General features: G+C 30.8%; 2 protein-coding genes across 3 annotated transcripts; one reads left to right on the top strand and one right to left on the bottom strand.

The window, feature by feature from the left end:
- The first annotated feature begins 20207 nt into the window (after nt 1–20207).
- On the top strand, nt 20208–35737 carry LOC145269748 (uncharacterized). Of its 2 annotated transcripts, none has more exons than XM_080125477.1 (2): nt 20208–20438; nt 31720–35737. In XM_080125477.1, exon 2 carries the CDS (start codon nt 32741–32743, stop codon nt 34295–34297), a length of 1557 nt encoding a protein of 518 aa, XP_079981603.1. In that variant the 5' UTR covers nt 20208–20438; nt 31720–32740; the 3' UTR covers nt 34298–35737. The 2 variants fall into 2 exon arrangements, with proteins under 2 accessions (XP_079981603.1, XP_079981602.1); XM_080125476.1 differs by lacking the exon at nt 20208–20438 and adding an exon at nt 21761–21854.
- An 11501-nt stretch (nt 35738–47238) lies between these two features.
- Nucleotides 47239–56787, bottom strand: LOC145269747 (uncharacterized). Its single transcript, XM_080125475.1, has 2 exons — nt 56633–56787; nt 47239–52882 (listed from the first exon to the last, which is right to left on the bottom strand). Exon 2 carries the CDS (start codon nt 51386–51388, stop codon nt 49784–49786), a length of 1605 nt encoding a protein of 534 aa, XP_079981601.1. The 5' UTR covers nt 51389–52882; nt 56633–56787; the 3' UTR covers nt 47239–49783.
- Between the last annotated feature and the right edge of the window lie 11601 nt (nt 56788–68388).

The raw sequence follows: 68388 nt of genomic DNA, 5'->3' as shown, positions 1-68388 counted from the left end.
GTTTATTTTTTTCCACGTTTTTAGTCCCATTATCGTTACAGATGCTCCTGTATCTATCTCCATAGAAACCCTCTTGTCACAAATGTTGATGTCTACACAATAGGGGTCTACTTTTTCCAGTGGCACTCTGATCCGATTTATGGTATAAACTTCCTCGGAATTATCCGAGTCTGTGGCTTCCACTTCTATTTGCCTCACTGAATTTTTTTTCTTTTCTAACCTATTGGGGGGTTTCTTTTTCATGTTTACTTTAAAACATTTCTCTGCTATGTGCCCTTGTCTTTTACAGTAGTGACACATGGCATATCTAAAAGGACACTTACTTGTTTCGTGTGTTGCTCTACAACGAGTACACTCTTCTTCCGACCTTTCATTCGATCTGGTCTCATATTTTATTTTTTCGGTCTGCCTCCGTGGTGGTGTGAAAATGTTGTTTACTTCTATTTTTTTTTGTTTGAATATCTCGTAAATGTTTGGAGGCAGATTCGATGTTGACCGCTATTTTGAAAGCTTCGTTAAAAGTTATTGTGTCTTTCTCTGCCAGTAGTCTCCTCTGAATATTGTCATCGTTTACTCCTACTACGAGTTTATCCCGTAGCATTTCGTCCAAAAACGTTCCAAAACGACAATCTTCACACATGCTTCTTAATTCTGCCACATAATCTGTGATCGATTACGATTCGCCTGGTTGGCGGTTTCTCGTATAAAACTTTGTTCTCTGAACGATCACAGACGGCTTTGGGCTGAAATAATTTTGCATGAGTTTGACCAGTTCGTCAAATTCTTTATCTTTCGGTTTTTCTGAAGCTAATAAACTTGATATTTGTTTATATACCTTGGACCCACAAACCGATAAAAGAATCACTCTCCTCTTTTTCACGTGAGCTGTATCGTCGGGTATCTCGTTTGCTTCGAAAAAGTTCTCCAGACGTTCGATATATTGGTCCCATTGTTCACTTGTACTATCAAATGATTCCAAACGACCGAAAGTAGCCACAATTCGTTTTTTTATTCGAATCCTCGTCGCCAATTTGTAATAAACTCACAAGATGAAAGGTAGATTTGAACTCGTTTTATTAGTCGTTGTTTACACGATGATACTACTGTAATGGCGTTTGCACATGCGTAGTGAAACCCGGATGTTAGTTGGTTTCTTAGTTCAAGGGACACTACTCTGTCTGCACATGTTACATACATTACAGAAATTATGAAACAAGATTTTGCTTTTTTTTCCTTCAATGTGCATTAATATTACGCTTTTCTCGAAACTTATTTTACCGAATCCGTACAAATGTAAAATAAATGTTTAATAATGTTTGTTTTATTTTATTTTGTTCAAATCAAATAATTTTTTCGTTTGTTTTATTTTATTTTAAATAAAAGGAAAATTCAACAACCACACCCACCCCTAATTGAAGGGCGAAAAAAAACAAATCCTGTTTAATATTTTTTTCGTTTAAGTGAAAGTCTATATCCCCCCCCCCCCAATCCCCCCAAAAAAACAAAGGGCAGGTCACTCTCGAAGAAAAAAAATTGAAGAATCAGATTAAAAGATGACAAATAAAAAAAAAAAAAAGTTTTATTCAAACAATTTTTATTTGAACTTTTACAACAAAATTATAAACTTTCTAATCAAAATGTCTTTATGAACTGTTTTTTTTTTAAATATTTATGAACAGTTTTTTTTTAAGAGTTTTTGTTTAAAATATATTTATGAACTGTTTTTTTTGTTTGTTTGTTTTTCCAATAGTGAAAATGAAATTATATTTTTAATAGTCATCTGCCAGAATTCCTCTACCGACATTTAGCAAAAATATTTTGTTTTCGGAAAAAAAAAAACAATCTTGTTTATTTCTTATTTGTCGTGTAATTGGACCAAGAAGAAATTGTTTTTTTTTTTTTTTTGTTATTTATTTCATTTTCAGTGAATTTTATTCAACTAGAAGAATTAACAATTTTATTTTAGTAAAAAAGACAACAAAACATTTTAGTAAGAAATATAACAAAAATGTAATTCGTTCTTACAAAAATAATAACAGGGGAAATACATTTTTCTATTAATTAGAAAAATGAAGTTTGTTTCATTTGTTTTCGAGTTTCCGATTCGATTTTTAAGTTTGATTGGCTCGGACAATTTTTTTAGCTGTGATTTGGCCAGGGTATTCTAGTATCGACGTTTACCTAAGTTTTATCATAAAAGATGTATTTTTATACTTTATTATTTATCAAAATTACCAAAACCTGATGTTTGGAAAACAGTTCATTATATATAGTTCATTATAAAAGTTCTAGGTACTTAATTACGAGTGTGGACCCTGTGCAAACATTGGTCTATTTAGCCATGAAAACTTTTTCAGGCCAAAATAATTTTTAAAAAGCCAAAGAAAATGCCAAATTTATTTTAAACTCCAAATTAATCGAGCGTGTTTTCTGTTTTGACTTTTTTTCTTTGAGTAAATTTAATTTATACTTTTATTTTGTGCTTGTTTTTATTTATTTATTTTATTTAATTTAAAATTTATTTTTATTTTATTTAATTTTAAATTTATTTTATTTTATTTTATCCAATAATTTTTTGTACATTTACAAAAAAAAAATGCTTACACAACTATTTGAGTGGAGAAAAGACTTCTTATAATTTAAATTATTTCTTTAAATCATAAGAAGAATAAAAGTTCTTTTGTTCACTCAAATAGTTGCGATGGTATTTTTTTATTATAAATATACAATAAAAAATATTTGGAGAAAATGAAAATAAATTTAAAATGAAAATAAAAAAAAAATTATAATGAATTAATATAAAAATAAATTTAAAATGAATTTAAATAAAAAATAAATTTTAAATGAATAAAAAAAAAATTTAAAATGGAATAAAATAAAAATGAATTTAATATAAATTAAAAAAAAATGAATTTAAAATGAAATAAAATAAAAATTAATTTAAAATGAAATAAAATAAAAATAAATTCAAAATGAAATAAAATAAAAATGAATTCAATATGAAATAAAATAAAATATATTAAAAATGAATTAGAATAAAAATAAATTAAAAATTAATTAAAATAAAAATAAATTTAATATGAATTAAAATTAAAATAAATTAAAATGGAATAAAATAAAAATAAATTTAAAATCAATAAAAATAAATTTTAAATGAAATAAATTTAAAATGAAATAAAATAAACATAAAAATAAATTTAAAATAAATAAAAATAAATGCAATATAAAATAAAATAAAAATAAATTTAATATGAATTAAAATAAAAATAAATTTAAAATGAATTAAAATAAAAATAAATTAAAAATAAATTTAAATAAATTTAAAATGAATGAAAATAAAAATAAATTGAAAATGAATTAAAATAAAAAGAAATTTTAAATAATACAAAAAATAAATTTAATATGAATTAAAATAAAAAAAAATTTAAAATGAAATAAAATAAAAAATTAAATTAAAATGAATTAAAATAAAATAGATTTACAATGAATTAAAATAAAAATAAATTTGAAATGAAATAAAAAATAAATGATGATTTAAAATAAGCTTTAATTTAAAAAGAACAAGCACAAAATAAAAGTACGAATGAAATTTACTCAAAGAAAAAGTCAAAACAGAAAACACACTCTATTAATTTGGAATTTAAAATCAATTTGGCATTTGGGGGGGGGCTTTTTTAAAAATTTATTTTGGCCTGAAAAAGTTTTTCATGGCTAAATGAATTAGAATAAAAATAAATTAAAAATGAATTAAAATAAAAATAAATTTAATATGAATTCAAATTAAAATAAATTTAAATGGAATAAAATAAACATAAATTTAAAATAAATAAAAATAAAAATAAATTTTAAATGAAATAAATGAAATAAATTTAAAATGAAATAAAATAAACATAAAAATAAATTAAAAATACATTAAAATAATAATAAATTTAATATAAAATAAAATAAAAATAAATTTAATATGAATTAAAATAAAAATAAATGTAAAATGAATTAAAATAAAAATAAATTTAAAATGCATTTAAATAAATTTAAAATACATGAAAATAAAAAGAAATTTAAAATGAATTAAAATAAAAAGAAATTTTAAATAATACAAAAAATAAATTTAATATGAATTAAAATAAAAATAAATTTAGAATGAAATAAAATAAAAAATAAAATTAAAATGAATTAAAAATGAAATAGATTTACAATGAATTAAAATAAAAATAAATAAAAAAATAAATAAAAAAATAAATGATGATTTAAAATAAGCTTTAATTTAAAAAAAACAAGCACAAAATAAAAGTACGAATGAAATTTACTCAAAGAAAAAGTCAAAACAGAAAACACACTCTATTAATTTGGAATTTAAAATCAATTTGGCATTTTTTTTTGGGGGGGGGGGCTTTTTTAAAAACATTTTTTGGCCTGAAAAAGTTTTTCATGGCTAAATAGACAAATGTTTGCGCATGGTCATTAAGTACCAAGTTCTATTTTTTTAGGAAAAAAAGTAAACAGTTCATAAACATATTAGTGGGGAAAAGCAGTTCATAAATATAAAAAATCCATAATCAATAATATATTTTAATTATAAAAAATCCATAATATATTTTAATTATAAAAAATCCATAATATATTTTAATTAAAAAAAATCCATAATATATTTTAATTATAAAAAATCCATAATATATTTTAATTATAAAAAATCCATAATATATTTTAATTATAAAAAATCCATAATATATTTTAATTATAAAAAATCCATAATATATTTTAAGTATAAAAAATCCATAATATATTTTAAGTATAAAAAATCCATAATATTTTTTTATTATAAAAAATCCATAATATATTTTAATTATAAAAAAATCTATAATATATTTTAATTATAAAAAATCCATAATATATTTTAATTATAAAAAAATCCATAATATATTTTAATTATAAAAAATCCATAATATATTTTAATTATAAAAAATCCATAATATATTTTAATTATAAAAAATCCATAATATATTTTAAGTATAAAAAATCCATAATATATTTAAATTATAAAAAACCCATAATATATTTTAATTATAAAAAATCCATAATAAATTTTAATTATAAAAAATCCATAATATATTTTAAGTATAAAAAAATCCATAATATATTTTAAGTATAAAAAATCTATAATATATTTTAATTATAAAAAATCCATAATATATTTTAATTATAAAAAATCCATAATATATTTTAATTATAAAAAATCTATAATATATTTTAAGTATAAAAAATCCATAATATATTTTAATTATAAAAAATCCATAATATATTTTAATTATAAAAAATCTATATTATATTTTAATTATAAAAATCGATAATATATTTTAATTATAAAAAAATCCATAATATATTTTAATTATAAAAACATCCATAATATATTTTAATTATAAACAAATCCGTAATATATTTTAATTATAAAAAATCCATAATATATTTTAATTATAAAAAATCTATTATATATCTTAATTATAAAAAATCCATAATATATTTTAATTATAAAAAATCTATAATATATTTTAAGTATAAAAAATCTATAATATATTTTAATTATAAAAAATCCATAATATATTTTAATTATAAAAAATCCATAATATATTTTAATTATAAAAAAACCCATAATATATTTTAATTATAAAAAATCCATAATATATTTTAATTATAAAAAATTCATAATATATTTTAATTATAAAAAATTCATAATATATTTTAATTATAAAAAAATCCATAATATATTTTAATTATAAAAAAATCAATAATATATTTTAATTATAAAAAAATCCATAATTTATTTTAATTATAAAAAAATTCATAATATATTTTAATTATAAAAAAATCCATAATATATTTAAATTATAAAAAAATCAATAATATATTTTAATTATAAAAAAATCTATAATATATTTTAATTATAAAAAAATCAATAATATATTTTAATTATAAAAAAATCCATAATATATTTGAATTATAAAAAAATCAATAATATAGTTGAATTATAAAAAAATCTATAATATATTTTAATTATGAAAAATCAATAATATATTTTAATTATGAAAAAATCCATAATATATTTTAATTATAAAAAATCCATAATATATTTTAATTATAAAAAATCCATAATATATTTTAATCATAAAAAATCCATAATATATTTTAATTATAAAAAATCTATAATATATTTTAATTATAAAAAATCGATAATATATTTTTATTATAAAAAAATCCATAATATATTTTAATTATAAAAACATCTATAATATATTTTAATTATAAACAAATCTATAATATATTTTAATTATAAAAAATCCATAATATATTTTAATTATAAAAAATCTATAATATATTTTAATTATAAAAAATCCATAATATATTTTAATTATAAAAAAATCCATAATATATTTTAATTATAAAAAATCCATAATATATTTTGATTATAGAAAATCTATAATATATTTTAAGTATAAAAAATCGATAATATATTTTTATTATAAAAAAATCCATAATATATTTTAATTATAAAAACATCTATAATATATTTTAATTATAAAAAATCCATAATATATTTTAATTATAAAAAATCCATAATATATTTTAATTATAAAAAAATCCATAATATGTTTTAATTATAAAAAATCCATAATATATTTTAATTATAAAAAATTCATAATATATTTTAATTATAAAAAATTCATAATATATTTTAATTATAAAAAAATCCATAATATATTTTTATTATAAAAAAATCAATAATATATTTTAATTATAAAAAAATCCATAATATATTTTAATTATAAAAAAATCTATAATATATTTTAATTATGAAAAAATCCATAATATATTTTAATTATAAAAAAATTCATAATATATTTGAATTATAAAAAAATCCATAATATATTTTAATTATAAAAAATCCATAATATATTTTAATTATAAAAAAATTCATAATATATTTTAATTATAAAAAAATCCATAATATATTTTAATTATGAAAAATCCATAATATATTTTAATTATAAAAAAATCCATAATATATTTTAATTATAAAAAAATTCATAATATATTTTAATTATAAAAAAATTCATAATATATTTTAATTATAAAAAAATTCATAATATATTTTAATTATAAAAAATTCATAATATATTTTAATTATAAAAAAATTCATAATATATTTTAATTATAAACAATCCATAATATATTTTAATTATAAAAAAATTCATAATATATTTTAATTATAAAAAAATCCATAATATATTTTAATTATAAAAAATCTATAATATATTTTAATTATAAAAAAATCCATAATATATTTTAATTATAAAAAAATTCATAATTTATTTTAATTATAAAAAATTCATAATATATTTTAATTATAAAAAAATTCATAATATATTTTAATTATAAAAAAATCCATAATATATTTTAATTATAAAAAAATTCATAATATATTTTAATTATAAAAAATCCATAATATATTTTAATTATAAAAAAATTCATAATATATTTTAATTATAAAAAAATCCATAATATATTTTAATTATCAAAAAATTCATAATATATTTAAATTCTAAAAAAATTCATAATATATTTTAATTATAAAAAAATTCATAATATATTTTAATTATAAAAAGATTCATAATATATTTTAATTATAAAAAATCCATAATATATTTTAATTATAAAAAACTTCATAATATATTTTAATTATAAAAAATCTATAACATATTTTAATTTTTAAAAAATCTATAATATATTTTAATTATAAAAAAATTCATAATATATTTTAATTATAAAAAATTCATAATATATTTTAATTATAAAAAAATCCATAATATATTTTAATTATAAAAAAATTCATAATATATTTTAATTATAAAAAACTTCATAATATATTTTAATTATAAAAAATCTATAATATATTTTAATTTTAAAAAAATCTATAATATATTTTAATTATAAAAAAATTCATAATATATTTTAATTATAAAAAATTCATAATATATTTTAATTATAAAAAAATTCATAATATATTTTAATTATAAAAAATTCATAATATATTTTAATTATAAAAAAATTCATAATATATTTTAATTATAAAAAAATCCATAATATATTTTAATTATAAAAAATCCATAATATATTTTAATTTAAAAAAATCCATAATATATTTTAATTATAAAAAAATCCATAATATATTTTAATTATAAAACATCCATAATATATTTTAATTATAAAAAATCCATAATATATTTTAATTATAAAAAATCTATAATATATTTTAATTATAAAACATCTATAATATATTTTAATTATAAAAAATCTATAATATATTTTAATTATAAAAAAATTCATAATATATTTTAATTATAAAAAAATCCATAATATATTTTAATTATAAAAAAATTCATAATATATTTAAATTCTAAAAAAATTCATAATATATTTTAATTATAAAAAAATTCATAATATATTTTAATTATAAAAAGATTCATAATATATTTTAATTATAAAAAAATCCATAATATATTTTAATTATAAAAAAATTCATAATATATTTTAATTATAAAAAAATTCATAATATATTTTAATTATAAAAAACTTCATAATATGTTTTAATTATAAAAAATCTATAATATATTTTAATTATAAAAAAATCTATAATATATTTTAATTATAAAAAAATTCATAATATATTTTAATTATCAAAAATTCATAATATATTTTAATTATAAAAAAATTCATAATATATTTTAATTATAAAAAAATCCATAATATATTTTAATTATAAAAAATCCATAATATATTTTTATTTAAAAAAATCCATAATATATTTTAATTATAAAAAATCCATAATATATTTTTATTATAAAAAGTCCATAATATATTTTAATTATAAAAAATCCATAATATATTTTAATTATAAAAAATCCATAATATATTTTAAGTATAAAAAATCCATAATATATTTTAAGTATAAAAAATCCATAATATATTTTTATTATAAAAAATCCATAATATATTTTAATTATAAAAAAATCCATAATATATTTTAATTATAAAAAATCCATAATATATTTTAATTATAAAAAAATCCATAATATATTTTAATTATAAAAAATCCATAATATATTTTAATTATAAAAAATCCATAATATATTTTAAGTATAAAAAATCCATAATATATTTTAAGTATAAAAAATCCATAATATATTTTAATTATAAAAAATCCATAATAAATTTAAATTATAAAAAATCCATAATATATTTTAAGTATAAAAAAATCCATAATATATTTTAAGTATAAAAAATCCATAATATATTTTAATTATAAAAAATTCATAATATATTTTAATTATAAAAAATCCATAATATATTTTAATTATAAAAGTAAAAAACAATAAACAATACATGAATTTAAAATATAAACTTTTCATAAATATAAATTTCATTATAAAAGTTCTATTTTTGTTTGATAAAAAAAAAACAGTTCTTAAACATATTATTGGAGAAAAAATAATTAATAAATATAAAAATAAAAACAGTCCATGATATATTAACACAAAATGAAAAAAACAGTTCATGAACATGTTATTATTATAAAGGTTGTCGGAAATAATAAATATATTTTTATTATGAAAGAGAAAAAAACTTGCCTAATAAAGATATTTTAATTATAAAGATTATAATTTGGTTGTAAAAGTTCAAATAAAGATTGTTTGAATAAAACGTCTATTTTTATATTTGCTTGAAAAATGAAAAAAAAAGGGTTGAAGGGCGGTGCTTAAAAGGTGCAGGTAGCAATCGGGGTTGCAAAAAGAAATCCGCCTTAAGCGACCCGCCCAACGGAGTTTGGTAACAACACCATCTAAACTTCCTGAGCAGAAGACTAACGGTCTGATCTCTATAATAACACAGTACAGACTGACCTGGTAGAAAGAGACCAACCCTGAATATATAGGTTGTAATCAGCTCCCACCCCTCCTACTATATCCTGACTATAAATATCAGAAGTAAACAGACATTCAAGTTGGTCACAATATCCCCCGACGCTGAGCCTGCCAGATGTAAGTAACATTCATCCAACTCAATTTTTTTTCCACACACTCCCAACAACAAGAAAAAGAAAAAAATTCAAAAGGGGGAAAACTCATTAAACTGAAGCTCAGAAAAGAAATAAAATAATAATGTCCAATTCACTGTTTATAAGGAACATGGCATCCTCCTTGTCCCTTACAACATGCTATTGCTGATTACAATTTTAGGCAGGTAGCAGGCTTGGTCTTCCTCTACGTCGTTTTTGTGGTGCACACTTAGGGCAGTACAATTTCTGTCTTCTTGGGGGTGCCTCATCGATGCCAACATATTGGAAATAATACCATTCATCACATGAGTCGCATCCAGTCATGTCCTTATCTAATTGAGGAGTATTGCATATTGGACATAACCAGACAGGGTCTTCTGGAACAGAAGATAAATACGATGGCTCTCCGTCCCCTATTAACAACTGGCTCATTCATTGTGGGTTCGATAGAATCGGTGACTTCTGGTTCTGGAATATTGTTAGGGGCCACAGACAGCTCTAGAGGATACAGATGTTTCAATGAGTGGACTTTCACAAGACCATCTCCTCTCCTGACACAGGCGGATCTAACTACATTATCATTGCTTCGTATAAGATCCACAATGGTTCCCAAAATCCAAAATGGTCTCGGATTTAAGGGGTTCTAAACCAGAACCACACCATCCTTTGAAGGCGATTCTCTGATCGCAATCGGGAGTACCCGGAGATTTCCGTCCCAGGTCCAAAAGGTAGTCGTTGTACCACAACTTTTGGAAATCAGCACATCATTGGCTCCTATGCTCCATGGTTCTCTCCCTGCTGGGTGGCACTGTCGTTGCAAGATCTCTCTGTCCCAATTGTAACAATAAACCAGGGCTCTTGTTGGGCTTCAAGAACATGTTGGGAGTGATAGCTGTAGCATTATTGTCTGCAGACACCTGGTATGTTAGAGGTCAATTGTTAACTGATCTCTGAATATCGGAGATCATGGTCACCAGTGTGAAATAATCCAATTTGCTCCTGCCAATGATCTAGACAGGTTTTTATGGTCATGATGCAACGCTCCCAACTCACGATTCATCAGTAAAATGTCCTTCAATCTGTTTTTAGCAAAAATGTTTTTGCTGGCCATAGATGGCGACAACAACCAAGACAGCACTACATGGGCATCGGTGGCCACGCACAACCTACCTGGAATAAACTGCTCACAATTATTCAGGATGGTTGGCAAACATTTTAGTGCAAGATAAACTGCCATTGGCTCTAGCACAGGCAGAGTTTTTTCCTTCATTGGGGAAACCTTTACCTTAGCGAATAGCAAGCGAGATCGGCAGTCTTGCACCACGTATACTGCAAATCCATAGGCTTCGTTAGATGCATCATAAAAGATGTACATGTCACCAGGTTGTCCCGCAACAAGGGCCTGTCTATCAAATTGAAATCACTTAACCCTGACAAGTCCTTAGAAAATTCTTTCCAACCACTCAAAATTTCAGGAGGAAGAGGATCATCCCAACCAAAATGATTCTTCCATATAGTCCTAATAAGCGCATGACTTCGGACTGTAACCGCGAGGCAGAGAGACAGTGGGTCTAATAGTTTAGAAGCTTCAGAAAGGATCCTTCTTTTCGTTGAAGCACCAGGATCACACTGAATAGGTGCCACATGTATTTTTTTCTGAAAGGGGATTGTATTGATACCCCAATACCCTCTCCCACTCCTTGTCGTGTACACTTAGCGTACCATCACTTTTCATCCTATCTTGGAGGGCGTCAGCATTTGTGTTACATGACTGGATAATAAATCCTCCCTCCCACAGACGTTTCTTTGTAAGGGAATATAGTTTGATAAGTCTGTGTGGATCTGCTTCAGCTGTAACAAGGTTGTCCACATAAAATCGTGTTTCCATCATCTTCCGACAATCATCCAATGGATACTGAGCTGCATGAAATTTAAGAATACACCCCAATATGAATGGGCTAGCAGTGAACCCAAAAATTAACGTAGAGTATCTAAAACAGCGAAGATGATCTCCGTCCTTGATGAAGAAACAGAATCTGTTCTTGTCAGCTTCCAGGCGGAGATGTATCATTATGAATGCCTTTCGAATGTCCGCCAACAGAATGTAGTTATTAGCTCTGAAACTCATCAACAAATTTAGCATGTCTCCGGTGAGGTTGATGTCAGAGTAAGCGGTTTCATTAAGGGACATTCCGTTACCAGTCTTCAAGTTACAATGGAAAACAGGACGGATCTTGGTCGGAGCTGTAGGGTCATGCTTAACAACTGGCCGATGTGGTATCCATACATAATTCTGAAATTCGTTGACGGGTAAAAAGATCTCCTCAATTATATCATCTTGCTCCTGTTGCCGGAACACTTCCAAGTAGTCCTGATACATATTATTTTTTATTAGGTCCTTAGTCATCCGGTCCAAGATACGTAAAGAGACATTATGATTAGACGGGACTCTGGCATACTTGTCAACATGCCAGGGAAGCTCCACATAGTATGTGCCATCTTTTGAACTCTATGGCATTTTGAAAGCGCCTTATCTGCTCTTGACCATAGGCAGAGAAGGTATTTTCATCATGTATTCCCAAAGATTCCAGGTTGAACATCTGTTCCAATCCCCTCTGTACTTCACTATCAGGGAAGAACTCGGCCAAGTGGTCTAGGTATGTGGGTTGGCTCTCAAGAACAAAACACAGGTGGGAAGAATGCACTTGTGGAGTCTGCATCATTACAGAGTTAAACGAGAGGTGTGCTACCTCATAGGAAGTTTGATCCTCAGAGAAGAAGGATTCCACAATTTCAAATGGGACAACAACTGCTGTTGTGGAGAAGGCCCATCCCTTCAGACAAGGAACAAGTTAAAAGGGGCTCAATTGATGTAGGAGGTCCAAACCGATAATACCTTTGATTGGTATGGAGTCCGAGCCAGTTTCAAATTTCCCGGCCATGGAACATTTAACATCCCGGAAGGCATGTAACAAGAGTTCCAAATTTGTTAGTTGGACAGACAAATTGATCATCTTGGCTACCAAAATATGAGATGTCACTGGATTTCCACAACCCAAATTTATCTCCAGAGCAACTTCTTTGAAACTTCTATCACATTCGCCAAGCAGGGTGGATAACCTAATCTGGCAATCCATTCCAATTGTCTCTAGTTAGCCTAAGCCATGCAGGACATCAGCAGACAGATATGACCTCCCACTGCCTGTGTCCAGGGGGCAATTGATTTCAATAGACTTCCTTCCCCTGCTGAAAGTCACAAACAAAATGGGGGTGGGGGACTTTGTGAATATCCACGCCACGTCTGGGGGCTAGTGCCTATATGGAATGATGAGGTAGTCTTGGGTCTCCGTGGCACTCCCTGAGAACTCCTTTCACTATCAAATGAAGTACTGGCAGAGACCAACCCTGAATATATAGATTGTAATAACCTCCCACCCCTCCTACTCAATCCTGACTATAAATATCAGAAGTAAACAGACATTCAAGTTGGGCACAATATCCCCCGTCGCTGAGCCTGCCAGATGTAACATTCATCCAACTCATTTTTTTTTTCACAAAAAAAGGTACATTCTATACAGTTTGGGTCATCTTTAGCTAAACATTTGTCTTACGTCATTTCCGACAAAATGGAGATGCGGAACGTAAATTTAACCAAATTCTCCATCAAATAAATAAACAAACAAATAAATAAAAGGACAATCAATAACATGTAATTGACTGTTAGGGACTGCCAAAAGTCACCACATAATTACCCCCAACTATATGTAAAACGATGTAACTTTATTATAAATTAATATTATCAATATAACTTTTGTACCATTCAAAAGAAGAAGGGCAAAATAAACTAGTAATTAAAAAAAAAAATGTTCATCGTATGAAAATAATGAAATTGCGAGACGAAAATCGTGTTTACATAATTGGCGCTTTAAAATAACGTTCCCATATAGTAGACATTCCGAACGTGAAAACATACCCATATTTAATAAATCTAGCAAAAATCAACTAATGATTAGATTTTCATGAAAGTTTCGATACTTATCCATTTTAGAATGACATTATATATAAAATGCAGTTTCCATAAAATATATTAGGGAAATAGTTTTCTAGTGCGTGCCCCCCCCCATTTATTTTTTTCGAAATTCCAAATCTATCGACATTTCTATTTGTTATGAAACATAAGAGTTCAAATAAGTAATTTTTTTAAATTTAAATACACATATTGAACAAAAACTTCCCTTGAAGTTTCAATAAAAAAATTGATATACATTTAATATTATGTTTTTTAATAGCGTTTTTTTAAACATTAATAGATACTATAATCAGTTGAATTGCCATGAAAAAGTGACCTATTAAAAATTAACTGATTTTTTAAAACGGTCAAAATTCCATTATTTCAAAATCTCAGCTACAACATAGATTTTTTAATTAATTGTGTATTTATTTTTATTTTAATATAAAGTTATAAAATTTACATGGCTCTTACCAATTATTTTATGGCCAGATAAAAACCGATTTAAAATTAATAATGCGGTAAAATCCCGTTTTTGTACATGGACTCCGTATACTCGGATGCCGTGTTTAATGAAATAAAATACGGAAGCTGTGACGGATCTAAATAAACTGGTTGAAAACATCACTTCCGCCGTTGCGTTCGTCGTTCCAAAACATTACAGCTTAACTCCATTATTCTGTTAGTGTTAACCGAATTATCTATTAAAAGTAACTTGTTAAATTATTTTTATAAATTTTTTCTTTTTTTTACGTTTAATTTAAAAGTTTATTAAACTTTTTCCCCAATTTTAGATATTTTAAAAACTCAACTTATTTCGTTAATGTTTGTTTTTAATTTTAGTAATGAAGTGGTCAGGTTCTTTATTGAAAAAAAAAAGCAAAAATGAATTCCTGTTTATTGTATTCAATAATGTAATTCATGTTTACTTGTATTTAATAATTTAATTGGGTTTGTTTTACTATATACATAACACGAAAAAATTTTAGGGAGTTGAGTTAGTGCTTTTCGGGCACTCCCTAATAAAATAAATAATTCGACACAAGCTACTGAATAAACGAACAAACAACTTCGTAAAACTTAACAAGGAAAAGGTAAGCGAGTCAGTGTAAGTTGCCAAAAAGATATAACTCGAATAAAACTTGTCTGCCTTTGCTCGGTAGTTATTCCCAAGTGGAAATCGTCGATACCGGTGTAGGCAGATAGGAAGAGTGAGGAAACAGGTCTGCTCTCTTTGGCCTCTGGCTGGAAAAGGAGGAGTTTTCTTGTCCAGAACGGAAGCAGTTAGAGTTCCTTAGGGGGTAAGGAAAGTCCCTGCGCTATGCCTCTGAGTGATCAGTATGTGCCATATCGCACAGTCAGGTGAGACACTGACGCACAAGAAAAAGAGTTCTATTTGTTTCTGCTACATAACCCCCTGCTTAGGCTGAAAGTCGCCAGAGAAACAGGTAGCAGAACAAAAGCAAAAAAAAAAAAAGAAAAATTAAATAAAAATGTCAATTTATTTAAGTTAATTTTTTGTTTTTATGAAATAAAAAATGTTCTTAGTTTTCTGTAAAAAGTTGGGGAATATTTGCGTTTTTTTTTATAAAACGTTCTTTTTTGTAGAAAGGAGAGAAAGAAAAGTTTCTTTTTTAACAGAAATATACAGTTTTACATAGTTTCTTTGGCCAATGTACTCGTCGGCCACTACATGTAGTGGTCACATAACTGTTCTCACGTGGTGCATTTACCTCAGGTGTATGATGATGCTGTGTGTATGTTGGAGGAATGTGTGGCTCATGTATTAATGTGTCCAGAAAGGCTCTTTTTACCTTATCTATGGAAACTGTGTCTTTTTTACCACTAATGTCAATGATAAAAGTTTTATCAGTGTGTGAAAGCACGCGATAAGGGCCAGTGTAGAGCGGAGTTAGGGGAGCTTTTACTGCGTCCTTTCTAAGGAACACGTGAGTCCATGTTTATATGTCCTTCGGGATCAAAGATTTTATGGTTTGTTCCCTAGGGTGCATCGGTGGTAGCTTACTGAGATAGGCTCGTAGTCTGTTTACATACAGAGCTGAGTCAGTTGTTCATACATGAAGCAGGGAAACTAAGGTCTGGGGAGCTGAGCACAGCAGGCTCTCCACGGGATATTTTCAACAACCTATTTCATTACAGACACCCTATCCCAAGCATGTTGCTTGGTTGATACCGGAGTTGCGTGCAGTATCTGGCCACTTCTCACAGAGAAACCTCCAGTGTCGTCCAACACGCTGCAAGTGGTAAATCACTCCCCCCATCCCCATGTACGGCCAAATTTCTCGTTCTCTTGACTTGGAATTATGGAGAGACTTTACATGGATCTTCAATGTAGCAGATTTACCCTACCCCATACTAGGCGTGGACTTGCTACACCACTTCAACTTGATAGTGGATATGCGCAGACGCCGGCTGATAGACGCAAATATAGAACTTTCTGCCTCTGGTGTGTTTATTTCAGTGGCCAGATACTGCACGCAACTCTGGTATCAACCAAGCAACGTCTGTGTGGGAGTCTGTGATAAAATAGGCACGGTTGTTGAAAATATCCTGTGGAGAGCCTACAGTGTTCAGCTCCCCAGACCTTAGTTTCCCTGGTTCATGTATGAACAGGGGTTTTTGCATTTCCGTGCCTTCATACCAAAACGACTGTGATAAAAGGACAGTTTTGGCTTGTTTTTTTACCTTGTGAGTGAGTCTCTCAATGGCTTTTAAAAAAGCCATTTCCACGATGTCGTTAGGTTGTGATATAATTGCAAAGGCTCGCGGCAACTATTTTATAAACTCGTATATATAAAGAAAGTGACAACAGAACCCGCTCCCCCCCAAAAAGTTTTTAGCTATCCGAAATATAGTTAGGACATTGTCGAAGGACCACGTGGGGAAAAGAGAAAGTATTTAGGGAAAATATTTAGACAGAGGCAAAAATAAGAAAAATTTTTAACAGGCTAAAACGAGAGAAAAAAAATTTCACGAGAAAATAAAGTAGAAAAATGATTCAAAAGAGCAGTGGTAAAAAAATGGACAATATGTGTGGGTGTTTTTTTTGTTTTGTTTTTTGTGTGCCTGTGTGTGTAACCTATAACCTGGAGGTAAATGAATTCTATAAACGGGTACTTACGTTTTGGCCGAGAGACGAAGAGAAATGTTATATATATATATATATATATATATATATATATATATATATATTGGAAAAGTTCTCTTTTCTGTTTCGCGGAATTAACTGTCCCTTGAATTACTTGTCTCCTGGTCGCATGTGTGTGCGGTCTGGTGTCGTTTTCCCCAAGAAGAGTTGGAAAAAAACTTTTAGTCATTTTTTTTTTCAAGTCATTTTTTTTTTCAAGTCATTTACAACGAACTGCTATCCGTGTCTCTCGTGGACTGTTGCATATATTATATATATCCTCCAGTTGTACAAAATAGGAAAAATTAATTAAATTGAGGAAGGAACAAACAACGCGTTTATTTAAATAAACGAACTAGAATGTATTTCGTGAAGAAACAAATAAAAGAAAAGGGTACATGATGTGTTTAGTTTGGAGTGCATTCCTCGCTGTTAGCTGGTGAGAGGGAAAGTCTATTGTTGTAGAGAGAGAGCGTGAGAAAGTCAATCCAGCATGCGTCTCTCGCGTCCTTTTTTCCTAGAATATCCACGACGTGGGTCAAAAGAGTCTGGTTCAGGAAATAATGCCTTTTCTTTTTTTGTTTTTTTTTATATGGTGACGAAAAAAATGTTTCCGTGACGAATTTTTTTTTTTTTTTATATATATATCCTTCTTAAAGGTGTGAAGTTTGTCCGTATAGTATTACTTTTCTTGAGAAAAGTATTTCATAGGAATTTCTGTTCGCCAAATTTTCCTTGCTTAAACGGGGAAGAAGTCAGGCTCGCCATTCAGTAAACTTGTGTACACGTCGGGTCACCATTTCAGGGATTTGAGTTAGTGCTTTTCGGGCACTCCCTAATAAAATAAATAATTCAACACAAGCTACTAAATAAACGAACAAACAACTTCGTAAAACTTAACGATGAAAAGGTTTATTGAAGCAAGACAGAGAAAGATGTCAAAAAGAGATAACTTGGATAAAACTTGTCTGCCTTTGCCCGGTAGTTATTCCCAAGTGGGAATCGTCGATACCAGTGTAGGCAGAGAGGGAGAGTAAGGAAACAGGCCCGCTCTCTTTGGCCTCTGGCTGGAAAAAGTAAGGAGTTTTTCTCGTCCGGAATGGAAGCAATTAGAGTTCCTTAGGGGGGCAAGAAAGGTCCCTGAGCTATGCCTCTGATTGGTCAGTATATGCCATATCGCACAGTCAGGGGAGGCACTGACGCACAAGAAAAAGAGTTCTATTTGTTTCTGCTACAAAGTTGTCAAAAAAACAAACAAAACAAAAACAAATATATAACCAAAAAATGTTATCAAAAGTTACATTTCTACCTAACTGGATAAGGTTTTTGAGGTTTGTATTACTGTACACATAGATTCGAAAAGTTGTCAAAATACAAATATATAACAATAAATGTTATCAAAGGCAAGATAAGTTACTTTCCTACCAAACTAGATATATTTTTTGTGTTTTTATTCAAGGTAACATGTTTATTCAGCTCGAAAAACATACAGTGTTTACCGATGTATTGGAAAATTTCTCTCTCTTTAACACGGTAAGTTTGGGAAAAGGTGTTATAAATAAAAAAACTGGACAAAATACTATTAAACCCCACCGAATATATGTCAGCCTATGTAACAACATATATTGAGCGAATTTCTAACAGTATTTTTTCTAGTTTACACTGGCCATAAAGTGAGTGCATTTCTTCATATCTTGGAAACTACTTGTTTCCTGAAATTTTAAACTTTAGTGGTAATTTTAAAGGATTTTCCTAGGGTGAAAAAAAGTCCCTTCACCCGAAAAAAAAAACTGTGGCCACAAAGTGGGTGTTCATTTTATATTAAATTATTAAAACTGATCCCCTACTTTTTTCAAACTAACATTTCTTCATATCTTGAAAACTATTCATTTGCCGCAAAAACCTATATGACTGGTAATTTTAAAGCAATTTTCGAGGGTGGCGTAAGTCTTCATATTTACCAAAAGAAAAAAACAAACAAACAAACAAAAAACAGCAATGTAGAAGGTTGTCGGGGCGAACAAGAAAAGATGGCCTCGATGTCTTTGTTTTATTTCTTATTTTGAAGTGAATATCGAGTCTTTTTCGAACCGAATAAACATTTTACATTAAATAAAAAAACATTTAAAAAACAAACTTACCCAGTTAGGTAGAAAAATTACTTATCTTGCCTTTCATTACATTTATTTGCTATATATTTGTTATTCGACATCATTTTCGAATCAATGTGTATAAAAACAAACCCTATATATATATATATATATATATATATATATATATATATATATATATATATATATATATATATATATATGGGTTTGTTTTATTATATATATATATATATATATATATATTGGAGGCATTAAACTGGTAAAAGGGAAAATTATTCCCAAGTAGCATTCGGGGGGGGGGGGTAAAATGCTCTTCTGTGTAAATAATTTAAATCGTTCCAAAGTATCGAAAACTTAAATAAACAAATAACAGGTGTATTGTTGCTTTTGCTCTTCCGTAGATGTCAAAAAAGTCACGTAGCATTTTATTTTTGTGTTATGTTTTCTACCCCCCACCCTACTGAAAAAAAAACACGTTTTACTTAATTATTTCTAACGATAAAGATGAATCTTTTTTTTTACATTTCGATGATGTAATCTTTAAGTTAACTATTTGATTGTAAATTTCTATTAAATTAAATTATAGTAAAAAAAAATTCGTTCGACGTGGCTAGCATCAAGCACATCAATTGATGACGTCATCAGATCATGCGTACATTTTGGAAAAGTTCACATAAAAATGGTAGTCCTTATTGACTTTCACCGTCTATTTCCTATGACGTGGTGATGGCTAAAGTAAGTTAATATGCGTGACCGCCAATAATTTTTAACGATGAAAGAATATTTTGTAATTTAACACAACGCAAAAAAAAAAAAGGTGCTTTCTTTCTTTATTTATTTATTAACTCACGAATAAATTTTTAACAATGAAAAATATTTTGTAATTTTACAAAAAAAAAAAAATAAATAAAATTACAATAAAAAAAAATGTTTTAATTTTCTGCGAACTTGCTTTTCCGGTCGCCATCTTAAAATGTTGACTTCCACCCGTCAAACTCGTCTCGTTTAAATTAACTCATCTTATAATCGTTTCTTTGTTAAAAACAGATTGCCAAACAAAAAGTAAGTATTTATTAATTTAATTGCTTTTGAAGCTCTTTTTTTATTACATTATGATTCCCTTTGTTTTACACGACTTGTGCCCCATTTTCTTCTTGATATTTTCGTTTCCTTAAACTGCAAGAGGGCCAGTAATATTTAAGGATGGAACCTTCTTAAGGCAAATCTTAAACAAACAAACAAAAAAAAACATAATTTTTGCTTGGTTTCCACTTTAACATTTTCTATTAAAATGACGATTTCCATAGGTTTTCGGGTATGCAGAAAAGGGTTTGTATTACTGTACACATAGATTCGAAAAAGTTGTCAAAAAACAAATATATAACAAATAAATGTTATCAAAGGCAATATAAGTTACTCTTCTACCAAACTGGATATATTTTTCGTGTTTTTATTCAATGTAACATGTTTATTCAGCTCGAAAACCGTACAGTGTTTACCGATGTATTGGAAAATTCAAGATGGCGTCTGACTCTCTCTTTAACACGGGAAGTTTGGGAAAAGGTGTTATAAATAAAAAAACTGGATAAAATACTGTTAAAACTCACTCAATATATGTTACCGTGACATAAGTTGACATATATTCGGCGGGTTTTTAATAGTATTTTGTCTAGTTTTTTATTTATAACACCTTTGCCCAAACTTACCGTGTTAAAGAGAGAGTCAGACGCCATCTTGAATTTTCCAATACATCGGTTAACACTGTACGGTTTTCGAACTGAATAAACATGTTACATTGAATAAAAACACAAAAAATATATCCAGTTTGGTAGAAAAGTAATTTATCTTGCCTTTGATAACATTTATTGTTATATATTTGTTTTTTGACAACTTTTTGTGAATCTATCTACAGTAATACAAACCCTCAAATTCAAAATAACCCGCTGAAAACGAATAAAATTGTGAAACTCGATTTGTCATTCGAAATGACTCGCGCGTTGTGAATAGTTTCTCAAAGTTGTGTTTATACATACAAATGCGTGCTCGTGGGTACCAAGATGATCGCCATCAAAAACATAAGAAATAGTATTGATTAATATCTAGAAAATTACTTACTTGCAGAAAATTTAAATGTGATATTCGTTTTCAGCATATCCCAACAGGCGGAAACCTGGAAAACTGTCAAAATTAAATAAGTAAATAAATAAAAGGAAATTGCTCAAGTAAGTTAATATGCGTGATTGACAATCATTTTTAACAATGAATACAACTTTTGAAATATTTTTTATTTAATTCAACACAACTCCAAAAAAAAAAATTAAATCAAAATAAAATGAAAAAAATTTTTTTTAATTTTCTGCGAACTTGCTTTTCCAGTCGCCATCTTAAAATGTTGCCTTCCATCCGTCAAACTCGTCTCGTTTAAATTAACTCATCTTATAATCGTTTCTTTGTTAAAAACAGATTGCCAAACAAAAAGTAAGTATTTATTAATTTAATTGCTTTTGAAGCTCTTTTTTATTACATTATGATTCCCTTTGTTTTACTACAGGGGCGCGTCGAAACCATTATGATTGTCTTTGTTTTAATAGAGAAATGACTCAATATTCCATGATTGCATAGAAACGAAGAATGGTACTATAGAAATCACTCAATCGGGTTTTTATTGTTTACTTTTGTTTTAAAAGTTGTTTTTTTTCAAGTGCCTTGAAAATTATTTTTTATATTGAAAACATCGCAATTACCTAACCTATTATTAACTACTCTAACATTGTTAGTATTATTCAGTTAAAATGAAACGTTAAAACCCCGGTAATAAAAACATCACGAGAAGATATTTAACATGTTATGGAAATTTTCAATGTTTAAAGGAAATATTTATATTTTGAATGAAAAAGTGGAAAAACATGGAAGAATAATACTTATATTGACAAAAAAAATATCAACAGGAAGTGCCTCTCCCTTCACTTAAAAAAACACCAAAATTTCACCTAATCAATCAGTTTTAATGAAGTTTTCTGCATTAATTAAAAATAACAATATAATAAACATATTTTGATCTTAGTAGAAATGTATTATTTTATGTAAACAAAATAATAATTTTCTTAAGATCTATTTTAAGTACTAAAAGCGCATTTATTTTAGTTAGATGTTAGCAATTTTTTAAAAATATTTCTCATATATTTTACAAAAGACACTAAAGTCCTGTAAATATGGAAGACGTGGTTCTACAATTCATTGTTAAGATCCACCCAAAAGAAAAATGGCTATTTTCCATTTCTTATATACTCTCGAGGGACAGATATGTTGGGATTGTATATACCGATCGGTAAAGAAATAGGGACGTGTTCAATAACTACAACTGTAATTAATTATAACAAAATACCAAGTTACAAAAAATATACAAGAAACATTTCTTCATACAAGCAAAATAACATTAAAACATTTGTAGGTGTACACGAACAGGTGAAGATAAACTGCAAGTTTCATTGTGTAAAAATCTGTGTAACTGAATGTTTATAAAAGTTCAATAGCATCGTTGAATTTTATGAATAATTGATTGTTCTTGGTAAGACATTATGTTCAATTGTTTTTGGTTGGTATTAAAGTTTGTGAAGGATCAATCGCTTTACCTCACAAGTCTGTTTGCTGCTCTCCGACTGCATGCTTATGTAGCATGTGTGTTTGTACACGTGCACTGCTTGGTGCCAAGCAAAAAGAGGAAATAAAGAAGGGAAATGGAAGGCTATGTCAGAGGTCGTAGGAAATGCACACGTATCACTAAACAATGTCATGTTTGCACGTGCCTCACTCTATGCATGTGTGTGTGTGCTACTTACTGCATAGTTTGTTCTGTGTTTGTGTTTGATCTAGACAAAACGAATTTGCTAGACTATAGATAACTCACTGGTACTTCCTGTACAATTGGCAGATAACTTCTAGATACTATTCCAACACATTAGTTGATAATCTTTTCCCTCTACATCCCCCATGCTTTGACCACAGGATGAAGTATCATGATCATTTTTGTTTGCACCAGAGAACTTGTGCAATTTTCTATGCATTTGTGTTGAAAAGTTTCTTCTTCTGCAGCATGAATTTTGTCTTAATAATGGAGGACTGTCTGTGTGTATTTATCATCCTGTGTTGCTTTATGGGAAATTGCTTTCCAATAGCCTGGAAAACCTCATCAGTATTGAAAAATTCAGTTGATCGGTTATCTTTCTCTCAATACAGATATATCAGTCTCCTGTGCATCATAAGTTGCTGGAATCTGTGTTAAATAGAGAAGTAGTCAACAACCTCAGCAAAAATAACCTTAGTGACATAATATATCGTTTCCATCCTGCTAGATCTACAGACGATGTGGTAAAAGTCATATCTCATAGGATTAGCAAATCTCTCGATGGAGGCTTCCTTTCAAGGCAAATAGCTCATGACATATCAAAGGACTTTGATAGGGTATGGCATAAAACTCTACTCCACAAAGTCTCCAGCTACGGTATTGCTGGAAATGTTTTGTCAGTTAATAAATCATTTCTTTCTAATAGGTTCATAAGAGTAGTGGTTAATGGGCAGAAATCAGAAGCTCACAGTATTAATACTGAAGTCCATCATGAGTTCATTCTAGGCCACACTCTCTTCTTGATGTACATCAATGATCTCCCAAATCACGTCCTAAGATAATAGATATTTATGCTTACAACACTTCCATCTATGGCAACATATCAAAAGCCATATACGACCAAGTTCTCTTTGTTTCTCTCTCCTCTGATCTTGAGCATGTTAAGTACTGGGGAAATGGTTACTTCATTAACGTTCTGATTCCTGTCTGACCTCAATTGAAATGAATGGCTCTCATCTACCATAAACCACTTTTGCTTTGTGCTGATTGATGACAGCCATCAGCGTGAATAGCAATTATAGGAGCTCAAACATTAGTTTATGGTAAAAATCCACCCAACAATAAAGTATCGCTGTAATTGTCCAACAAATTCTCTTGCTTAATATTGTGTAGAAGCTGTAAGAATAACGATAGTGTTTCAGCATGTTCTACTTGGTGGAGAAATATGACTGCACGTCTTCCCCTTTTCATTCCAGTAAATGTCACTAATGAATGTTGTAAATACGACTTTTGTTTAAAAACAAAACTCCATTTTGTCTCACTTTACTACTGGCAAACCATGAACATATGTACAGAGACCAACAGTCAAGTTTCTTCATCAATCATAACTAACACACATGCTTAGCTACCTTAATCTATTCAATAACGGATTGATATTTGTCCACATTACTAAATTATTGTATAAGAAACTATCAGAGTATAAAGCTTTCTAACATTTAGGGATCTCTACTTTGTAAGGATGGGACCTTGCTGCTTGTCGATTTTGTCAAGGTATTTACATGAAGGGGGTACAAGGGCTAGTAGTTTGTAAGAGCATCCACCATTAAAGTATTTGTAAACCAGGCAGATCGATGCAATACTTTGTCGATGGGATAGAGGTTGAAGATTAGATGACAGTTCAGGACCTATCAGGTTGGCGACTCTCTTTTGAACCCTGTCCAGGAGTTAGAGACTAGATGTACCAGCCCAAATGGGACAACAATACTCCAGACATGAGAAAATGGTGGCCTTGCTGATGTACAGGATACTTTCAGGCATAAGCAATTTTCTAGCACAGTAAAGAGAGCCCACCTTCTTTGCAGCAGCCTTGGCATAAAGCAAAATTAGTTAAGGCATTGTTTTAAAGTTTGAAGACGACGAGAGCAACCTCAGCAGAGCATTTTTCTAATAGTATAGCCGGGATGAGATCAATTCCACATGCTTTTGAGGTGTCTAGGTTTTTACGATATCATGTACTTGAGAAAGAGCGATTTTCAGATCATCTTGTGTGGTATCAGTCCACAAAGGAAAAAAAGGGAGGGAGTGGTTTGCTTGGTCCAATTTAGAGTGAGGCAAACTGATAGGCAAGCATGTTAGCTTTCTTAGTTGTGGCATAAGAGCAATGGCAAATTAAGTGCACTCATGTGGATGATGTTGCTTTCTGTGGTGATCTATAATTTAAACTTAATGTTGTTGCTGGCCTCATGCGACATTTTAAGATTACACCCATGACTGTGGATCTTTTAAGTATGTCGGTTTGGATGTATCACAAAACTCGTCTGGAATTCAGGTTACACAACATGTGTATGTGAACAGTATGAAGCCAATTGTTGTTTGGAGAGGGAGATGTATTAGAAAAGATAATCACCTTACTATTGAGAAACGTTCTGATCTGAAGAGACTAGAAGGTCAGTTGTTATTGGTTACATCTCAAACACGACTGGATTTAAATTTTGAAACTTGCATGTTTAGTAATACTGGAAAACAACCTAAAATCAGTCTGTGAAGCTTATAAAGCCATTGCAAAGCTTAAAAGGGAGTGACTTTGTCTTTATTTCCCTGCCTTAGGTGATTTCAGGAATTTGAGTGTGGTTGTCTATTCTGATGCTACCCATGCTAGTATGCCAGACGGATCCTCACATGGTGGCCATATTGTATTTGTGAGAGGGGACAATGGAAAAGTTATTCCTATTAGTTGGCACTCGAAGAGATTGGTAAGATTAACAAAAAGTCCTTTGACTTCAGAGACCCTTTCGTTGACTTAAGGAGCTGATTCAGGATATCTTGTGGCCTCTCTTATTTGTGAAATATTTAATTTGGATAAATTGCCTCCTGTCATTTGTTACACAGACAATAAATCTCTAATGGATACTCTTGAAACCACAAATGTTATATTTGATAGAAGACTCAGAGTGGATGTAGCAAGATTAAGAGAAATGATAAGTGAACAGGAAATAATTGTACGCTGGGTTGAAGGTAGGCATCAATTGGCAGATGCATTGACATAAGAGAGGGCTTCTACAGCATCTTTAGTAGAAGTTATGAACTGCTTCCATTTGTAAACCAGTGGTTACAAGTGTATAGGTGTGAATATTATAGTGTATGTGTATATAAGTTTATAAGTGGTGGCAGTTCTTTACTACCGGACATTTATACATACAAAAATTTTCTATAATCCTCATTTGGATGGAAATGAAGAAGAGAGAAGCAATGTTGATGGTTAATTGAAGTTGTCTTCTGCTTCCAGGTATTGAATGAGGATTGGAAGCGTCAGGTTTCCAAACCAAAGTGATTAGATCAACACTAATAACATCATGGTTGTTGGATAGTGATTAGATCAACACAAACAACATAATGGTTGTTAGTGATTAGATCAACACAAACAACATCATGGTTGTTGGATAGTGATTAGATCAACACAACATCATGATTGTTGAATAGTGATTAGATCAACACAAACAACATCATGATCGTTGGATAGTGATCAGATCAACACAACATCATGGTTGGTAGATAGTGATTGGATCAACAAAACATCATGATTGTTGGATAGTGATTAGATCAACACAAACAACATCATGATCGTTGGATAGTGATTAGATCAACACAACATCATGATTGTTGAATAGTGATTAGATCAACACAAACAACATCATGATCGTTGGATAGTGATTAGATCAACACAATATCATGGTTGTTGAATAGTGATTAGATAAACACAAACAACATCATGATCGTTGGATAGTGATTAGATCAACACAACATCATGATTGTTGAATAGTGATTAGATCAACACAAACAACATCATGATCGTTGGATAGTGATTAGATCAACACAACATCATGGTTGTTGGATAGTGGTTAGATCCACAAAAAAATATCATGGTTGTTAGATAGTGATTACATCAACACAAACAATACATGGTTGTTGGATAGTGATTAGATCAACACAAACAATATCATGGTTGTTAGATAGTGATTAGATCAACACAAACAACATCATGGTTGTTATATAGTGATTAGATCAACACAAACAATATCATGGTTGTTTGATAGTGATTAGATCAACACAAACAACATCATATTTGTTGGATAGTGATTAGATCAACACAAACAATATCATGGTTGTTATATAGAGATTAGATCAACACAAACAATATCATGGTTGTTGGATAGTGATTAAATAAATACAAATAATATCATGATTGTTGGATAGTGATTAGATCAACACAAACAACATCATGGTTGTTGGATAGTGATTAGATCAACAGAAACAACATCATGGTTGTTATATAGTGATTAGATCAACACAAACAACATCATGGTTTTTGGATAGTGATTAGATCAACACAAACAACATCATGGTTGTTGTATAGTGATTAGATCAACACAAACAACATCATGATTGTTGAATAGTGATTAGATTAACAAAAATAACATCATGATTGTTGAATAGTTATTAGATCCACAAAAACAACATCATGGCTGTTGGATAGTTATTAGATCAACACAAACAACATCATGGTTGTTGGATAGTGATTAGATCAACACAAACAACATCATGGTTGTTAGATAGTGATTAGATCAACACAAACAACATCATGGCTGTTGGATAGTGATTAGATCAACACAAACAACATCATGGCTGTTGGATAGTGATTAGATCAACACAAACAACATCATGGCTGTTATATAGTGATTAGATCAACACAAACAATATCATGGTTGTTGAATAGTGATTAGATCAACACAAACAACATCATCGTTGTTATATAATGATTAGAGCAACACAAACAACATCATGGTTGTTGTATAGTGATTAGATCAACACAAACAACATCATGGTTGTTGGATAGTGATTAGATCAACACAAACAACACCATGATTGTTGAATAGTGATTAGATTAACACAAACAACATCATGGTTGTTGAATAGTGATTAGATCAACACAAACAACATCATGGTTGTTGGATAGTGATTAGATCAACACAACATCATGGTTGTTGAATAGTGATTAGATCAACACAAACAACATAATGGTTGTTGGATAGTGATTAGATCAAGACAACATCATGATTGTTGAATAGTGATTAGATGAACACAAACAACATCATGATCGTTGGATAGTTATTAGATCAACACAAACAACATCATGATCCTTAGATAGTGATTAGATCAACACAAACAACATCATGGTTGTTGGATAGTGATTAGATCAACACAAACAACATCATGGTTGTTGGATAGTGATTAGATCAACACAAACAACATCATGATCGTTGGATAGTGATTAGATCAACACAAACAACATCATGGTTTTTGGATAGTGATTAGATCAACACAAACAACATCATAGTTGTTGAATATTGATTAGATCAACACAACATCATGATTGTTGAATAGTGATTAGATCAACACAAAAAACATCATGATCGTTGGATAGTGATTAGATCAACACAAACAACATCATGATTGTTGAATAGTGATTAGATCAACACAAACAACATCATGATCGTTGGATAGTGATTAGATCAACACAAACAACATCATGATCGTTGGATAGTGATTAGATCAACACAAACAACACCATGATCGTTGAATAGTGGTTAGATCAACACAAACAACATCATGGTTGTTGGATAGTGATTAGATCAACACAAACAATATCATGATTATTGGATAGTGATTAGATCAACACAAACAAAATCATGGTTGTTGGATAGTGTTAGATCAACACAAACAACATAAGGGTTGTTGGATAGTGATTAGATCAACACAAACAACATCATGGTTGTTGGATAGTGATTAGATCAACACAAACAAAATCATGGTTGTTGAATAGTGATTAGATCAACACAAACAACATCATGGTTGTTGGATAGTGATTAGATCAACACAAACAACATCATGGTTGTTGGATAGTGATTAGATCAACACAAACAACATAATGGTTGTTGGATAGTGATAAGATCAACACAAACAACATCATGGTTGTTGGATAGTGATTAGATCAACACAACATCATGGTTGTTGGATAGTGGTTAGATCCACAAAAAAATATCATGGTTGTTAGATAGTGATTACATCAACACAAACAATATCACGGTTGTTGGATAGTGATTAGATCAACACAAACACTATCATGGTTGTTGGATAGTGATTAGATCAACACAAACAACATCATGGTTGTTGAATAGTGATTAGATCAACACAAACAACATCATGATTGTTGGATAATGATTAGATCAATAGAAACAACATCATGATTGTTGGATAGTGATTACATCAACACAAACAACATCATGGTTGTTGAATAGTGATTAGATCAACACAAACAACATCATGGTTTTTGGATAGTGATTAGATCAACACAAACAACATCATGGTTGTTGAATAGTGATTAGATCAACACAAACAACATCATGGTTGTTGGATAGTGGAAGAATTCATGATTTCCTATATACAACAGTTATTTACAACATTTTCTAGAATCACAGGTTCCCAAATTTTTGCACGTATATGCATTTTCTTTTAGTTTTAGGTGTATTCTGTCGCTACTTCTTTCTTACAAATCTAGTTTCTATAAACTTTTGTCTATTTGTATATTTGATAAATCTGTGCAATGGCAGCTGCACAAATAGAAATAAACTATTTGAGGGAGAATTGTTTGCTATAAAATTTATGCATGGGAACATGAGCCTCTATTGCTGCTTTGAACAATTCACTGGTCTCATTTGCACACTGTTCTGCAGAAAGAGAAAATATATTTCCCAATGGACATCTGATGAGATTCCTGATGACGTTCAAGTAAGCCTTATAATGGCTTTTTTTTTAGTAATTCCTCTTTACCTTTGGGTTAAGAATTTAGAATGAATTGTACAATTATCACAGCATGGTTTAACTGTATTCCTTTCACATTAATCAGGAACTGTGGTCAGAAATAGATTTAGAATTGAGATTTGTTTATCTTGGTAATCTGAAAAACATATCAAAAATTATGGTGATTTATATATTCTTCAATTTCTTAGAATTTTCAAATATTATATATTCAAACATTTATTTGCATTGTTCAATCAAAAGCATTGGAAAAATTGCTAGATTTATTTAATGCATCGAGAAACATTAGTCAAATGTGTTGCAAAATAAAGATTATAAATATAATATTGTTGCTTCTCCAAAAGAATCATTTCTTTGTAAACTATAAAATATTTTAAATTAAAGAAAATAATTATGGAATGTTGAAAATCACCAATAAATTAAATCCTGTAAATAATTTATAAGGCTTTTATGATGCCTTGTCGTTTTGGATTGAGAATTTACAGCGATTTCTACCATTATTAGAGTATGAGTTCACAGTAAAAAAAAAATAATCATGAAATGTTGATTTTTGTTTATGTTAATATTTATGAAAAAAATTAAATGTTGAAAATCACTAAGAAATCTGGTGTTTAGTTTTGTTTATTTTAATATTTATACAAAATTATGAAATGTTAAAAATCAGCAAGAAATTTCTTGTTTATTTTTGCTTGTTGAAATATTTATTAAAAAATTATGAAATGTTAAAAATCACTAAGGAATATTTTGGTTACTTTTGTTTATTTAAATATTTATAAAAAATTATGAAATGCTGAAAATCACTAAGGAATGTTTTGTTTATTTTTGTTTATTTTAATATTTATAAAAAAATATCTATAAAATGTTGAAAATCACTAAATTTACTTTTGTTTTTTTGTTTATTTTAATATTTATAAAACAATTACGAAATGTTGAAAATCACCAAGAAATATTTTGTTTATTTTTGTTTATTTTAATATTTATGAAAAAATGATTAAATGTTGAAAATCACTAAGAAATCTTTTGTTTATTTTAATATTTATGAAAAAAATAAAATGTTGTAAATCACTAAGAAATCTTCTGTTAATATTTGTCTATTTTAATATTATGAAAAAATTATGAAATAATAAAAATCACCGAGAAATGTTTTGTTTATTCTTGTTTAATTTAATGTTCATGAAAAACAAATCCTGAAATGTTGAAAATCACTTAGAAATCTTTTGTTGATTTTTGTTTTTTTTTAATATTTATGAAAAAGAAATAATTTTCTGCATGGATAATTATTGCAACAAATATTTTGATTACAATTTTAGTTCAACCAAAAATGAATTTGAAGACTTTTAAAATAATTGTGCATGATTGTGTAATTAATCACAACAACTTTTTTAAACATTACAAAAAATGAGAATGCAACGATAGTAGAGGCAATTTTTATTAAACGAAAGCTGTTAAAAAATAATTGTGCATGATTGTTTAATTGTGCCTTTAGATAAAAATGTAGATGTTTATGTCTAATTTATCCATTTTAAAAATAATCGTGTATACACCTTAACATCTTAGCATTTTGCAAAGAACATGTATAAAATTATATTATTTACTGAAATTTCTCTTTATTTCATTTTGCAGAATAGTCAGCAATCAATACAATGAAAATTGCACAAAGTTAAAAGCCGGAAAACAAGAGAAATCATATCCTTCTGAACTACACAAAGAGAATGTTATGAAAATACATGGAAAAAAACTGACAACTGAGTATGTATTTCTTCTCTTCTTAGGCTTATTAAATATGGTAAAGAAAATAATTCATATAATTGAATTGTGAGAATCTGTACACATTATGTTAATATGTAAGGTTTAAATATCATAAACTGCAAAAACATTCACTGGATCTACCCTATATGTTCAGTATTCATCAATCAATTCACATCCAATATTGATTTGATTTGGATAATTTTGGTTTTATAGTGAGATGGCACAGAGAGGAGCATAAATTATATATATATGTTCCATCACACATTGAAAAACATGTTTCCATTGAAAAAAATGTACAAACATTTACGGAATCTTTAAAATATCTATTCAATAATTGTTCCAAATTCATACAACTAATGTACTTTTGATTACATATGACTAATGCACTCATGAGCCTTTTAATAAATGCAATATTTCAGGCATCCAAATTATTGAAAAGAAACATACAGCTTAAAGGAACATTCATATGACACCCCTAATTTGGGGGACAAAATAGTGGATTTGTAAAATTATCAGTTAAAAATACACAAAAAATATATCTGAAGTTTTAGATATCTATATTGTGTTATTTACGTAAAGTGTAAATATCATCTCATAAGATAAACAATTAGTGATTCATCAGATGTTTTCCATTTTGATTGAACTGTAGATGTAAATTCATTGACCTAATCATCTGCACACACAATTCTTATATTATCAATTATATTAAACAACATAAAATATATATTTTCATGTTGACATGAGAAAAATATAAATTGTAACTGATCTGCTAAACTTTAAATCGATAAAACTTAAACAAAAATCATTCTTAATCATTTTGTTTATTTTAAAACAGAAAAAGAAAAATATAAAAGAACTAATAAGTCTAAAAATCGTAAATATTTGAACTTAAAAAATGAAAACTAAATCAGATTCTAAAGAAAAATCTTATTCTTGCAAAAAATGTGGCTCTTCTTTTTCAAGAAAACAATATTTAGCAATACATATGCGAACACATACTGGAGAAAAAACATATCCTTGTAAAATATGCAGTTCTTCTTTTGCATGGAAAAAACACATGTTAAAACATATGCTAACACATACTGTAGAGAAACCATATTCTTGTGAAGTCTGTGGCCATTCTTTCTTAGGTAAATGCAGTTTAGAGATTCATATGCGAACACATACTGGAGAGAAACCATATTCTTGTGAAATATGTGGCTCTTCTTTTACACAGAAAAATACTATGTTGATACATATGCGAAAACATACTGGAGAGAAACCATATGCTTGTGAAATATGTGACTTTTCTTTTACAAGAAAACACGACTTAGTCACTCACACACGAAGACATACTGGAGATAAACCATATTCTTGTGAAGTATGTGGCCGTTCTTTCTTACGTAAACGCAGTTTAGTGATTCATATGCGAACACATACTGGAGAGAAACCATATTCTTGTAGACTATGTGGCTCTTCTTTTGCACAGAATCAAAGCCTGTCAGTACATATGCGAACACATACTGGAGAAAAACCATATTCTTGTGATGTATGTGACTCTTCTTTTACACAGAAAAATACTATGTTGATACATATGCGAAAACATACTGGAGAGAAACCATATGTTTGTGAAGTATGTGGCTTTTCTTTTGCAAGGAAACATGACTTAGTCAATCACATGCGAACACATACTGGTGAGAAACCATTTTCTTGTGAAGTATGTGGCTCTTCTTTTACACTGAAAACTACTATGTTGATACATATGCAAAAACATACTGGAGAAAAACCATATGCTTGTGAAGTATGCGACTTTTCTTTTAGAAGGAAACACAACTTGGTTCTGCACATGCGAACACATACTGGTGAGAAACCATTTTCTTGTGAAGTATGTGGCTCTTCTTTTACACTGAAAAATACCATGTTGAAACATATGCAAAAACATACTGGAGAGAAACCATATTCCTGTGAAGTATGTGGCCGTTCTTTTACTCATAAACACAACATGGTATGTCATATGCAAACACATACTGGTGAGAAACCATATTCTTGTGAAGTATGTGGCCGTTCTTTTACTCATAAAAACAACATGGTATGTCATATGCAAACACATACTGGAGAGAAACCATATTCTTGTGAAGTATGTGGCCATTCTTTCTTACGTAAACGCAATTTAGTGATTCATATGCGAACACATACTGGAGAAAGACCATATTCTTGTGAACTATGCGGCAGTTCTTTTACACAGAATCCACATCTGTTGGCACATATGCGAACACATACTGGAGAGAAACCATATTCTTGTGAAGTATGTGGCTCTTCTTTTACACAGAAAAATACTATGTTGATACATATGCGAAAACATACTGGAGAGAAACCATATGCTTGTGAAGTATGTGGCTTTTCTTTTACAAGGAAACACAACTTAGTCAATCACATGCGAACACATACTGTCAAGGACTTATGTATGATATGAAACGAAATTGGAAACTAAAAGACGTTTCAATTATACCAGTCATTATAGGAGCAACTGGGCTTATGAAAAAGAACTTTAAAAAGTACATAGCAAGCATACCCGGTGAACCAAGTGCAAGTGAAATACAAACGATTCCACTGAAGGGACGGCTAGAATCCTAAAAAGATCTCTTGGTTGGACTCACTAAAATAGGGATAAATGTCAGACATCTATTGGATGTCCAATCCCCTAGAAGAAAAAGGTTAAGAAAAATGAAAAAAAAAAGAGAAACAAACTGAATAAAAGTAAAACAAAGAATTTACTGACAGGCCGGCACCCATGATAAAAACGGCCCCTCAACTCGTTCATCCACTAGACGGGAAGAGGATAGCAATGGTGCAGATCTTCACGTCTCCTAAATTTACAAGATTGCAATACCAGAGACAAACCAGAATCAGTTTCTTGCCTTCGAATCGTGGTTTCTTACATGGAAAAATATGTACCATAAGGATGCGCCCTCATAATGATGAAAGCTCTGAAGGAAGTGGAAAAACAACTACCTTCTCAAGATGGCAGATGAGAGAGAGACGAAAAGTGGTCACTGATATGGGCTCATTCTCATGCCAAATACAGAGAACATGGGGGAAAATATTCTTCAACTTCTTCCCAGGCAAAGGTAATATTTAACCCAGAAAAATAACCTATGTGGTTCTTCATATGAAATGAATGTAATATTCTGATGCTACAAAACAATCATATATTATTTTATAACTTTATGTTGCAATGCAGTCGAACGAATCTTTTGTAGTGTGGGACCACCTTACACATATGCAAATATTATTATTAGCATGAAACCAATGTCCATATTATTCATATTGCAATTTTTTCATTTTATTTCGTTTTAATGTTTGAAATAAATAGTTGATTTAATCTATTTAATAAAAGAAAATTTTTTTCTAAGATAAAATCGATTGGAAAATAATGTCATTGTAAACATTTGGAACAATTTTTGGTGCATATGTTTAATATAACTTTGTAGAAATTAAATCAATACAAAAGCTGAATAACTTTTAAAATGAAATGAAAATATGGACAATTTTTGATAAAAAAATCGTTTGTTCTATAACAAAAAATAATGTAATTTGAACATTTTATAAAATTTATCACTGATCTTTTGGATTTATCAGGAATCAATTTGGATTTAATGCGAGGAAATGATTTTTAAAATAATATTTCTTATTATACATTTCTACTTTAACAGAAAAATAAAGCAATATAACCTTAATTGCATAGAATATTTGTGCAGTTTTTCTGTATTTGTATATGGATTTGTGTATTTTCTTTCAAATATAATGTTACAAAAATGAAAGGATTTTTTACTAAAATTCATGATTTATACAATATAATCTGAAAGTGGATTATTAGTTGAAATAAAAGATTTTCTAACACAAAATCGATTTGAAACAGTGCTATGTTAAAAACATTCTTCCTTTAATAATTCGTATATTGGATCAGATTTTGTTAAATTATCTCTCATTTAAAAAACACATTTGTGATTTTTTTACTTCATTTTTGTATGACGTTTTGTTAAATATTGACTGCATTTTTGTGTGAGGTTTTGTTAAATATAGAAAATAAATCCACGTTTTATTTCATATTCTTTTAAAAAAATTATTTGACGAACATTAATAAAAATATTTTTGCTTTTCTATAAAAAATTCTATTCTATATTTTGTGTTATTCTCTCAATCAAATTCAAACTAAAATTATTTTCAGGAACAAGTAATTACTTCAAGTTAACTCGGTGATGAAGGTAATGTTTGGGAGGAGGAACTAATTTCTTTGAAATGCGTAGTCAGAATTTGTTATTGTAAAAATAAATTTTTTCAATGTAAGACAACAAACAAGTAGTATTGCAGTCAAAATGAAGATTGAAAAATAAATTGAAAGAGAAAATGATTTAAAAGAACAACTGGAGTAGGAGGAGTAGAAAATGCAAGAAACAAAATTCATTTTTAAAATCAGGGAAATTGTTTTTTTGTTTTTACATGTCATAAGGCAAAATTGTATTTGTAATATAGACAAGTTAAAAACAATGTTTACAAAACTGAATAATCTTTAAAAAAACTCATTACACTGACTTCATTGTGAGTTTGAAAAGGATGAGTGAATAATAGAATTTTATCGGCTGAAATGTTTTTGTAGAATTGTTTAAAAGAAAATTTTCATATTGCAGTTTATAATCAGGAGTGAGTCACAGCACGTTTCTGCCCTCTTTTCCAATCGACCACACCTGGCCTCTTGCCACCAATGTCACACTGCACAATCCGAACGTCAGCAATACAAAATTCTTTTCAAGAGAAGATGTTCACGACTCTTTTCTCTCTGCTGCTCCAGGGAATTTTTCCCTGCTTTTATATCCTCCTATTTAGAAAAAAAGGATGAGACAGGAAAAAAAATAGCTTCTCTCATGATGCTCTGCCTTCCCAAGATGCCCTTTGCATATACAAATGCGCTGGCCATCCTTTCCTTCTTTCCCAAAGAGCGATGCAGATACGCCCGGTACTTTTCTTTTTTTTTCTTCTTTCCTAACCATATACCCCACAAAATGTTTTGGTAGAATTGTTTATTTGAAGAAAATCTTCATATTACAGTTTATAAATTGTCTGGATTTCCTTTAAGCTTTCCAGAATGGAATGTACTGCACGCTGTTGTTGCTGGATAGAATGCAACGCTATATTGCATATTGCATTAGTGACTGTGTGTTTTCATTAGTTTTACAATCGTAAGAGAGTGGATTTCCTATGTAATCGAACCTATTTAGGTCTGCTCGTTCCTCCTCACTTTTTTGTATCAGCTAACATCATAACAATCCTCTCTTGATACTTATTATATGGCGCGAAATATGTTATTATAAGCTGTTTACTATAAAGAAGCATATATAAAAACATGCCCTTTTTAATCTAATATGTTCATCAAACCACACACACATCCATAGACGTTCAATACCCACCAGTTTCTACTCTTGTGGTAATCTCCCTTTTTGCCCAACAGATGGTTTTTTCTGTCTCCGTTTCTCCCTCTTCTTCCTCTTTGTATTCGAGATGTCAATGTGACAACATGTCTTTTTTTATTCAAACATACAAGGTGAGTTGCACGCATATTACATCCGCACCTCGACAGGGCATTTAACTTTATCCAGGTAAGAATGAAACATATAACGTAACAAACTCTTACACACACAATGAACTTCTAATGTATACATTGACGCATGCATAAATGCAATGAACGTTTATCTACATGCATGCTAGTTTATAAACACATAAACACTGTGTAACTTTTATATGTTAATAAATATTCCTTGTACATATGTAAATATATGTTCCTGTTTCAACATGCTTCATTCAATGTCTTAAATGTATTCCTAACACGTGACCTTTTTATTGTTGATTGTTTTTTCATTATGCTGCACGATCTGCAAATGGCGACCTTCTACTTTCCTTGTAATTGGACATGCAACCTTTTCAATAATTGGTTCCCAGTATATAACCAATAACTAAACACTCCAGGGTCCCCGACACATATAACATTAATAAGCCTATATAATCACAAAGACAACAAAACTTTACTTTTTGTGGATATTTTTCCCAAAAAAGAAATACCAACTTATTCGCTAATGCAGAACTATAATTGAGAAAATGACACATTGACCTACAGAACTGATGTCTTTGATTCATGACCACTTTCTAAACATCGATACTATTACCGTCAGTTATTATTTAGGTAAAATTGTTCATTGAGCTTTAAAAAAAAGTTAATAGAATAATTTTAAAAGGTAAATCCATTCCTGATCGTCTAAGATGATCTGGTGATATATAGGACAAGACAATAAGAACAGGCCAAATCTAAAACTCTCTCAGAAATACCATATAAAATGAATAAAGGCCAAGCCTGAAAGTTTGGGGAGCTTATATACTGAATTAGTTCATGAAATACATCATCAAGTATTGTATAGTCGTTAACTCAGAAAACAAGAAAGCCATCAACATTGTGTCAAAAGCAGAAATCCTGTTATCTCATAGTAGTTTTCTTAGCAAAAAATGTTATGTAAAGACGATTATAATACAGGTTGTGAAAATTAAATTTCTATAAAATAATGTATCGCTTTTTATCGAATTTCAAAATTTACGAACGAGTGCCGATGCTCTTGTTTTGTATGTCCATACATATGATTGAGTCAAAAAACATATTTTAAAATGTTATTAGAACACATAAGGAGTTTCCACTTATATGTTTTATATTACACGTCCTTGCATACCTGTTACAAATGAGTTAATGTTGACAATATTATATTAAGACACAATCTTTTTCTTTATTTAAAATGTGCTTCATCTAAAACAGATAATATTCTAAATTGTAAAGTATCTAATCGTAAATTTCTATCTAAAAATACTTCGGATAAACGAGCTGTTCATATGGACAGTGCTCAGAATTCCTTAGAAAATATTTTCATAACAACAAGCATTATTCTTTTCTTGTCCTTCCCTAGCAGTGGCCATGTGAGATGGAACCCCAAGCTACCAAATACTCTTTTCGGCAAACGCATCCCCACAAAACAGCTCTCTTTATATTCAAGAGTTTCCTTTTAATAAAGTGAATTTTTACTTCAGCCTTGGACTACGATGGTATTTTTACACACATTGCCTATGATGGGAGTGAATTTTTTCACATCCCATAAAATCAAGATGTTTAAAAATTAACAGCCAGCGTGGCCTAAGGGTTAAAAGAACTCATGACCAAAATGCCAGAAATGATTTACACTAAAAATTGATGATCATAACATATGTAAAAAAACGCCAAAGCTATTTTTCTTATCAAAACTTCTATACTTTTATGGAGGAACAAAATGGTTACACCTACAAACATGGCAAATATCTTTTTAAAAATGAATAACGCAATGTTTAATAGATGCTTTCTGCTCTATTTTTCACTTTAAGGAAGATAAAAGTAATAAAAAAGAGAATTTAAAACATAGTGTTTGTACTAATTGTTCCAAGATATCACATTCTTCTAGTTAGTGACTGCTACATATGGTGGTAGGAATAAGTGATCATTTCGAAGGCATGTGTATGAAGAACACATAGGTACATGACGTCATAACACGACCGCACACATGCATAAAACAAAAGTAACCATGTTACGTTTCCTTGCATAGAAATACAGTAAAAGGTATTCAACATTCGAGAACACCTGTATATAAAGATTTGCCACGAAAAAAATCAGTTTTTCTATTGCTTTTCTTAAAAACTGAATATGTTCAGAATAAATCCGTCATTAGTAGACATTAACTACGGTTCTGAATTTAGATGCCATGCACATGAACGTTAATTCTCATCATGGAAAGTTACCATATCAAACGAGAATTTAATTCTCTTTTAAACAATTTTATTTCGAACTTCTACTCTTATGAGATGACCAAAAACACACGTTTTCGCTTTTATGATTATGGACTGTTTTTTTTCAGAAAATAACCACATTAACTTTAAGCCATGTGTGATACTCTGACCATAAAAATCAGTAATTTTAGATTTCAAACGAAATCTTCCTTTCACTAATCTTGCATTATGAACATTCAAAACAAGAAAATACTTATGTTGCAACTATTTAAACTAATATTTTTAACACATAAAAGATGTTGTTTATTTCATGTTAATACAGTTATTCCGTGTTCTTTGTCAAATGTTATTTGCCAATTTTTTTTTTTAATTTGAGGATGTGGATTGGTGAAACCCTGAATTGGCGATCTCATTTAATTAACCTGTAATTGTCCCCCAGATACCCTCCTACTTTCGGCTTCAATAAGATTGCAACACACCCAACCATGGTCCTAAAATATTATAGATCCTGATTATGAATTTGTTAACACTGACTCACAATCTTACAATTAGTTACTCTGCAGTGAATTACCACAATTGGTGACTCCGCAATGAATTGAATCCAAAAACCTTTTGATCCTCTTCTATTAAAGCCTAAATTTAAACTTATCCATAACCATTGCATCCTCCCTCTAACAATTCAATCGTAATCTTCTTGGTCTCCCTCTTCTTGAATTAAACTCTCTCCTTCAAAAAAAACCCCTGTAATTGTCTTTATACAAGTTCAACAATAAATCTTTGTAGATTTGGCCCATTCTAACCTAATTTATTTTCAATTACAATAATAAATTCTCAGTTACTACCCAGAACAAATAACCCCAATATAAGCGGCAAAACCGAGAAAAAAAGAAAAGAAAATCTCGGTAACTAACCCCCACCTTCTAAATAAACCGACCTAAACTTTTAGATCCATCAATTCCCCTTACCAGTGATTATTAGTGCACTCCTTTCCCCTTACCCCCCTCATTTCTTTGTGCCAAATCTTCACCCAGCTTTGTTATTTTATAATCCTGTGTGTCTTTTAACGACGGCTCTCAAAACTATCTATTCCCCATTTGCTTCAGTTCAGAACTGTGTTATATTTTTTCACCGAAATTTTGTTTTCCACATAATCTATAATCAGGAATTATTCATAGAAGTAATTATACCATTACTTGGATCTTTTGGGGATACGCAGGAATACCTACATCCTCAGCAATGAAGCTTCATATTTTCACTCGGGCATGAGAAATTTGGAATTAAAAACTGAAATCAATTGCCGCTTAAAACCTTTTCTACCAAAAAAGTGAGATAATATCCATTCATTATATTCTCAGTCTAGCTTTAATATAAAGTTGCAAAATGTCTATCACCAACTGAAAGCCGTTACCTTGCATCAAAATTTAAAGTGGAAGGAGACTGCGTTTCTCACAGAGGAACTTCTATTTAATGTTTTTAAAAGAAGGTTTATCGGCAGAGTTAAGGAAGTTACCATATTTAAATTTTCTGTTGTTCTGGATATTATTTCTGATTAAAAATTCACGATATTTAATTTTTCTGTAGCTGTTATAATTGCTGTGGCTTTTGCGTTGCAGAGGAGGCAATATTATAAACGTAGGTTGTACAATGTAAACATTCGTTCATGAAGGAAGAGAGAACACCAACAATAAAAAATAAATTTATATCACACATAGAAATATACATATATTTATATCACACGTAGAATCACAGTCCTTGACAAGTTTATCCAGGCAATCCTAAACAGCTCTGGCGAATCAGCACGACACAATATTAAATGATACTGGTGACTCGATGTGACATGTTCAAAAATAAGACTATCAAATTGACATGACACGATCCCAAACAACATCGTCGAATAACCACAATCCCGAAAAATAATGGCGAATCGACACGCCATGATACCAAACAACACTGTCGAAATGGCATGACACGATCCTGAACAATCATGTTGATTGACAGGTCATTATCCTGAACAATACTATTGAACTGACACGCCACTATCCCAAAAAATACTATCAAATGGACATGACATAACATGATCATGAACACAGTAATAGATCTTTGGGTGCATCATCTTCTGCAGAGCTTTCTCCATCCGGTTGTTACTACACCAGTGGGGCTTAGGTAATTTCGTCAATGATCACACATATATGTCGGCATGCTGGGCGAACATCCTTCATATGGCATGGTGTTCCATCAACTGAGGTGGAGTGTTGGCTATTAATTTTTGTCACTGTTCCTGTGCTGAACTGCATAGTAATCTTCCCCACAGACTTTCCACCCACACCGCATCTCCCTCCTTGTATGGATAAGCAACTTTAGTGTCTGCCACCATCACTTCATTGATACGCTTGACACGGATTGTATAATTGTATAGCACATTCGCAGGTGCAGTTATGGCCGTTTTCTCGTCTTTAGGCCTGACGTTGTGTCAGTACATTGCCTCGAAGATCATGCAGATTGTTATTGCTGCAATGCACTTTATTGTGTGATGCGACCTTTCGATTATTCTGTTTCCAGAGTGTACGTGGACGCAGCGAAGTGAAGTTGCATGCCCCAAAACTGGGTAAAATCAGCAAATATCTTTCTACAAAACGCAACATTATTATCTGTGAGTAAATCTTTCACGGAATATACTCTCCAACTGCTTAATGATGCTATCAGAATCCTGTCGGCACAACTGCCTCCAAATGGCAAAACGGCTAGAGTCATAGTATATCAATGTCAAATACAACAGAGTGACAAAATGCTATACGTTTCTGGGATGTCAAGCCTACCTGGCTTCCAATGCATTGGGGCGGATATATAAACTGGTATTCTTTGCAATCCACAATCACAACCTGCACTTCACTTTCAGTAATTAATGGGTTGACTAACTTCTTCTTACTCTCGGTGGCCGTGAATTAACCCTCAAACTTGTATTTATACGTAGAAACACCTGCTCGCGCATACCAAGACGGTCGCCAGCAAAAACGTAAGAAATGACCTTGATTAATATCTGGGAAACTACTTATTTGCAGAAAGTTTAAATGCGATATTCGCTTTCAGCATGTCCCGAAACCAAAAAGATCATAATTTAAAGAAAAATGTTAAGGTGGAAACCAGGTAAGACTTTCTAAATGAATAAATAAAAGGGCAATAATGGTTGTCTATTATCGTCTATTTCCTATGGCGTGGTACATGGCTAGCGAGAGTAAGAAGAAGGTCTGTTAACTGAAAAATGTCTGCAGGCAATGTAAGTAAGATTTGTCAGACTGTCAATACTATATGAGGGCCATTCGAAAAAGAGCAATAAAGCATTTTTAAAAAGAAAAAGGAACACAGTTCGATTAATACATAAACTGAACTTTATTCAATATAAAATATAAATATTATCTATGTAAAATAAAGTAATTTTAAAGCAATATACAATTTAATACTGATAAAACTGAATTATGAATTTACGGAACAAAAAATTAAAGAAACCTTAAACGCAAATATTTTTTGGCTTTCAGAACAAGATCACAGTGTAGTATCTGTTAAATGCTCCACTTTACCTTTCTTCCCTCGGTCGTTGAAGGAGAAATCTTTCATGACTGAGATTATTTTTGTTCTTACCCAGAGTACCCCTTATTAGGAAGCTGGATTTTGCCCACAAGATTATATGTTGAAATATTTAAATAACTATTAATTTAAATACAGAAATTATATTTAAAGTTTTAGTTTTCTGTTCTTCTATGTCCATTTTTTCCATGTTTTTCATCAAAATGTGTAGCGTATTAGTTGTCTCAAAGACCATCATCAGTGATCGTTCACTGGCAGTAACCTGTGGTGTTTCCTGGAGACCAAGTGACAAGAAATTTCCCCAGATTTCCAGTGTTCTCCACCTCTTGACCACTTGTGCAGATGACTGCATGTTATCGCAAAGCCGTTGTCACTAATTTCTTGTTGGCATCGGCCATTGGTGTTTCCTGGGGTTTGGATGACAAAATGCCTCCCTAAGTACCAGATTTGAACGGCACACTTCCAATGGAGATTTGGTCAGTACACTCTCACCTCGGTCTTTCCATCCTCCCTGATCCTTCATAACTAGTTGGTGTGGTATGGCGACAGTCGATGTCATCTACACCAGTTTTTATTATTATTATTATTATTATTATTATTATTATTATTATTGCAATAATACGGGTGCTTGTGCAGTGTACGCACATGTACTTTAAATATTATTTTCAAGTTAGATTAAATTTTGGGTTTGTATTACCGTACATACACATATAATCGAAAAAGTTGTTCAAAAGCAAATATATAACAAATAAATGTTATCAAAGTCAAGATAAGTTACTCTTCTACCTATCTGAAAAGGTTTTTAGTGGGTTTACTCACTTTAAAACGTGTAATCAAAAATTCGAAATTCATACAATGTTTATCGATATATTTTATTTGTTATATATTTGTTTTTGCCAACTTTTTCGAATCTATGTGTATAGTAAAACAAACCCGTCATGTAAATTATTTCCAGTTAAAATGTTGTAAAAACAAACACTTGAAGTTTTAAATATATTTAAAAGAAATAAATTACGCCCGGTGCTAAAATATTGATAATTCACGGATCGTAAAAAAAAGAAAAAATCTGCCGTGAAAAATGCTAACTTTAAAATATTTGAAAATAATCAGTGAAAGTTTTATTTATTATTAAAAGAACGGACTGAAAAATATTATATAAAAATTATATGTTTTGCAGTAAAAAAAAAACAACAAAAATAAATAAAATAAAATAAAATATTCGACTTTCTCCGATAAGAATAAAAATTCAAAGATGAATTTCACTTACGATATTTTGATTAAAATTATCGCAAATGTGCAATTATAATAATTATTATCCGAATGGAGAATTGTTCTTTCTCTTTAGAACATACATGGACAACCGGTAACACATATTGGTAGCCATATTTTGTTAATGCCTCTTATCATGACCACGTGGTTGAATACCGGAAGCTATCTATACTTCCAACTTAATCAGGAAGTGACGTTTCGCTGTCATATGCATCGGCCTCCTTTCTCGGTAGCTACCGGTAATGGCTCGAGTAAGTTAATATGCGTGATCGCCCATAATTTTTGACAATGAAAAAATATTTTGTAATTTAACACAACAAAGCTAAAAAAAAAATAATAATAAAATCACCATAAAATGAAAAAAAAAATGAAATCACAATAAAATAAAAAATATTTCAATTTTCTGCGAAATTGCTTTTCCGGTCGCCATCTTAAAATGTTGACATCAACCCGTCAAACTCGTCTCGTTTAAATTAACTCATCTTATAATCGTTTCTTTGTTAAAAACAGATTGCCAAACAAAAAGTATTTATTAATTTAATTGCTTTTGAAGCTCTTTTTTTTTTATTACATTATGATTCCCTTTGTTTGACTACAGGGGCGCGTCGAAACCATTATGATTGCCTTCGTTTTAATAGAGAAATGAGTCAACATTCCATGATTGCATATAAACGAAAAATGGTACCATAGAAATCACTTGGGGTTTTATTGTTTACTTTTGTTTTTAAAGTTTATTTCTTTTTTTCAAGTGCCTTAAAAATTATTTTTATATTAAAAACATCGCAATTACATAACATATTATGACGTACACTCACATTATCCCTAACGGCCACCAAAATCCATGAATGGAAATGAAAAAAAAAAACGGTTTTCAATTTGATTCAGTTAAAATAAAACCTTAAAACCCCGCTACTAAAAACATCACAAGATATTAAGGATGTGAAGTTTGGTCAAGATCTGTTTCTTCTTTAATTGGACTTTTTAGATTATCAATTCTTGATACTCACGGGCGGCATTCTGATTCAAAACCTATCTAAGATCACTCCCAGATCACTCCCAGATATAAACATTACATTTGTTGAAAATTTTGAAAAAAAAACTCGGTTTAGTTGTTTCAGAATTCATACTCAAAGTATTGACAATCACACACAAAGTTTCAGCACTGAATAAGAATATACCTGCTTTGTTGGTGTGCTTTGTGTAGTTTTTACTTTATACTGGACATACACACACAGACAACTTGCAAAAACATGATTCTATTGAACAAACGTATTATTTAGGATCTCTACAATGTGGGAGTTGGATTTTTCTACTTGTCACATTAGTTGGAAGTTGTATGTTTTAAGATTGAAAAGTTTAAGCATCCAGCAGTAAAATCCGTGAAAACGATGACTGTGCTATATCAAAAGCATCAAGTTTTTTTGTTATAAATATTTCATTATTGGAGCCAAGACCTCAAGCACAATGGTTTAGAGTTACGTTCTGATTGCGATCATCACAGAATAAAATTTTATATTTTAGCAGATATGTTAATAAGACAGATAGCATTGTAGTTGTTGCATTTACATTAAAAAAGGTACCAGTTTTTAGGGAAGAATTGCAGGCTCAAAAACCCAGGGAATAAAGTGATGCAGTTTAGACGCTAGTAAAATAGCTAGGAATATTAACTTGGACTTCAGATTTGTTAGTTTTTACACTTTTGATTAAAACCTCATATTTTGCGAGATTCATAAGTTATTGGATTGACATTGTCATTATTGATGAGAAGTTTTGTAATATTTTCAATAACAGAGTAAAATTATTTTATAAGTACATGGAGATGGTTATATGAAAGTTGTGTGTTTATATGTGCCCTTTCTATCGCTGTCTTGCATTGCCGTTTCATGACAAGCTGTCGATCACACACACACACACACACACACATATATATATATATATATACACACACACACGCAGATAGAGATGGATGAGACAAAAGAAAAAACAAAACAAAAACAAACTAATTACATTACAAATTTATTTCAACCTTCTTTTACACTTTTGATCAAAACCTCATATTTTGCAAGATTCATAAGTTATTCGATTGACATTATTATTATTGACGAGAAGTGTTGTAATATTTTCAATAACAAAATAAAATTATTTTATATGAACATGCAGATCGTTAGATGAAATTTGTGTACATGGATAGATAGATAGATATATAGATAGATGAGACAAAAGAAAAAACTAACCACAAACGGACTAATTACATTATAATTTTATTTCAATCCTCTCGGGCTTTTTCAAATGAGGAGAGCTAGTAGAGTTAGAATCATGCAAAGATTAGACTAAGCTTGGGTTATGTTTATCTTTAAACTGTTATGTATTATGTTTGCTGTTTCACATTCAGCTCTCCCACTTAAGATTAAGAAATTGTTGTATTCTCTAGACAACTTTTATATGAAAACATAGAATTTAATGCAATTACATGAAATTATATAAGTAACAATTGATGAGAGTTAAATAAAATCATTTATTCTATAAAATATAAAATAAAATTTTATAAAGATGCATGAAATAATATATTCTATGTCTCATATCCTTTTATTTTATTTTATGTATGAGGGGATCAAATAAAAATCGGAAAATTCATTAAACAGATTTCTCATGCTAATAAAAAGCTCAACATATGAGATGGAGCTTAGACACACAAAGAAAAACTGACAGCACAAATATGCTAGTGAATATAGATTTAATAATAATCAAAGGTAAATAGGGTTGGGTATAAATGCTTTTTTATACATATTATGTTGGTGCAAAAATAATGTCGATTTTTACGTTCAACCTCTGTCAGAAAACGGCATTAATTTTGCACCAAGATTAATAGATATTTCAAAACCTAATGCTTCCTGTCAGAAAAGGAAAGGGGGTGCGTAAAATAACGAATAAGAAATGTGACATCTAACAATTGGCAATCAGGAAAATGGCATATGGGAAATCTTAGTTAGAGGGAAAATAGTGTAAAGTTGAAGTAGGAGAGGCTTAGTAGCTATTTCGATGAAGGTGGTATAAGCCAGACTGAAGCAATTACATAATGGATATACACGACCTGCAATAGGATCAGGGTGTTGCCATGAATCTATTTTAGTTATATATTTTACTTGCTGCATTGGATCATCATTTGTTTGCATAAGACTTTTTCCCGTATGTCTTCTAGAGTAACTTCTTATTGCTTATGAAGACTTTCCCCCATATGATCATAGAGACATTCCTATGTGTCTTTTTTTTAAATTCTGTTTATTGTCATTTTTGGGGTAACTTCTTATTTATTATGAAGATTTTTCTCCGTATGTGTTCTGGGTTTTTTTTAACCTGAATGATATACATATGCTATTTCAGACACGCCTAAAGAAAAAGTTTCTTTCCGGTGTTTATTCTCAATGTAAATTAGCTGAAGAATAGTTGGAAAAGATGATGACGTCTTACCACGAACTTTGTGATAAAGATCTTAAAATTCTAGTTTCTTTTAATGTCATACATGAAACTCTGGTATTTGGTAATATCATCCCTTTGTCACGTAGTTAATAGTGTTAGTGTTAACTGTTCTTATATATTTAACAATTAAAAATTAAAATGTAATTGCTTTACCACACAACAGCTCTCATCACAAATAAAAATGCACGTTTCCTGGTGTTAATATTCCAGTAAACTGCTATTTCACTTCTTCGTAAAAGTTATTAAAATAATTTTTCTTTCCTCAATTAAACATTTAAATGTGTTATAGTATACATTAACTGTACTCTATTTATCTTACTGGATTCCAGGACAAGAATTTCTATCTTGGCTGGTGGAGTGGCCTCTTTCATAGTGATACTTAAGATAATACAACTTGAAGAAAATGTGTTTCCGCATCAGATTGATTTGTAAACGTATTGACACACACTTCACAAGAATTATGTATTTCCCACACTTTACCTGAAAAAGCTTTTTCTCCAGGAGTTGCAAATGCTTTATCACAGTGTGTTCTTAGCATGTGTTTCATAGCATCAGATTGTAATGTAAATGCATTTGCACGCACTTCACATACTGTTATCTTATGAGTTGTAAATGATATATCACAGTGTTGGTTACGTTTTATCAAACACTTTATAAAAATACGTTTTTATCCAATGTGTTCACATGTATATTTTAAGGTCAATATTTGTTACAGATGATTTATCAAACATATAAAAAAAATTATCAACATGAGATTTTGTCTGATTGTTTTTTTTACATATTTCTAATAAATAATTTTTTCTCACTTTTTTATTTATTTTGGTTAGTTTTAAGAGATCAAGGGGTTCAGTCCTCGAGATAAGACTTGATTTTATTAGAATTTTAATTCATATCTTGTTTTATTTATAGAATTTTAGTTGTGATCCTCATGGCTACAATCTGTATTTCATGCCATCTTCGTTTTCCAGGGATTGTTTCCAAGTATTTAGATTTTTTCAATCGACCAGTTGCTTCTGTCAGAACTGGTGTAATGTTGATTTCTTTAAAAGATTATGTCGTTTTTAAATTATTATTTAGGTCTTAATATTTTTTGTCTTTCCCCGTTCAGCTCTATTAAAGCCATAATCATTTGGGATAGTGAGATTGATAATAAGTGCTGTTCTTTCGGGCTTGTTCCACATTACAATGTCAGAATAGATATTTTTGTCTTTTTTGTATCTGAATGTATGTCTTTTTTATAGAACACTGTTACTTTTCTGTTTGATGTTATGGGTAATGTTTCATGATCCCTGACGTTTGACAGTCCGCCAAGCTGTATCTCTCCATATATTTTTCAGTGAAGGTATTTACATACTTTATTGGTGGAGACAGTGTAAAGGTCAAATGCCAATAAGATAGACATACTCAGATAGGCTCTTAATCGATGACAGGTAGAATCTTCACTGATTATTTTCCTGTATGTCAGCCATTTTTAAAATCCATTTGTGAGTAAGCTCTGATCTTGACCAGCTACAATGGGTCTTTCCTCATCATACAGTAGTCTTCCACTCTTGAGGTATTGGAGTGAAGCATCCCTGTCTATATACTCCTGGTTAACTTCCATGCACTCTTATCTTGATTCTATCATTTTTCCTTTTTGCGTTCATTCTTTAAATATGTGTTGCTGGTTCATGATATACTGAAGAAGTATTCTCCAGTATGACGCCCGTGTGTGTTCTTACATGCACTTTTAAGTTAACATTATTTACTAATAATTTATCACACATTTTACAAGAAATAAAAATTACTCGCCGCTATGTATTCTTCGCATGTGTTTCACAGCAAGAGATTGTTTTGTAAATGTTTTTCCACATTCTTCACAAGAATAAGGGTTCCCTTTAGTGTGTGTTCGCATGTGTGATGTTACCTCAGCATTGGTTACAAATGTTTTACCACACGTTTTACAAGAAAAACGTTTCTCTCCTGTGTGTATTCTTCGCATGTGCCTTATAGCAGTAGATGATGTAGCAAATGCTTTACCACACACTTGACAAAAATATGGTTTCTCTCCAGTGTGTGTTCTCATGTGTGATTTTAACATGGTAATAGAAGCAAACGCTTTGCCACACGCGTCACATGCATAAGGTTTTTCTCCAGTGTGGGTTTTCATGTGGATTTTTGAATGAGTACTTGTTGTGAACATTTTATTACACCCATTACAAGAAAAAGGTTTCTCCCCAGTGTGTTCTCTTCGAATATGTATTGCAACAACCGATTGGTGTGTAAATGCTTTTCCACACACTTTGCATGCATAAGGTTTTTCTCCAGTATGTGTTCTAACGTGTGATTTTAACTCAGCATTGGTTGGAAATGCTTTATCACAACATTTACATGAAAAAGGTTTCTCTCCAGTGTGTGTTCTTCGCATATGTATTGTAGCATCAGATTTGTTTGTAAATGTTTTTCCACACACTTCACAAGAAAAACGTTGGTCTTTCCTGTATGTTCTCGTTTGTGACGTTTCCTCAGCATTGGTTACAAATGTTTTTTCATGCATTTTACAGGGAGAAGATTTCTCTCCAATGTGTGTTTTTAGCATGTGTATTGTAACATTAGATTTGTGGTTAAAAGCTTTGTTACACACTTCACATGAATAAGGTTTCTCTGTTGTGTGTGTTCGCATGTGTGATGTTACCTCAGCATTGGTTACAAATGTTTTACCACACACTTCACAATTAAAACGTTTGTCTCCAATGTGTATTCTTCGCATGTGTTTCATAGCATTAGATGATGTAGTAAATGCTTTACCACAAACTTTACATGAATAAGGTTTGTTTCCAGTGTGTGTTCTCATGTGTGATTTTAACTCAGTACTAGTTGTCAACGCTTCGTCACACACTTCACATAAATAACGATTCTCTTTAGTGTGTGTTCGCATGTGTGATGTGACCTCAGCATTGGTTACAAATGTTTTACCACACGTTTTACAAGAAAAACGTTTCTCTCCTGTGTGTATTCTTCGCATGTGTCTTATAGCAGTAGATGATGTAGCAAATGCTTTACCACACACTTGACAAGAAAATGGTTTCTCTCCAGTGTGTGTTCTCATGTGTGATTTTATCCCAGTATTTGTTGTAAATGCTTTTCCACACACTTTACATGCATAAGGTTTTTCTCCAGTGTGTGTTCTAACGTGTAATTTTAACTCAGCATTGGTTGGAAATGCTTTATCACAACATTTACACGAAAAAGGTTTCTCTCCAGTGTGTGTTCTTCGCATATGTATCGTAGCATCAGGTTTTGTTTTAAATGTTTTTCCACACACTTCACAAGAAAAACGTTTGTCTTTCGTGTGTGTTCTCGTGTGTGATGTTTCCTCGGCATTGGTTACAAATGTTTTTTTATGCATTTTACAGGGAGAAGATTTCTCTCCAATGTGTGTTTTAGCATGCGTATTGTAACACTAGATTTGTGATTAAATGCTTTACCACACACTTCACTTGGAGTCTATATGAGATACATAGATATTCGGATGTTCAACTTAAGTTATTTACTTCTCAAACACTAAGTTAATAAAGAAGTTGAGAACATAATTTTCCTCTCCCTAATTAACCATTTTCATATATTGTATTATATCTTTTATTTTGGTCTCTTAGTCTTACTGAATTCCAGGACAAGAATTTACCTAGTCTGGTGGAGTATCAAGTTTCGTGCTGTTACTTGAGGTAACATCACTTGGAGAAGGTGCATCTTTCCTCGTAAAAGCTAATGTGGGTTAGTCATAGTGAGGAGATCTTATTTGCCTGCAAATACAAAATGTGATTTTGAATATTTGGTCAGGGTTTACTTCTATGGTAAAAGTATCCTCATGCCAGAGTTTCTTGACAAACCCCCGTACAGAGAGGCCAGTGTCTATTAGGCATTCAAGTTTTCCCCCTCTCTCCAATGTGTGTTCTCATGTGTGATTTTACTCCAGTATTAGTTGTAAATCTTTATCACAAACTTTACACAAAAAGGTTTCTCTCCAGTGTGTGTTCTTTGCATGTGTGTCATAGCATGAGATTTGCTTGTAAATGTTATGCCACACACTTTACAAGAATAATATTTATCTTCTGTGTCTGTTCTCGTGTGTGCCTTACTACATAATTATTTAAAGATGCCATAAAGTACACTATATTAAATGAAGTTTATGTCCCGTGTGTTTTGCCAAGTGGCTTTCAAACGATGAGTTAAAAATATTGAACCACAAACTTTACAAAATAATATTTCCCTTCCATCTGCATGTGGTCTATATTTTTTAAAATGCTTTGCCACACACTTTGCAAGAATAAGGTTTCTTTATTGCTTTAGAATTGTTTTAAGATGCCTTTTCGCACTTTTTTTTCAGTAGTTTTTGTAAGAGAAATACTGAAAAAATTTAACACATTTCTCAACAGCTGTTTCTCTTTCGTTTAAATTTAATATTTTGCGATTTATAATTTATAATCGTGAACTTTTTGTTTATATTTGGTTAAACTTTGTTAAAACCGCGATGAACAGTGAAAATTTTAAGCTTTACAAGAATAAGTTTCTCTCCAGTGTTTTATGCAAAACTGTTTGAAGGCAAAAATAGAATTTGCTAAAAGAATTTATCACACACTAAACTTGAAAATGTAAAACTAAGAATGTCACAGTAATAGCATTTGTTTTCAACGTTGTCAAACGTTTTTGTAAATAAAATGCAACAAATTTTATGACAAGTTAATTTTCTATAATTATGTTTACTTCAACATATGTTCTTCAGTTTGTGTTTCATTTCTTCAAGTTGATTCATGAATATTCTTTAATGAAAAAGAAATGATCAACTCAGTTCAGAAGAATTAAATATTTTTAATGTAAGTTTTTTCTCCACTGTTAATTTTACCTGTCAAAAAAGTAAAATTATACAAATGTTATTTTAAAAATAACTGATATGCTTTAAATCAAGTAAAAAACTAAAATGTTCTGATACTATTTAGTAATTATTAAACGTTTAATAATCAAAAAATTATAATCATCAAATCTTCATCAAGTGATTTACTTTCATTAAATAAAATCAAGAAATAATAAAATATTTTTCAACTTAATCATATAGATTGGCCACTGTAACTCTTACCTGTGAATAAAAATAAAATTATACAAATTTACATAATAGCTGATATGCATTAAATCAAGACAAGAAATAAAATCTTCTGATACTATGTAGTGAGTATTACACAGCTTAATACTAAAAACCGTACAATCAGCAGAACTTTATCAAATGATTTTCTTGCTTGACAGAAACACAACATCTCAACTCATGTTCAATATTGTATTACTGTAAAATCTGCAACGTCATAAGCAAAACTTGCTGTTAACATGCAATCTCTTTATTGCAATGTGTATGCAAAAACTTCAATCATTCAAACAATTCTAATTGCTATGAATATTGTCATTTGTTGGGGATGCACTCCTATTACAAGGAATAAGAAACTATTCCATAACGTTACTTCCGTCTATGACGTCACTTCCGGGTAATGAAAAGCTGTTTACCAGAGAATTTATGTATTTTCGTTAATACTTAATTGTTACATTCTTTGACATTTATACAACCACAAACACCACATAATTAATATTTGTATTCTAGCAAAATCGCGTTTTCATTCTTCATATAAAGATATACATAAATGATTCCATTAAGATTTTTTTTTATCTTAGATTGTAACACTAGCACAAACTTTATATTCTCGCCACCAAGTTTTTTATTTGTTGTCGTTGTTGGGAGAGTCTTTGGATATATGTTCCTTCTCACCACATGTGAAACACGAGGTGTCTCATTCGGTATCGCTATTGTTTCTTATAGTAGTTCTTGAAAAAAAAAAGAAGTCAGTTTCATGATGTCGTTACTACTCGACTGCTCTTTGTGTTTAAACATCTCTTCGAACCTGTCAAGTTCAATTTTAAATTCTGGGAATGATAGTTCTTCGTTACTGTGAATTATATAAATAGAAAAAAGGTCGAACTGGCTGGGTAATCCTTTCTTTTTGAGAGATATCAGTTAGTTGCATAGAGAAATTACCCGACTTTCATTTCATGTAATATTCTGAGGGCTTTTCTTCTGTTATCTGCAGCCTCTCTCATTATTAGGGATAGGCTTTTGTCGCTTAGCAACTGTACGAGTTCTGCATAGGCTTCTTCATTTCTCTCATTATCGTGTCTGTCTCCAACAGTGTTTATGCTTAAAATGGCGTTTTTTTTGTCAAGCGAATGTAGATGAACTAGGAATTTTACTTCCCAAATTTCGTATTTTGCTTCATCTCTGTCAAATAATAATCTGCTCCAGCGGTTGTTACTTTCTCTGCTGCTGGGGGCACAACATGTTTGAAAGTTGTATCATGAGTCAAAGGATTTATAAACGAGCAGAAATTCTAAAGAGGAAAAATAACACACATGGGTGGATCGAGAGAAGAAAACATCTTAGAGAAACAAAGAAAAAGGAATTGTGGGATATTTACAATTAAAGGGAGATCCTCATAAGATGAGATTTGTCAGACTTTCAACAGTGGCCTTGCTACTAATTGTTTCTAGAATGACAAACTTATTATGCAAGGCCTAGTCGCTATCATCTTTAAATTGAAGTTAAACTGTCGAATGTTGATCCAATCATTTTGCGTGGAATAAAACTGAACACCGTTCATATTAATCATTTTTTTGTTAGATAAGTGTGGGGTAACACAATGTGTTCAGCATTTACTTTTATATGAACTAGATAAAATTAAACATTTTGGACGGCTTTTTCAATGAGAGGATTGGAGTTATGGCTTTGAAAGCTACCTGGTTCTATCAAAATATAATGGTTACACAGGAAGCCATTATTGTTAAGAGATTTGAAACTGGAGGCAAAATGTATCCTTATTATCTTTATGAGCACAGACGAACGATTTATAGGTATGATGGTCAAACAGATCTTTACAATAGCATCACTCAATGTCTCATTTTGATTATCTGCTACAAGGAGTGCAACAGTGTATGAACTGACACACGTCAGATAAAAACCAGTTTTTTCTTGCTCTTGATGGCAAGAGTACAGTAGTGTTTTCTTACATGATGTGTTTGCACGTGTGTAGTAATGTGACTTATAACAGCATGGAGGAATCTTTAGCGGACATTTAAAATAAGAATATTTTTTAAAAAAGAAAAAATGCGGCTCATTTTCTTGTGTTGTTACACAGATTTAATGTTTTTAATTGATCTAAACAATTAAGTTTTCACAAACGGTTTACAAATACATATTTTATGCTTTTCGTACTTTTTCTTTAGGGTTGTAATCAGTTATAGAACTTGTATAGTTTTTAACAGTTGCTTCTGCAGTTTAATTTATCATTTTTCCGTAAGTAACACACCAATATTAACCGACAGTAGAAATGTTTAATTTTTCACAAATATTCTCCTTATATTTGAGATGGGGGGGGGAGCAAGGGTGTGTTGGATCAATCAATTTAAAAGAAAAATTAATCAAAACGTTATTAAAAAAAAACTTAACTCGATAAACATTTATTAATAACGTTTTGATTGACCATATAAATAACTTTTTGATTGACCACATAAATAACATTTTTGATTGACCATATAAATAACTTTTTGATTGACCATATAATTTTTTTTTTAATTGACCATATAAATAAAAGAAGTTTTGAGGCCAAACAGAAAAAGGATTCATATTTTCAGTAAATGGTGTTCGTAATATGACTCCCAGCAAAAGTTTCAATTTCACAAATTTATCTTTTAACTTTTTAGGTGAAAGAGCGGAAAAGTTAACAAAGCCTCGCTAATAATAGCTTCCAAAATAATAGCACCAATATTTCAGCATAGTCAGTAACTGCAGTAGATTATTTAGAAAACCATTCTTGATAGGACGAGGTGGGGGGTTGTTAACTATACTGTACTTTCACTTAAAAATTTAAGAAATAAATTATAAATAAAAATACAAAAAAGTTGACAAAACACAACATAATGGACCAAAAACAGGAAGTATTTATTATCAGGAAGTAAATCTTTTAAAACACCGATTAATGTGGAATTTGAGTCGGGTGTTCTTCTGGTTTACCAAATGTTAATTATTATTTCATTTATAAAATATTGTTATTTATAAAAAAATATATAAAAGTTGTTAGTGATTGTTAGGGTTCTATGCACTCGCACTCATCTAAATATAAACAATATAAAAATTAATTAAAAAAAAAGTCAGAAATTGGTGAGATAAAATGGGGTTTAATTGAAAATAAATATTGATAGATTTCAAAAATAAAGCTTAAAATTTTAATAGAATTAAAAATCAGGTTTTTAACAAATCTGAATTTATTACACTACTGGTCCACCATACAATCGAAAAAAAAGTGTTTAATAGCAGCAATAGACAAGCCATAACAAAAGAATACCGACGCTTTTGTTTATCCATATTCTAGATTTTTTTCAAGTGTGTTTTAATCTGAACTCCGTAAAAAATGTCTAAACCCCATTTAAACAATAGAAGGTCATTTTAAGATTATAAAATAAAATATTCAAATTCCAAATAATGTGATTTTTTTTTCGATAAATTTGTGATCAATTCTTGTTACATGACAAATAATATCGTAAAAGCTACAAAATTACTTACTATTTTGTCCAGATTTTTTTTCTTTCCAACGTTGTTTTTGGTTTAAAGAAAGAAATTCATTTTCGATATTTAGATCAATTTCTTTTTCTGTATTTAGATCATAAATTAACTTTTGGGTTAACCAGATCTTTCAAGCAAATCACGTCATATCAACCAAATTGAAAACCACTTTTTTCTTTAATAAAATTACCTCCCTTGATTATCGCTCTTTTATTTTGTAAGATTTTTTTAAATTTCACATCTGGTCAACCAAGATTTTAGAAGAATACCGACTTTTTTTTTCATTCATCCATTGTGCACGAAATGAACGAAAATCGTAATTTTAATTTTTTATAACTCTGAAAAAAGAAAAATGACGGCGCTTAAAAAAACTCTTTAAAAGCAATGTTGAAATGTTCAATATTAATGCATTTTATATAAATTTAATTCAATATTAATGCATTTTGATATAAAATTAATTCAATATTAATGCATTTTATATAAAATTAATTCAATATTAATGCATTTTATATAAAATTAATTTAATATTAATGCATTTTATATAAATTTAATTCAATATTAATGCATTTTATATAAAATTAATTCAATATTAATGCATTTTATATAAAATTAATTCAATATTAATGCATTTTATATAAATTTAATTCAATATTAATGCATTCTTATATAAAATTAATTCAATATTAATGCATTTTATATAAAATTAATTCAATATTAATGCATTTTTATATAAAATTAATTCAATAGTAATGCATTTTATATAAAATTAATTCAATATTAATGCATTTTATATAAAATTAATTCAATATTAATGCATTTTGATATAAAATTAATTCAATATTAATGCATTTTATATAAAATTAATTCAATATTAATGCATTTTTATATAAAATTAATTCAATATTAATGCATTTTATATAAAATTAATTCAATATTAATGCATTTTATATAAAATTAATTTAATATTAATGCATTTTATATAAAATTAATTCTATATTAATGCATTTTATATAAAATTAATTCAATATTAATGCATTTTATATAAAATTAATTCAATATTAATGCATTTTTATATAAAATTAATTCAATAGTAATGCATTTTATATAAAATTAATTCAATATTAATGCATTTTATATAAAATTAATTCAATATTAATGCATTTTGATATAAAATTAATTCAATATTAATGCATTTTATATAAAATTAATTCAATATTAATGCATTTTATATAAAATTAATTCAATAGTAATGCATTTTATATAAAATTAATTCAATATTAATGCATTTTTATATAAAATTAATTCAATAGTAATGCATTTTATATAAAATTAATTCAATATTAATGCATTTTATATAAAATTAATTCAATATTAATGCATTTTTATATAAAATTAATTCAATATTAATGCATTTTATATAAAATTTATTCAATATTAATGCATTTTATATAAAATTAATTCAATATTAGTGCATAATTATATAAAATTAATTCAATATTAATGCATTTTATATAAAATTAATTCAATATTAATGCATTTTTATATAAAATGAATTCGATATTAATGCATTTTTATATAAAGTTAATTCAATATTAATGCATTTTATATAAAATTAATTCAATATCAATGCATTTTATATAAAATTAATTCAATATTAATGCATTTTGATATAAAATTAATTCAATATTAATGCATTTTTATATAAAATTAATTCAATATTAATGCATTTTATATAAGATTAATTCAATATTAATGCATTTTGATATAAAATTAATTCAATATTAATGCATTTTGATATAAAATTAATTCAATATTAATGCATTTTATATAAAATTTATTCAATATTAATGCATTTTATATAAGATTAATTCAATATGAATGCATTTTGATATAAAATTAATTTAATATTAATGCATTTTATATAAAATTAATTCAATATTAATGCATTTTTATATAAAATGTGCTTGTTCAGGTTGGCACTTATGACAGCATTTTTTTTATTATTAAAGAAAATACAGAAATCTATGTATGGTGTCAGTCAGTCATGGGATGAAGATGAAAGATTCCAAAATTTACGTAATGAGATTATCACTTTTTGAGTCTGAATAATTGCTCCAAAATCCAAAATAAAACAAAACGAAATTGTTTAAACACTCTAATTTTTATAACTATGTTAAAAAAAACATTTTGTGTTTTTTTATTAGAACAAAAATTGAAACAAAATTAATTTCTATTAAAAATTAATTGTAGCAAAGTAAAAAGTAATGGATAATCATTACTTTTTCCCCAATACAAGTTAATTAATAAAAATGTCTGATAAACGCAAATAGCAAGTTAATCCAATAAACATAAATTTTAACTCAGACAAATTTATAATTTCAATATGTTTTAATTCAGTTAAATTTATTAACCTTAATATGTTTGTTGACAAGTCAAACTGAGTTTCAATAATTATAATTTTAGTTCAGTTAAACTTTTTTAATATTAATATATCCGTATCACTGTCTGCTATCAATTTTCAGTTTAAACTTCAAAATTCCCAGACATTATCCAGACATTAGCTAATTTCCACTATATAGATTTACCTGAGGAGCTTCATCTTACAATTAGAACAAAGCCACTACCCTAAGGCATCTTGCTGATTAACTCCCATGCAGCTGAAATGGTACCAGCTGTCGCAGAAATCGCAGCACACCATTGGTGATGTTCCATCATTAGGAACAGAACAGGTTGGACAGAAAAAGGGACCTCCTTCTTCTATAAACTCAGTTGATACAATATCATCATTACCCTTAATTTTCAAGGGCACAAGACTTTTTTAAGGAATGGACCTGTTCGCACCCATCCTTAAGAACAATCGCGGAATGAACGTTATTGTCGCTTCCAGTAATTAATTTAATTATTTCACCAAGATTCCAAAATTGTCTGGTTTTGTTGGGAGTCTTAATAAGTACTATCTCTCCAACAGATAACTTTGGCGCACAATTGCTCCCAATTTTGGCATCGACTTCTCTTAATGACAAGAGGTAATCATTATGCCAGATACGATTTAATTTTTCGAGGCAATGTAATAAGGCACTTCTATTTGGGGGGAGGTATCAGGACATAATTCAGAATCATAATTATTAATAAGCAAACGCGGTTGATAGCCTGTTTAAAGAAAATGATTTGGCGTTAAAATACTAAAGTCTTTGTCGGCAGAAGCAATATAAGTGAGGGGTCTGTCATTTATTGCCTTTTCCACATCAGAAAGTGCAGTCAGAAATTCAAAATAATCCAACTTTCTTCTGCCCAATAGTTTCCTTAAACATTGCTTGACAGTTTTAAGTAGTCTCTCCCAGGCTCCCACTGCCAGGCAGAGTAAAGAGCAATTGTTCGATGGACGATGTGAATGGATTTAAATTGTTCCTTCAGCTTGTCCGATTCGAGCACGTTCGATAACAATATTTCAGGACGCAACAAAAGATTTTGCGTTATCGCAATATACATGGGTAGGGATACCAAATAAATTGGTAAACCTTACGAAGGCTAGCATGAAAGAGCGGGTGCTCGTGTCTGACAATAATTTTAAGTGAATTGCACGCAAACTCATGCATGTAAAGAGTAATATGTACATTTTAACTTCTACCCCTTCAAACTTTATGAAAAATTGACCGGTGAAATCCACACCGACATGTTTAAATGGGCGAACAACGTTCACCCTATGAGCAGGCAATACTGACCCTGCAGGTGCCTTACACGGCAGAGCATTTATTTTTTTACATGCAAGTACGCACGAAGGCTTTTACGGCTTGTCTCCCCTGTGGGATTCAAATCTGAGACAGCCTTAACTTACTGAGGGCTGAATTAACCCCCATGTGGCAACAGTTAAGATGAGCTTGTTTAATCGCCAGTTTTGTTAAATAATGATTTTTTTCCCCAACAAAAGTGGAAACTTGACCTTAAAGGGCAGAATATCAGAATTCTGTATCCTACTTCTGGTTCTAATTAACCCATGTTTATCAAGGAATAACCTGAAGGCAGTTACCCTAGGGGGAGGCACTTTACTGGAATGTTGTTTCAAGTAACCTAGATCATGAGAGAAGGCCTCCATTTGCATATTAGCAAATAGCAATAATTTGGCCCTGTTAAAATTGTCAGCACTATGGTGACGTAACAAATCATAAAATTTCAACACTTTTTTTAAGACGCTGATTGCCTTAGTTAAGCTGGAATACCTTGTAATATCCAACGGGAGAATACAAACCTGATACATTTTTTTATTAGTTTCGTTTAGACAATGTAAGGGTGATATTGGCCAATCAATGCCATCTCTATTGAGCCATTCCGGGCCATACATCCATAAATTGAGTCACTGGGCAAATTTAGATGTGTTAATACATCTAGTTAGAAGATCTGCCGGATTTTCCAACGAAGAAACATATTTTAATTTCGGTAAAACGCCAAATTTAATATTAATATCTTCTGAAAATTTTTTGATCCCTGCGATCCTGTTTTCAATGAATATATTTTTCTTTGATCCTTTACCATTCAGGACCCACGAAAGTGCAACTTGGGAATCAGACATCAGGAAAAATTATCAATGTTAAGGGGTCACACAGCACCCACAACCTGAGAGGCTACCTTCAGGGCTAAAAGCATAGCCAATAGTTAAAAAGTGGGAAGTGACTTCCCTTTAATTGGAACCACTTTGGCCTTTGCGAACAACAGAGAACAATTCGCTCCCTGTTTCGCATACAGAGTGAATCCATAAGCGTTTTTCGACGTGTCATAGAAACAAATAAATTTGACAGACTGATTTTCTGACAATACACGCCTGAAAAATTCAAACTTCCCCAAATCATTTAGATCCCTGGCATGGGTTTGCCACAAATATTCGGTAATTTCAAACACATGGGTCATAATATTATTCAGAGAAGGGAATCTTTCACCACTTCTACTCATCAATTCTCTCCATATAACATTAGGACATTTAGCAAATAATATGTGAGCTATCAATGCCCCTGAGGTTCCACCCTCAGCAAAAATGTCAGTCCATAGGATTTATCAAATTCGGTCAAATCTCTCTTAACTTTTTCGAGAAATGACTTCAAAATTTTTAAATCCGTTATAAGACAGCACGATTTATGCAAACGCCTTTTGGCTTTCCATTTAGACATCAATACCTTTAGGGCCAAATTTCGTCCCTCGGGAACAATTAATAAAATAATAGAGATCTAATTATCTGCAAATATTAAGGTGGCAAAAACGTCTAATATTATTCCAAAACGGAATTATAATCGCAAATAACCCACGCTAATGAAATGGCTGCCAGCGATTAATCAACCTCCAAATTAAGGCGAATGCTCTAAGGAATATGAACAAGTTACACCTTTATAGCTGAATTCGAAATTCCCGAGCTACACCAAAGATGCCTGAAAAAATGGGGGGGGGGGGAGGGGTTAAACCCTTTCCCTCCCACTAATTTTTTAAAATAAAATTTCAACTCACATTATCATTTTGAAAACCGACAACAGAAACACAAAATATTCAATGTGTACATTAAACATGTCATCATAATTACAAAGCAACATTAGTAATCTCAACTTAAATTAATTTAAAATCAAATTAATATCCAATGCGTGGAGATAAACAGGTGCTAATGAAATGGTGATCCGATCCGCGCTATTTTTTAAATCGTATTTCCACGTTTAATTAAATTTTTATGATATGTGTTTTTTTTTTCAATTGTAAGGTTAAAGTAAAGAATAGCCCCCCTCCCGCGCATGTTAAGAATGGCAAATAATAACGTTATTATTTCAGCACGGATCACTCTCTGCATGAGTACGATAAACATATCCATAGTGACTTCCACATTTAAACATTTAAATTACGGGGAAAGAAATCATTAAGGGTTTCTTTACTCCTGATTTTTTTTTTTTTTTTTTTTTTTACTTCTACAGAAATTAAACCGATTTTTTTTTTAATTTAGTCACGTACAATGATTCACGTGGGATCTTAAATCGAAAAAATGCAATTATATACGCTAGTAACTTACGACCTCAATTTCAAAGTCGAATTAAATTATTATGTAATGCAATTTAAAAGGTACGAAGAAATCCAATTTTTTTCTTACTTTTTTAAGAGTGCAAACATAGCGTCAATCGAAACTTTGCATATTAAAACTAATCATTTGCACAAATTATATAAAACTAAGCATTTGCACAAATTGTATAAAACTAATCATTTGCACAAATTATATAAACCTAATCACTTGCACAAATTATATAAAACTAATCATTAGCACAAATTATATAAAACTAATCATTTGCACAAATTATATAAAACTAAGCATTTGCACAAATTATATAAAACTAATCATTTGCACAAACTATATAAAACTAGTCATTTGCACAAATTATATAAAACTAATCATTTGCATAAATTATATAAAACTAATCATTTGCACAAATTATATAAGACTAATCATTTGCACAAATTATATAAAACTAATCATTTGCACAAATTATATAAAGCTAATCATTTGCACAAATTATATAAACCTAATCATTTGCACAAATTATATAAAACTAATCATTTGCACAAATTATATAAAACTAATCATTTGCACAAATTATATAAAACTAATCATTTGCACAAATTATATAAAACTAATCATTTGCACAAATTATATAAAACTAATCATTTGCACAAATTATATAAAACTAATCATTTGCACAAATTATATAAAACTAATCATTTGCACAAATTATATAAGACTAATCATTTGCACAAATTGTATAAAACTAATCATTACGTTTTGCAAAAAAAAAAAAAAAGAATGTCATAAATTTATTTCTCAATATCCTTTCTGCAGAGACAAAAGAATCCACAAATACAAAAGCCATACTTTTCAAACTCAAAATTTATTCAAATTTAACAGCAATGAAAGTTTTTTTGGTTCTGGTATAGTCCATTTGCAAAACGGTGGCCTGATTTTCCCCCATACGCATGGAGCCTTTAGTTCGAATTCCTATTGTCAGAATGTTAGTGCATTGTTCCTCGGAAGGATCCATGAATGCTCATGGTAAACTCGGCGGGAGTGAAGGCGCCTATAATAAGGCATAATGTGAGCCCCTTGGGATTCAAGAGGAATTGAGATAAAATCCAATATTTGGTAAATAAACATGCAGAACAATTCTTGAATGTCATCCTCAACTTGGATAAATTCAGCAGTATAAGGAGTCTCTGCTTGTAGATGTAATGATAGCGCTGCTCTTGTAGTACTTACCAACAAAAAAACGCCCACGTGCTTGTGCCTTGTGTAGGCATGCATGACAACAAAACTTGGGTTTTTATAAGCGGAAGTCTCGAGGTTGTCAGGAATCTCCGGGCGCATGCGCAAGAAGAGGGATTGAGAGAGTGGTATAAAAGGTAGGTCGAGTGAGAAGGTTGTGGTTGTTGTTGTCATTGGACATTAGAGTGACGCATGCATTAGCAGTTGATTAAGAAGCTGTTTCTTTTTGTGTCAAGTCGCGCACCTCGGTGAAGGTCATATAAGTCGTGCACCTCGGTGAAGGTGAAGGTCTTAAGCTATTTCGGTTATTTCGTTTTGTCTCTTTTCCTGGACAATTATGGCTGGGCCAAAGTTTGATTTAAAACTGATACCCGAATTCGACGGATCTACTTATGTTGTCGACTGGGTCGAAAGGGTTGAGCTGACCTGCAACCTCTGTGAAGTAAAGGGGGTGCATACCGTGATTCCCCTGAGATTGGCTGGAGGCGCCCTAAGTGTATATCAGCAACTTAGTGCCGTGGAGAAGGCTGAGTTTACCTGTATAAAAAATGCTTTATACAAGGCATTTGCCATGGATCCCTGCACGGCCTATGAAACATTTGCCTCTAGGAAGCTCATGCCAGGAGAAACCGTGGACGTCTTCTTCGCGGAGCTGAAGAAACTTGCAGTTCTATTTGGCAATGGAGTGTCAGAGCAAACACTGGCGTATGCGTTTGTGGCCGGCCTTCCCACCCATGTTAAGCAACTGTTGAGGGCTTCCACCAACATATCTGTAACGCCCATGGAACATTTGTTAAAACACGCTCGAGCCATTATCAGAGATGAGGAAGACCTGAGGGAACCGGTTGTAATGATGACGCAGGCAGCTAAGACTAATGATGAAAAGAGTCCCAGTTTGAGACCCACGACCAATGGGAGATGTTTCTGCTGCAGCCAGCGAGGCCATTTCGCAAGTAGTTGTACTAATAAGGGGCAGGGGCGCCCTCGCTGTTTCCAATGTGGTAGTTATGGACATTTATCCCAAAATTGTGCGGGAAATGCATCAGGGCACAGGACGTCAGCGCCGCCCTGTTCCCCGGACAAGATTTAATTGAGGCGCAACCGACAATAAATGTGTACGTGGATCAAGTGCCTTGTTCAGCTCTTCTCGACTCCAGGTGCTCACACACCATCATGAGTGCCAAGTTGTGTCGAAACTGGACAAAGCAGAACATCAAAGTAACCACAATAGGTGGCAATACGCAAGCTTGCTGTGGAGCCGGAACTGTCAAAGTCCACACAGACTCTGGTGTGGCCGCAGACATTAATGTGCTGGTAATGCGAGGGGATTTTCTGGGATTCGATTTACTGTTGGAATATGATGCTATTAAAGCACTGGGGGAGTTGTTATCGGAAGAGATGGGACTGTGCGGTTTTTGGAAACCCCAGTGTGTGTTGCAGTTCACATAGATCGGCCTGATTTTAAGGTGGACTACGACCCTCACCAAAAAGCATGGACTGCATCGTGGAAGTGGATAGAAGGAAGGGCGCCAACCGAACTCAAGAATAGCATTGAAGAGTACTCGATACCCGACAAGGCCCTTAATGAATACGAGAAGGAACTTGAGGCATGGATCCAGGATGGATGGCTGATCCCCTGCCCCATCAAGTTGGGATCCCCCAAGGGTCTGATTCCCTTAATGGCGGTAGTCCAGCATAACAAATCAAAAGTTTGTCAGGTGATGGACTATCGTGAACTCAATAGATACATTGAGCCGTACACTGCCGATGTTGATGTGTGCACTAGCAAGCTGAGAGAATGGCGCCAGAAGGGCTCCAATGTGTCTATAGTAGACTTGCGGAAGGCTTATTTGCAGGTGCGAGTGGATGAGACATTGTGGCCGTTCCAGACAGTGTGGTTCCGGGGTCAGAGATACTGCCTTACTCGACTTGGCTTTGGGCTGAATGTGGCACTGCAAATCATGAAGACCATTGTAAATGCAGTGTTGTCCCAAGAAAAGACCACTGAGGACGCAACATCGGCCTATATTGACGATGTGTACGTCAATGAAGATATACAATCTGCGTCACACGTCAGAGAAAAGTTAGCTCAATTTGAGTTCGAGTGCAAGGATCCCGAATGTCTGAGGGATGGAGCACGGGTATTAGGATTGGACGTTTGCAGGAAAGACGGTACCTTACGATGGAGGCGTGGCAGTGAGATTCCAAACATCCCTGATCTTATTACGCGGCGGACTATTTTTTCCTTGTGTGGGAAACTTATTGGTCACTTACCAGCGTGTGGCTGGCTCCGAGCAGCTGTGGGCGTCATCAAACGCAGGGCAAGTTTAGTAACTACAGGTTGGGATGATGTATCTGATAATGCTCTTCTAACTCTGATGACGACAGAAACCCTAGAGAGAGTTAACAAGGAGGACCCTGCCCGTGGAGAATGGTGTGTTGACGGGGACACTGTAAATGTGTGGGTTGAGGCTAGTTCTTTGGCATTGGGAGTGTTATTGGAGCAACGTGGAAATGTAATTGAAGACGCTTTCTGGCTGCGACCCGTGAATGATGCTCAACACATCAACCTGGCGGAACTGGATGCTGTTGTGAAGGGTTTAAATCTGGCAGTGCAATGGCAGTCAAAGAAGTTGCACTTGTACACGGATTCTCTCTGCATCTACCACTGGGTGTCTGACACTCTTTCGGGACGAACTAGAGTCCGCACTAAGGTAGCCAGTGAGATGTTAATCCGGCGGAGGCTAAACACCCTGAAGAGTCTGGTATCGGAGTATGACCTGCCAGTGAGTGTAACGCTTGTGGCATCACACTGTAATCGTGCAGACCAACTAACCCGTGTGCCTCACAAATGGTATGAAGCTGTGAAGACAGGCGTGGAGTTCGCTGCTCGATCTTGCGCAGTTGGCATGATTAGCTCATGCCAAATACAAAGAATTCATGTGCAGGGTGGACATCCAGGTATCAAAAGAACTCTGTATTTTGCGAGGCGTGTGGACCCGGCAGTGACAACGGCAGATGTCAGGCAGATCATCAAGCACTGTGAGGCATGCCAGTCTATCGATCCTGCGCCTGAGCAATGGCAGAAGGGGCGATTGGAGGTTGAGCATGTGTGGCAACGAGTAGCGATGGATATTACCCATTACAGTGGTAAGCCTTTTCTAACCCTTATCGACTGTGGACCCACTCGTTTTGCGGTGTGGCAGCAAATGACCAGGAAGGACTTAGCGAATGTTGTCCGCCTACTGTCATCTATCTTTTCTGAGCGAGGTGCGCCGGAAGAGATATTGATGGACAACGATGCTGCTTTTTGTAGCCATCAAGTTCGGCAGTTGTTGAATGAGTGGTGTGTCTGACTATGACTGCGATGTGCTCATGTGCCATCAAGGAATGGCATTGCTGAGAAGAGCCATCGCAGCATCAAGAGAATTGCTGCCAGAAAGCAATGCACCATTACGGAGGCCACGTATTGGTATAACATCACACCAAAGGATGGGAAGACACTAACAACAGCACCGGCCAACGCCATACACACATACCGGGTTAGGATAAAGGGCATTGACACTGTCCAGCCAATCGACGAGGAGAGTCATGACAAATACAAGGTAGGGGATCCAGTTTGGGTTAGACCCCCTGGAAACCGGTGCACCACCAAGTTCAAATGAGGACGAATATCTGGAGTGATCATCAAGTAGTCAGTCCTTGTTGATGGAACCCCACGCCATGTTCGCGATTTTCGCCCAGCTAGTGAAGTACATCCCACAACTACAGAAAGCGATGAATCATCAGATGATGAGCTGCTGATAAGTGAGGTCACCGAGCAAGAGAGTGGTAGTTGTAGTTCGTCTGATCAGGCAGGATCAGAACCAGAACCAGAACCACAACCACAACCAGAACCAGAACCTGAATCCGAGATTATAAATACCACCCTTCGCAGAAGCCAACAAACTAAGAGGCCACCCCCGGAGTGCACTGTGTGATCATCAGATCAGGGGGGAGTGTAGTACTTACCAACAAAACAAACGTCCATGTGTTTGTGCCTTGTGTAGGCATGCGTGACATCAAAACTTGGGTTTTTATAAGCGGAAGTCTTGAGGTTGTCAGGAATCACCGGGCGCATGCGCAAGAGGAGGGATTGAGAGAGTGGTATAAAAGGCAGGTCGAGTGAGAAGGTTGTGGTTGTTGTTATCATTGGACGTTACAGTGACGCGTTAGTTAGCAGTTGATTAAGAAGCTGTTTTTTTGTGTCAAGTCGCGCACCTCGGTGAAGGTCATATAAGTCGTGCACCTCGGTGAAGGTGAAGGTCTTAGCTCTTTCGTTTCAGTAACTTTTATATAGACTCTTTCGTTCCGGTTTCATGATCTAACTTTTGTATGCACTCACGCATGCCCATAGCAATTAATCAATAAAGCGGGGCGCCATTATTCAGTTCCCTTCTTACCAACTAAACACACGTGTTCCAATCTTTTTTTTTACAAA

The sequence above is a fragment of the Euprymna scolopes genome, chromosome 45 (assembly GCF_053919585.1).
Source record: "Euprymna scolopes isolate OS-2025 chromosome 45, ASM5391958v1, whole genome shotgun sequence".
In the NCBI taxonomy this organism is placed as follows: domain Eukaryota; kingdom Metazoa; phylum Mollusca; class Cephalopoda; order Sepiida; family Sepiolidae; genus Euprymna; species Euprymna scolopes.
Note: the sequence above shows the minus strand (reverse complement) of the source record. Positions and strands in the feature narration are given on the sequence as shown.

What these genes read in the sequence shown, in the direction of transcription:
- LOC145269748 (XM_080125477.1), top strand. Translation starts at nt 32,741, where the DNA reads ATGAAAACTAAATCAGATTCTAAAGAAAAATCTTATTCTTGCAAAAAA.
- LOC145269747 (XM_080125475.1), bottom strand. Translation starts at nt 51,388, where the DNA reads ATGCATAAAAAAACATTTGTAACCAATGCCGAGGAAACATCACACACG.